The sequence below is a fragment of the Ursus arctos genome, unplaced genomic scaffold, assembly GCF_023065955.2.
Source record: "Ursus arctos isolate Adak ecotype North America unplaced genomic scaffold, UrsArc2.0 scaffold_22, whole genome shotgun sequence".
In the NCBI taxonomy this organism is placed as follows: domain Eukaryota; kingdom Metazoa; phylum Chordata; class Mammalia; order Carnivora; family Ursidae; genus Ursus; species Ursus arctos.
The window spans coordinates 33648654-33713750 of NW_026622897.1; the positions used below are offsets into that span (position 1 = coordinate 33648654).

Here is a 65097-nt window from a genome sequence, read left to right on the forward strand (position 1 = left end):
ACAAGCAATAGGCAGTTTCTCCATGCCACAGCTGCTTCTCAGCAACCATAACAATATCCAGGCTCTCCCCAAGATGCTGGTGTTAGAGCTCCTTCAGAGATGGAACTTTTTTGGGGAGTGCACAGCCTCAAGTTCAGGGCCAAAGCCCCGTGGGGCTCTCAGAGCTGTTTCTGTCTGTCCCTGGGCACATGGCAGCCCTCTTGCTTGCTTTTTCTCAATGGTGCCTGACAAATGGACACATGCCACCGTTTGGGGAAAACAAGGACTGCTCAAGACATTTCTATTCCTTCTCGGCGGTTCTGCAGAGGGAAGGGGGCTGGCTTTGAGTTTTCCCCTCTGGCTGCTTCACTCTGGAAAGTGAATGTAGCTTACTGTCAGGAAGGGCCTCCCTTCCTCTGTCCATCGCATTGACGTTCCTTGGCTCCTTTAGGGAGCTGGGTCATTTAAGTTCCATTCCCTGTGTTCCATTCTGTCTCCCCACCCCCAGCTATGGACTGAACGTGTTCCCCCAAAATTCATATACTAAAACCCTAATCCCCAGTATGATGATATTTGCAGGTGGGACCTTGGGAAGTGATTAAGTCATGAGGGTAAAGCCCTCATGAATGGATTAATGCCCTTCTAAGAGGAGACCTGAGAGAGATGATTCCTGTCTCCACCATCTGAGGATACAGCAAGAAGGTGGCGGTCTGGAAACCAGGAAGTGGGCCCTCACCAGGAACACAGCCATGTTGGCACCCTGATCTCGGACATCTAGTCTCTAGAACTCTGAGAAATAAATGTTAAGACACCCAGTTTATAGTATTTTGTTATAGCAGCCCGAATAGACAAAGACATCCCCAAACTGCTTATCTACAGTTCACGCTGATTATCTAGAAGAAAGGTAAAAGAAAGAGCTAAAGACACCAGGAAACACAGCTACTGTATTGGCAGTGTGCCAAGAACACCGACTTGCAGGTTATACACATCATTCATTTTTCCTTCCAAGAGGTCAGTCTGCAGAGTCAAGCCGACGGAGATTTGAAGCCCAGCTCTGCCACTCATTAGTGTGACCACGAGCAGGTGACTCACAAGTCTGAGGCCCCAGCTGCCTGGAGAGACGGTCTAGCAGGGTGGTTACCAGCACACAGCCCGCACTACGCTTACAAACCGTGACCTTGGTGAGCTGCCTGGTCTCTGCTTCAGCTTCCTCTTCCCGAACATGGAAACGATAATAGCAGTACCCACAAGAGGGATCGTGACGATCACATAAGTCACTGTAAGTAAAACAGGAGTGACCAGCTCGAAGTTAAGAACAAGCTAGTCACAACTTCTTGTTGAATATGTGTTTTTAAAAACGTAACATCACCAGTGTTTGGCAAAAAAGCACACAGCAGGGGCTCCTGGGTGGCTCAGTTGGTTGAGTGACCGACTCTTGGTTTTGGCTCAGGTCGTGATCTCATGGGTTGTGGGACCGAGCCTGGCGACGATGAAGGGAATCCGCACTCCGTGGGGAGTCGGCTTGAGGATTCTCTCCCTCTGCCTCCTCTCCCTACTCGCTTGCGTGCTTTCTCTCTAAAATAAATACATACATCTTTATTTTTTTGGAAGATTTTATTTGTTTATTCACAAGAGACAGGGAGTGTGAGGCAGAGGGAGAGGGAGAAGCAGGTCCTGAGGAGCAGGGAGCCCGACGCGGGACTTGATCCCAGGATCCTGGGATCACAACCTGAGCTGAAGGCTGATGCTTAACCGACTGAGCCCCCCAGGTGTCCTAAAATAAATAAATAAATCTTAAAAAAAAAGGGCATGCAACAAAATCTTGGTATTACTGTTGTTCTTATTTTGTATTGCTTTAATAACATTATTATTACCTTTAATTATTTTTTTGCTATTACTATCATTTCAGACTTGGAGGAGACAGGCCTTCAGTTTCTCTTGCTAAAATACTTGAAAATAGAATGACAAAGGAAAAGGGCCCTGGCTTCCTGTCACTCAAAGCATGCTCTGGATCCGCAGTATGGACATGGCCTTTGAGCTTGGCAGAAAGGCCGAAGCTCGGACTGCAGCCCAGACCTATGACTCCGAATCTGCATTTTAACAAGATCCCAGGTGAGTCACGGGCAAGTTTAAGGCTGAGAGGCACTGCTCCAGCGGACTGGTTCTCAGCCCATTGGAATCATATCTGAAACATCCTGATGTCTGGATGCCCTCCCCTTACTCCCCCAATTTCATTTTAATGTCAGGAGTACAAAATTTTGAAATCTCCCTGGGAAACGCCCTTGTACAGCCAAGATGAGGACCACCCAACTAGCCCTCGGTCCATGGGGAGTTAGGCTGCAGGGGTGGATGGGAGTTCGGTTTCTTCAGCAAGTGCCAGTGAGTTCTGGTTTGTTTTCTTTCTCTTCGGGCCCAGTGGAAGTAGGGAGGGATGCAGAGAGGACACATTCTTCTTTCCCTGCCCCCGCCATTCCTGTCTTCATTCCAGGGAACAGCACACGTGACAAGGCTCTGTGCAGGCTTCTTGGCCAACGTTTCTGTTTCTCTTTGCTGCGGGTCATGGTGTTCAGGCTGTGATGGCTCCCACCATCCCTTCATTCAAGTCACTATGTGGATGGGGCTTGGCTTTTCAGCTGTGGGAGTTTGTATTTCTTTGGTGTGGTCCTTCTCTATCCATCCGTTCCTGCCCACTGCTCACGGTACCCAGAGGCTGCTTGGTTGGAGAAAACATGGCCAGAGATCTCCAGATCTTTTCCCATGAGACCCTTGACCCCTGGTGGAAAATTCATACTCTCATTGGGCTCGTGAGAGTTTTCTAAGTGAGTGCTGGAGTGTGGAGATGATGGTGTATGGCCCGCAGTAAGACCAGGGACTCTCCCTGGGACCTGCCCTCTATCGTTCTGTGGGAATGAGGGTCAGGGGACTGCCATTTTTTGAATTTCCCAGAGTAGCTGGCAACTTGCAATTTTAGGGAAAAAATCTTCAGCTTTTTAAAATTTGGCAGCTAATTACAAAATCTAGAAGCCCTGAAGGCCAAATGAAACATTTCTGGAAGCCAGAGGTGGCCCATTGATCTCTGTTTTAACAGCAGGTGTCCCACAATCATGGCAGCTAACTTAGATGATGTCACCTTACCTTCAGAACTGGTAAAAGAGGTGAGATGCTTGGAGTCCTCTAAGTCATGTGACCCAAGGTGTGTCATTCAGATGACTCGTTAGCTCAGTACATCCTCTGCACACCTTCTGCATGCCTAGACCTAAGCATGGCTGCTTCTGACTCCCCGTCTCAGACCTCTGTCCTCCTAGGGTCGCAGCGCACCTCTCTGCCCGCCCTGGGGCCAGACGGTGCAGAAGTTGTGCAGAGTATGTGCATTTCCCTAGGACCGCAGAACAGAAGGGAGGAGGGGAAGATTTATCCTCTTGACTCTTCTCTCTTCCTCTATTTCTCTCCCTGAATAACAGACAGCCCAGCAGTTGACAGAGGTCCTTGTTTTATGCTGCCACGTCTCTGCTAGTGACCGAATGTTTCTCCCTCAATATTCTCTTTATACAAGATGATGTGACTTGTGTTTGCTGCTAATATTAGAACTGCAACAGATGCCCTCATTGTTGGGCCCTGGGTCCATGTGGAGCAGATTAATAAAGCCAAGACAAGGCCTCAAATGCCCAGGGACTTTAATAGCAGAACTTGCTGCAAGAGCAAGGGGCTCACTCAGTGTTGGGCAAGATGGGGGGGACAGGCCTTCGAGAGATCCGGGACCCAAGTCCACAGTCTAAATGCCATCGGAAGTGTAGGCAGAACTCTTGGGGGATGCGGGCAGGGACACAAAGCATCAAGAAAGGCATCTTCATGTCGAGACAAGCAATAATACTGTTTGGTAAAAATGATGCCACTTAATCACCACTGGTGGCAAAAATTAGGACATAGGGAAACGAGCCAACAAGCCAAGGGAGACAGTTCGATGGCTATGGCCAATGTCATGGTTCTTATTGCTCCTTTCCATTTTTCTCAATAAAGCCCTTTTAGACAAATCAAAGGAAGGTGATTACAAACCACGATCCTCTTGGGTTTTAGCATGAATGTGGAATAGTTTAATTGTCTTAGTGCATCTGATAATCAGTGGTGTCTTAGATGTGATGAAATTCACTCACCGAGTCTGTCGGCACCTTGATCTGGGACTTCCCATCCTCCAGAACTGTGAACAATCAATATCTGCTGTTTACCAGTCATGTAGTGCGTGGTATTTTGTTACAGCAACCCGAACAGACTACCGCAAATACTAGATAATATTAACATCAAAAACATTAATATTAATTTAGTAAGAATATTGAATTGTCTTGTTAGGCAAGACAATGAAGCCAAGCAGTTTATCCACATCTGGACAGTGTGGATTTGGGTCTTCTTGCTTCATCAGAGCCTTCAAGTCACGTTTGTATTATAAAGAAGAATGACCATGTGACTTGATGATCTATGAACAACTAGTGGAAAGGAAATCCTTCTGAGAGTTTTTTTAAAATTTATACTTACTAAATTTAGTGGTTTCTAAATTTAATATTATTTGTTTTGTTTATTTTTTTAGAGAGAGTGAGAGGGAGAGTATGTGGGCAGGGTGTGCAGGAGCGGTGGGGGTGGGGAGGGGCAGAACCTTAAGCACACTCCACACTGAGCACGGTGCCTACTGGGGGCTCAAACTCATGACCTTGAGATCATGACCCGAGCTGAAACCGAGAGTCAGACACAACCGACTGAGCCATCCAGGCACTCCTAATATTATTTGCTTTAAAAATGTGTTTTCTTGGGTCCGTTAAGCATCAAACTCTTGATTTTGGCTCAGGTCATGATTTCAGGGTCGTGAGTTTGAGCCCCCAATGGGCTTCATGCTCAGCATGGAGTCTGCTTAAGATTCTCTCCCTTTCTTCCTCTTCCTCTGCCCTTCCCCACCCCTCCATGATTGCTCTCTCTCTCTCTCTCTCTTAAAAAAGAAAAAGTGTTTTCTCATTTTTCCTTTTTCCTCTTGTAAGGTATTTTCTCTATTTAAAATTTAAACTATGAGAAAATAGAATAAAATGATTTTACTTATCCCATTATGCAGAGACAATTGGTGAATTCCCAGTCTCTTATTTTTTGCATATGTTCACTCAGTGTGATCATGCTGTGTATACAATTGTTTATTCTAGTTTTCTAACTTTTCTTTCTGTTATAAAAATGTTAATAGAACTTCAGTTTCTTTTTTTCCTGGAAAGTTTTTTTTTAAATTTAAGTGTAGTTAATATACAGTGCTACATTAGTTTCAGATGTACAATGTAGTGATTCAACACTTCCATACAACACCCGGTGCTCATCACAATAAGTGTACTCTTAATCCCCTTCACCTGTTTCACCCATCCCCCCACCCTCCACCCCTCTGGTAACCACTAGTTTGTTCTCCGTAGTTAAGAGTCTGTTTTTCAGTTTGTCTCTTTTTTTCCCCTTTATTTGTTTTGTTTCTTAAATTCCATATATGAGTGAAACCACATGGTATTTGCCTTTCTCTGACTGACTTATTTTGCTTAGCATTATACCCTCTAGCTCCATCCATGTTGTTGTAAATGGCAAGATTTCATTCTTTTTTGTGGCAGAATAATATCCATTGTATAAATCTCCACATCTTTATCCATTCACCTATTGATGGACACTTGGGCTGCTTTCATTATTTGACTACTGTAAATAATGCTGCAATAAACATAGGGTACATATATCCCTTCAAATGAGTGTTTTTGTATTTTTTTGGGTAAATACCCAGTAGTGTGATTACTGGACCATAAGGTAGTTCAATGTTTAATTTTTTGAGGAACCTCCGCACTGCCTTTCACAGTGGCTGCACCAGTTTGCATTCCCACCAACAGTGCACCGGGGCTCCTTTTTCTCCACATCCCTGCCAACACTTGTTGTTTCTTGTGGTTTTTATTTTATTTAATTAATTAATTAATTTTTTAAGATTTTATTTATTTATTTGACAGAGAGAGAGACAGCCAGCGAGAGAGGGAACACAAGCAGGGGGAGTGGGAGAGGGAGAAGCAGGCTCCCAGCGGAGGAGCCCCACATGGGGCTCGATCCCAGGACTCTGGGATCACGCCCTAAGCCGAAGGCAGACGCTTAACGACTGAGCCACCCAGGCGCCCCTTGTGGTTTTGATTTTAGTCATTCAGATAGGTGTGAGGTGATATCTCATTTTGGTTTTGCTTTGCAATGATGAGTGATGTTGAGCATCTTTTCATGGGTCTGTTGGCTATCTTTGGAGAAAGGTCTGTTCATGTCTTCTGCCCATCTTCTAAGTGGATTATTTGGTTTCTTTTGGTGATGAGTTGTATAAGTTCTTTATATCTTTTGGATACTAACCCTCTGTTGGATATGTCATTTGCAAATATCTTCTTCCATTCCTTAGGTGGCCTTTTAGTTTCGTTGGTGGTTTCCTTTGATGCGCAGAAGCTTTTCATTTTGATGTAGTCCCAATAATTTATTTTTGCTTTTGTTTCTCAGGGGACGTATCTAGAAAGATGCCGTTACATCCGGTGTCAGAGAAATTACTGCCTGTGCTCTCTTCTAGGGTTTTTATGGTTTCAGGTCTCACATTGAGGTCCTTAATCCATTTTGAGTTTATTTTGTGTACAGTATAAGAAAGTGGTCCTGGTTTATTCTTTTGCATGTTGCTGTCCAGTGTTCCCAACACCATTTTTTGAAGAGACTCTCTTTTCCCCATTTTATATTCTTGCCTCCTTTGTGGAAGATTAATCAACCATGTAACTGTGGCTTTATCTGAGCCTTCTACTCTGTTCCATTGATCTATGTGCCTATTTTTGCGTCAGTACCATACTATTTTGATTACTACAGCTTTGTCATATAATTTAACATCAGGAATTGTGTTACCTCCAGCTTTGTTTTTCTTTTTCAAGACTGCTTTGGCTATTCAGGGTCTTTTGTGGTTCCATACAAATTTTAAGATTGTTCTAGTTCTGTGAAAACTGCTGTTGGTATTTTGATAGAGATGCATTAAATCTTTAGATTGCTTTGGGTGGTATGGACATTTGAACAATATTGGTTCTTCCAGTCCATGAGCATGGAATAGCTTTCCATTTGTGTCATCTTGAACTTCTTTCATCAGTGATTTATAGTTTTCAGAATATGGATCTTTTGCCTCCTTTCTTAAGTTTATTTCTAGATATTTTATTATTTTTAGTGCAATTGTAACACAGGATTGTTTTCTTAACTTCTCTTTCTTCTACTTCATTATTTGTGTATAGAAATGCAACAGATTTATGTACATTGATTTTGTATCCTGCAACCTTACCACACTCATTCATCAGTTATAGTAATTTTTTGGTAGAGTCTTTAGGGTTTCGTTTATATAGTATCAGGTCATCTGCGAATAGTGTGAATTTTACTTCTTCCTTAACAATTTGGATGTCTTTATTTCTTTTTTCTGATTGCTGTTGGAAAGTTCTTTTTTTTTTTAACTGTCTTAATACAAAGGAATTATACATTTGTTCTAGATAAGTAGAAATATACAAATTATTCCCAATGAAGAAAATACAAAATAATGAAAGTTTAACACAGAATGTTCTGCATTCTCACATTGACAGTTGAATACATTTTAAAAGAGAACATGTAATCATCAAGAAACCAAAGGCAAGAGAGGCTGTTTTGATTCCCTCTCTAAATACACAACACCCACTTATGTCTGCCTGCCTGTCATCTGGGCCTTTTGAGGCCCAGAAGTTGAGCTGAATTACAGCTGGTGGGAAGAGGCATTGGAGTCACTCATAGGATAAGTGTACAAGGTTCGCTAAGGCATTACCAGAAACGTGATGATATATATATTTATTGAAAAAATATATATAAATATATATAAATATAAAATATATATATTTATTTTATAAATAAATAATAAAATATATAAAATTATATAAAAATAAATTATATAAAATATAATATATATAATATATATTTTATATAATTAAAAATTATATAAAAATAAATTATATAAAATATAATATATAAAATATATAAAATAATAAAATATTATATAAAATTATATAAAAATAAATTATATAAAAAATTATATAAAATAAAATATAAATAATAAAATAAATATATATATTTATTGACTGAACATTCTCTTGGTGAGAGTGCTGTGTATGATTGGAAAGCAATACTTTGATGAGCCACTTGGGGAGGGGTGTAAAAATCTCCAGAGGGCCCTCCTGAGTAGCTGGATGGTCACTATCCTTCTAATGATGGTAGTGAACTCAACAGCTGTGGTGTGCTCCCTGGTGTTTGTAGGTTTGGAGCCACAGCTGGATTGCTGAGCCCCGCTGTCAGAGATCCTACTTCTCTGCTATGTGTCAGAGCCCCCAGTCTCTCCCATAAATAATTAGATAAAGAATATTGACCTCGAGGGGTGCCACATCATTAGCCCATTCAGGGTACTCATGTCTCAACTGCTCTCAGATATGTATTTTTCCGAGATCTTGCTGTGACACGGGGACGGATATCAGATGTCTCCCCCCGACCCCAAGCCAGGTGTTAAGAACGACTTCTCTCTTTCCTGGCAAATGGGTCAGTCATGTCATTATCTGCCATTGCCATTGCCAACATGGACAACTGTTTTAAAATGAGCTATATGGATTGTGTCTGATGAAGTTAGAGCAGCTATATTTATATTTTATATCTATAATCTATTAAATACTTATTAGTATTTTCTGTGTGCTATGCACTTTTCCTTTTTTTTTTTGCTATGCACTTTTCTAAGATCTTTTTTGTATCCTGATTTTCATCACATCTAAGACAACACTGATTACAAGATGCACCATTATTTTACACAGTCCTGAGACAATCAAACTGCCACACGATCAACTGTACAATGCACCTCAACTTCAGAAATACTAAATGTGAAAAATGCATGACTTACAATCAATGAACCATGGTGTATTCATGCATTTAACATTTAACACTAGGAAGTAGGTGCTGTCATTGTCCTCATACAGATGAGAAGCTTGAGGCACGGATAGGTTCAACAAGTTGCCGAAGATCACAAAGCCAGAAGAGGATCCAGCGTTTGAACCCAGACAGTCTCACTCCAGAGTTCAAGCTCATAACCACGAAATTCTTCTCCCTACAGGTATGGAAAACCAAAAAAAGTTTGGGAAAAATCTATTTTTGTTTTCGTCTATACATTTTTTTAATTGAGGTATATTAGACAAATTATTTTAAATATTTCTCTATTTGAGAGGTTCAAAGTTATTTCTGCCTGAAGCAATCCTTTAATGTCTGGACAAATATCCAGAAGGCAGTTGAACAACCCGGAAGTTTCTAGCAGTTCCATGGGCCAGGTGCAGGCTAATGGGGAGCCAGTGTGTATGTGCACACATGGATTCTGCTTCTTCTATTTTTTTTTAAGATTTTATTTATTTACTTGAGAGGGAGAGAGAGAGCACAAGTGGGGCGGGGGGAGGAACACAGGGAGAGGGATAAGTAGTCTTCCAGAGGAGGTGCTCAAACCTAGGAACCCGGGATCATGACCTTAACCAAAGGCAGATGCTTAACTGACTGAGCCACCCAGGTTCCCCATGGATGCTGCTTCTATGAGAACGAAGTTGTCTAATTATTACTTTTAGACATCATCCAAAGTTTAGCTTTGCTAGAAAGAAGACAGCTCTGCCTCCAGTCTAGGTGAGCATGACTCAACCTCCTGCTGGTGTGGGTGTCAACAGCCCTCTTGACTCAGAGGCTTCCGCCGCTCACTGGAGTGCTGAGCCAGGCCTGCTTTCTTGGCTTTAGTCAACATTGGGAAAACAAATCCGGCATTTTAACCCAAAGAGGAGCTCCTTCTCAGCCTCCTCACCGCTCCTAGTGATCCAAATGAGGTTAAGTTCCTCCTTATTTGTCAATTTTGTACAAGTGCTAGATGATCCACAGAGAGAAGAGCCAAAGACATTGGCCAGAAATTAATTATTATGGTAGCTTGTGAGCCATTGTTTCAACATGTCTCATCATGAAGCGTGATTTTCCACTGTTCATTTTGTTTTTCTAGAACCTCTCCCCAGATAAGCCTTCTTGCCCCTCATAGCACATCACACTTCCCCCACTGTCTAGTAATTGTCCATCTGTCTTCCCTGCCTATTTCAGTTCTGTTGTGCAAAGGCCAGTGCCTGTCAGTCTTGCAATGAAATGAAGTCCACATTCCAGGAAGTTCCCACAGGGGCCTTCTCTGGTCTGAGGTGCCCAGGATATCCTGATTACCTGTGCAGCTCTTTGAGGTGCTAGCATGAGCACCATGAGAGCAAGGGCCAGGTATGACTTTGATCCCCCTGAATACTCGACATCTAGCACAATGGCTGGCTCATGGTAGGAGTTTTAAGAACATCTGAAAATGAATGAAGGAACTAGAGCAATGAGAATCCAAATAAAGTTTCGTGGAGGAAGGCTTTTTTTTCTTTCACTCATTCATTTACTCACTGTATTGAATCATTACCCTATAACAGGCACTATGTGAATTTCTAAAGGGGTAGATAACAGATAGTGGGGATATACTGGGCTTGGCAGGCACGATCAGATGGGGCCCTTAACCTCATGTAGGGGTTGAGGGGGTGGGGGTGAGAGGGAAGGGCAAACTTGTCAGGAAGGTGGGTGATTTTTGAAACTAATGTTTGAGAATGTCTGAGTGGTGAGAATTCTGGGCCAGCAGAAGTAGTTTAAGAGAGCATTGTCATTTGAGGAATTTGGAGAATCCAATACCGCTTAGTGTTTAGGGGCTCTTCTTGGGAGCCTAGAGCTGAGGAATCAGGAGGGCCAGATCTCAGTGGTCATGGGGTCAAGTAGGGAATCCAGCGGCATCCTCAGGCAAGTCTTCACTTAAACAGCTGTTCAGAGTTGAGTGACATCATCGGATTTATTTTAGGAAGTCACTCCAGCTGGAGAATGGATTGGAGGGGATGAAGGGATAAAAATTGGGTGTGAGACTCCGCTGGCTTGGCCCAAGGTGGTGATGGGGGGGGGGGGGCAGGGGATGAATTGTCATCAGAGCATGGAGGTAGGGCAGCAGTGTGAAGTGTCTAGTTTGCCTCCTGTTTTCAAACTGGGGGGGGGGGGCACCAACCAATGGCAGAAGTGTAAGTAGAATGTCATTTATTCTACACCAGCCATCACTTTTCCTCTTCAGGCCTTTGCTGAAGGATATTTACTGATGTTCCCCTGAGGGGGTATGAGTGCAGAAGTCCAAGACAATCTGGTTTGAAGTCCCCAGCCCTGTGAGAAGACAGTAGAAAAGAGAGAGCAGAGGCGATCAAGTGGGGAAAGAGCAGTGGTGGGTGATGCACTGTGCACGACACATAAAGATGCAGATAGCTGACAACGGCCATGGCCTGGAATGAGCCGTCAGCAAAAGCTTTCGTCAGATCCAGGCACTACCACCCTGCAGTTCGTTCCAGAATCTTGGGGTGAGGACATGTGTAATTTACCAAAGTCAGCTCAATCTTATAATAAAGTTTTACCTTTGGAAGGAAAGGGAACAGACTGGAAGGGATCAATTCCTCAAAGTTCCATATTCCGTTTTTAATTATTTCTTTAATAGCATGCTTCTTTGATTAATGACAAGCTTTCCCACTAGGCTGTAGACTTCAAGCCGCAGGGGCCCTGTTCTGGCTTTACCCCTGTGCCCAGCCTAGGCTGGCGGGAAGGCGCTCAGTGCGATGAATGAAACAATGAATCAAATAAACACATTAACCGAGGATGCCCACTGGTGTCCTTTCTTGGTTTTGGTTTTGTTTTTCAGCCTTGCACCAAGTAAACCACAGCAGGGCTCTCTTGTCTGCCTAGGTTAGGAACTTCCTTTAACAGGATTTCTCAGTTGGAGGCTCGGGCTTCTGAGCCGCTAAAATGACATCAACGCTTTATACCTGTGCGCCCGGTGGAGCCTTTCACTTTTCAGTGGATTTCAGAGGGGGGTGGGTCTCTGCCCACTCGCCCCAAAGAGCCACAGTTCCGCGCGCATCTCCCGCCGCCCCTCAGCATCCCTGAGGGCTCCCGGGGCGCGCTGGCTCCAGAGGCTTCCGGGCGCCCCGCCCAGGGGACCGTCCCTTCCCCGCCCCTCGAATCCGGCCCACCCTCCCCCTCCTGGGGCGCGTCCCCGCGGCCTGCAGGGGCGAGGCGGCGCAGCGGCAGGCCGGGCGGGGTGCGGGGAGCCGGGGACGCCGCCGCGCCCCCGAGCCCCGGCCCCCGGCCTCCGCGGCCATCTTCGGCGCGGGCGGGAGGGAGGGACGGAGGCGCGGCCTCGGGCCTCTGGCCCGCCCCCGCCGCCCGGCCTGCCCCGCCCGGCCCCGCCGAGCGCTCGCCCAGCCGCAGCGCGCCGCGCCCGGGTCCCGACTTCCCCTCCCGCCCGGCCAGCAGAGCCCGCGCGCCCCCCGGCCGGCCGCCGCTCGGCCTCGCCGAGCCCGCAGAGGTCGCCATGCGGCCCGCGCGCTGGCTCGCGCTGGGCAGCCTCCTCGCCCTGGCCAGGCTGCTGGAAGGCCGGCTCGTGGGCGAGGAGGAAGCCGGCTTCGGTGAATGCGACCGCTTCTTCTACGCCGGGACCCCGCCTGCGGGGCTGGCGGCCGAGGCCCACGTGAAGATCTGTCAGCGCTTCGAGGGCGCCGAGCGCTTCGCCACCCTGTACAGCCTCCGGGACCGCATCCCAGTGTACTCGGCGTTCCGCGCCGCGCGCCCTGCGGCGGCCGGCGCCGAGCCCCGCTGGCTGGTGGAGCCGCAGGTGAGCGAGCTGTGCCAGAGTCCGGGCGTGGGGCTGGCCCCGGACGGGGGGGCGCTTGGGCCGCCGTCGCGAGGGAGCAGGCGGGAAGGGACAGCCCCCGCGCCTTCGGGGCCAGGTCAGGAACCCCGGGTTTCCGAGCCACCCGCCGCACCCTCTGTCTATGCCGCAGTCGGGACTTGGTGATCCACGAGCCTCCGCTTAAGCCGCAGGGGCCCCGTGGTCCCTACATTTCGGGGTAGACATCTGCAAGTCTCATTCATTTCCTGACCGGTGAGGAGCGTGAGGCGGACAGTTCAGATCAGCGGAAGCCTAGGCTGGAAGCCCACAGGCCTTGGCGCAGGTCGTTGCCACAGTTCTTTGGGCCCTGGTAGGTGGGTGGGGGTTTTCATGCCCATTTTGCAGAAGAGGAGGTCAAGTCCAGGGAGTGAAGAGACTTGTGGAAGTCTGCTGGTAAGATGGGGCAGGTGTTTTGGCTTAGAAGTTCACTGCCCTTCCTACTATGGAAAAGCTGCTCTTCTGCAGAGCGCATCTGAGCCTGAAGGCTCCTTGTGCACAGGACATAGATTCAACTCGACCCGAAGTTCTGTTCAGTTAGGACGATAAAGGTACATATTTTTAGAAATGCCATGGGATAGTTACAAATGGTAGGGAAACTGACTACCTCCAACTGTTGGGAAGGGCAAACTAGTTTTACCTGATTCTTCATATCTGTATTATCAGACCACTTGGAAACCATGTCGTGACTGTTCTGTACTGGCTGGTGAGGGTGACCAAACAGTGCAGAAGGTCCCCAGAGGCCCTGCTGAACCTGCCTTAACAAACCCTGCCCCACCTCTGCTTGGCCGGCCGCCTCTGTGCAGAGCCAGCTGGGCTCCCCTTTGGTGGATTCTCCACCTCTCACCTGCCTCCCATGATCGCCTGTACCTGCCCCAGCTGCCAAGGCCACCCTGGCAGGGAGCAGAGCTACTCACTCAGCCCACCTATGCCTGATGGCCACAGCTGGCCAAAACCACATGGGTGAACAGACTGTGGCTTTCAGGTGCTTCAATCAGAACCCTGGGCTATAATCCCTGCAATGCCATCCAGATATTTCCAGCTCCAAGAGCTTGGCCGGGACTCATGCCATCTTGCACCTCGGTCTTCTTCCCTTCCTGTCCGCATCCAATCCAGAGCCCTCACCTTGATGTTGGGACCTAGGAGATCAGGCATGTGTGAGAAAGCCTTTGTAAATTATACACACGTAAGACATATATTAATCTATAATTAGTTTGCCCCCACCTGCACCCCTCAAGCTCTCTGCATATCCCTCAGTTCATTATGCATCACGATTGTGGGCCTGTCAAGATACAGATGACCTAGGCCTTTCTCCCTGAGGATCTCCTGGACGGCTTGAGGAGACAGAACATACATGTGAGGAAGACACTGGAATGCATGCTAAATTTCAGTTGAATATGAGCACATTTAGTAATCACCTGCTGGGTGCCAGGCACTTAGGGTACAGGAGAAGAAAGGGTAGCTCTTGGGCTCTGAGGCTTCCTGGTGTACAGGTGAGGAAGCATGCTGGGTGGAGAGTGGCAGACCAACTAATGAGAGCCAAGCCGTGTGTGTTTGAGAATGTTTCTCTATTGACTAGCTGTAAACTTGGGCAGGTTATGCTGGAGCTAATAGCAGGGTGGCCTTGAGGATTAAATGAGTTACTGATGAAGTTCTCTGAGAGATGTCTGGCACATAAGTACTAGCTGTTATTAGGACGTAAGCAAAGCCCATACTTTAATAAAGGTAAACAAAGCCCTATTAGATTTAATCTCTCTTGGAGATGAGGGGGGAAAGCCTTAGGGTCAGGATGACATTTGTGCTGTGCCCGGAGGAGGAGGCAGAGTTCAGAGGAGAGACAAAAAGGAGGAGGACGTTCCAAGCCTCCTGGTGTTTTGGAGGGAACACCCGAAGTGAGAAGTGCACATTCAGGGATTAGTGTGTGGGGAGTGGTTGGCACTACTAAACTGTAGAAGTATGTAGGTGACAGTCTGCTCAAGTGTTCAGGGGAATAATGGAAGGGAGAGGGCAGCTATGAAGGAATTATCAAGAAAGGCCTGGTGAGGCAGAGCCGTTGATGCAATTACGAAGGAGTCACAGAGGAGCAAGTTTCGGGGGGGGGGGCACAGAACCAAGTCACAGAGGCAGAGGAGACCCTGGGCCCCTGGGGGCAGGAAATGAGGAATGGCACTAGAGAGGTAAAAGAGGATGGGGAGTAAGAGGGGCATTGTTCCAAATGGCAGCTTGAGATGGGAGATGAACAGTGTTTGGAAAAGGACAGGAGCCAGATTTCCCAGCTGGGGAGGTCAGAATGGTGACAGATGTTTTTCCCTGCACGATGTGCTCGTGTCCTCCTCCTTCCCACCCCAGCCTCAGGTGAAGTCAGTCAGTCAGGAGCTGGAGGATATCAGGAGGGAGGGAAGGAAGGAGGGAGGGAGGAAAAGCTGCAAGATGAGATGTAGGCGGGCTCTGGAGCACACTGCAGCAAATCTGACCCCCCTCCCCCCACCCCTGCAGCCTGCATCCCGAGGCCTGCCTCCCAGCCAAGGTCCCCACTGCGGAAGGATGCTCAGGGCTCACTATGGACTTCTGGCTGCTTCAGAGCACTTTGCAATGCTGAGCAGCATTGTGCCCACATCACCTTTCTCTGAAGTCAGCTTTACCAAGAGGCCCAGCCGACAGGGGAGGAAGAGGTGGGAAGCCAAAGGAGCTTGGAGCTTGCCTTGAGTGATGAGTCAGGCAGGGCTGCGCTGGCCCTGGGGGCTCCCACAGCCCAGTTGAGCAGCTTTCACAGCTGTCCTGCAGTTTCCCTTGGGAAAAAACACCACAATTGAAGATCATAGAAACTTAGTCACTCTTGGGCTTAAAACCTCGAAGGTGTTGGCTGCCCAGCACCCACCGGACCAAGTCCATCCTGCAGGATGCAGTCTACAAGGCTCTCCACTTCCTGGCTCCTGGCTCCAGCTCCAGCCTTGCTTCTCACTCCTCCGCACGTTCACATTCTCTGTTCTAGCGTTACCCGGCTGCCTGGCATGCCTCTCAGAAGCCGTGCTGCTTCTCGCTTCTGCTTCTGTCCTCATGCTCATTCCTTTTGCCCCGAATCCCCTTTCTGTACCGCCCCATCTTGCCCCTCACATCTCCCCCTCCTCCATCCTTTAAGACTGCCGAAGTGTCACCTCTTCTAGAAAGAATTGCCCACCTGATTTAGCGCCACTGCTCAGTACTCTGATAATTGCTCTTTATGTACTCTCCACATTATTTTTTTTAAAGATTTATTTTAAGATTTATCTCTCAGAGAGGGAGAGCGAGCGAGCACAAACAGGGGGAGCAGCAGGCAGAGGGAGAAACAGGCTCCCCGCTGAGCAAGGAGCCCGATGCAGGACTCGATTCCCGGACCCCAGGATCATGAGCCGAAGGCAGATGCTTAACTGACTGAGCCACCCAGGCGCCCGTCCCCACATTGTTTTATAAGTATCTGCTTATATATCAGTCTCCCCAGTGTGAGCCCTTGAGAGCTGAATGCTGCACCTCACTCAGCATGCTTCTGTTCCTAGTGCCTGGCACACACACAGGCTATCAACAAGGGCTGAATACAATCATTTGCTGTTGGGTCAGCAGCAGTGGGTGAGATGCTGTGCTTGAGGTTTCCTGGCGCTTCAGCGGCCAGCCCCTAACACAAACATGTTCCACATGCAGAGCTGGAACCTTCTTCGAAGTCCACCCCATTAGTCCCAGCTCTGGCCTTTGGAACGACCCCAAACGATTTGGATCTCTTCTCTGGACAACAGCTCTTTGGTGTCAGATACAGGATCCCATGTCCACCCACACCAGAAGAATTTAAAGGGGATCTTCTGAGGGACAGAAGGAGAACTCTGAAGGAAGCAGAGAAAACAGCAGGCTCTTGTAGGCTTTATGTGCAATGCGGTCACCTTTAAATTGAGAATGAGGGGCGCCAGGGTGGCTCAGTCAGTTAAATGTCTGCCTTTGGCTCAGGTCATGATCCCAGGGTCCTGGGATCGAGTCCTTCACTGGGCTCCTTGCTCAGTGGGGAGTCTGCTTCTCCCTCTCCCTCTGCTTTCCCCCCTGCTGTTCATGCTCTCTCTCTTTCTCTCTGTCTGTCAAATAAGTAAATAAAATCTTAGAGAGAGAGAGAGAGAGAGAGAGAGAGAATGGGGAAAAGGCAAAAAAGATGAGAAAATGTTCCCCAATTAGCACGGTGGAGATCTTCAGAAGGTTTTTAGTCAAGGCTTCAGAGACCTGAGAACTGGGTTCTGGTTTAGTACAGGGAGCCTCAAACCTTTTAGTCTCTCAATTCCTTTCTAGTTTAATGGAAGAATTTTTGGAGAAGGTATCAGTGATGGCTTACCAAAATGCATTGTCAGTTCTGCTAGAGGCCATCATCTAAGCCTCTACCATTTTATAAAGATGAATGCTGAATGGATCTGGCTTCATGTTCAGCTTACACTTATTTAATCTTACAAAAATACTCTGAGGTAGTTATCATTGTCTTCATTGTAGAGAGGAGGAAATGGGCTCAGAGGGGTTAGGTGATGTGCCCAGTGTCACACAGTTTAGACTTGAACTCATGACTATTTGCTCTTAGTCCAGTGCTCTTTGACTACATCATGGAGAGACTTTGAACTCACAGTGGATCCATTGCATTAGTGGCCATAGGGCTTTTTCTCTTCTTTTGTATGGGGGGTCTTAATTTCTACTTCATTTCTCATTCCAGTAGTTAGTAGGACAAGTGGGATCACAAATTTGGCCACATAAATATTGCTTAGGTGTCAGAGCCTCTGGAGAAAAGGATAGATTCTGATTAACTACAAAAGCGTTGTCCTAAAGGGCCCAGTGAGGCCATATTTCAAATCCTAGTAAATGCCTGTGAGCAGTGATGACCAGTTAGAAGCTTGATTAAGCTCTGGATCTTTAGTTTCCATCAGTGGCCTCTCACCTACACACACCCCGAAACTGTCAGGCCTTTATTCTGCCAGAGTCCCTTTTTCACTGTGTCAGGGAACAGATACATAGAAGACAGCATACACTTTAGTCCCTGTGCAGCAAACAGGACAATTCTGATACATACCTTCGGGTTAGGAGACCTGAATTCAGACCTCCTGCTCTGCTGCTCATAGGCTATATGACCTTAAATTCTTCCAGTCCTGCTTTTCTGATCTGTTCATTAGAGGCAACAATAGTGTTTGACTTCATATAGTAGTTGTGACAAACGACCAAAGGAACACACGCAAACGTGTAGCACAGTACCTGGAATATGGTAAGGTTTTAGGAAATATTAACGTATCTACCTTATTAAAGTCTTACTCTGATAGGTGTTATTACTTTTTTTTTTTTTTGAGAGAGAGTATGGAAAGTGGGGAGCAGAGGGAGAGACAGAATCCCAAGCAGGTTCCACGCCCAGCACAGAGCCTGACTCAGGGCTCGACCTCATGGTCCTGAGATTACGACCTGAGCTGAAATCAGGAGTCGGACGCTTAACTGAATGAGCCACCCAGGTGCCCTGGTGTTATTACATTAAAAAAAGAATATTTACATAAGCTGTACACCCAACATGGGCCTTGAACTCACAACCCTGAGATCAAGAGTCACATGCTCTGCTGACTGAGTCAGCCGCCCTTTTTTTATTACCTTAAAAAATATAGTTTTTTAAGTAAGCTGTGCGTCCAATGTGGGGCTTGAACCCACGACCCCGAGATCAAGAGTCACATGCTATAATCAGTGTAAGACATACACAAATACACACCTGCAAATGGAATGTTGGATTAGACAGGTGACCCTTACAATTCTACAACTCTCCTAAATGTAAACCCTCCATCTAAGTATGTTCTCAAACACGAGGCATATACTTCACATCACACAACAGGAGCTGAGAAAGAGCTGTGGTGAGAGATTGCATGGATACAGGGATAGATGGATGGATTCAGGTGATTGAAAGAACAAAAATAAAATTGGTGCCAGAGATCCCTCCACCCTCCCCGTCCTGAGTCATCAGGAGGTGTGTTGTCACAAAAGAAACAGTGAGCTATAGCGTTGCAATGTATGATGCTGAGTCTGGCTGAGTCTGGGAAGCGGCTGACTCAAAGAATGATTCCCGAGTCAGTCACTCACAGTGTCTTCCTTACTGGGGTGCACATAGCAACAGCGCGAGTCACACAGGCTATCTTTCCTTGCATTGTTCTCCTCTTCTGGCTTTTTCTTCCTCTTTGAATTCAGTGCCTCTGTTTGATTTGTGGTTGTTCTCAAAAGCAAGTTAAGGGGCTTGCCCTACATTGGCAGAACATTTGAGGGCCGTTCTGTCCTGAAACAGTTCAGCGGCGACATCTCTGTACAGCATCCTTTCAGTTCAGACTGAAATTTGGACAGTCCAGGAAAGGAGCCGGCACCAGTGATTCCCTCACTATGTACAAGGGTCTTTGCAAATTAACTCATTCATGTACTAGCTATTGTGACCCATGTTTTATAGTTTAGGAGACTGAGCTTCAGAGTGGTGGAGCCACTTACCCACGGTCACACAGCGGCTAGAGGCAGAGCCTGAGTTGGAGGGTATGGCTGCCGATTCCCAAGCTCTTAGTGTCCTTTCTAACCAATTGTGAGGTCTTCCAGCAGCGGTGTTTGTATTTTCTCTCCAGATTCCAAACTGACTGACTAGGGTTGTGAGTTTATTTTTATTATACTGAGTTCATCTAGGTCTTTGGATGATTCGTGGCTTTGCTTTGGAATGGACCATTCTGAAAATCCCCGTTTCAGAGTATCCTTAGTTCAGTTACGAGCTCATGGTGATTCAATGGAGCTTTCCCTGAATAGAGATTTTATTCTTTGGGTTTCAAATTTCTCTTCCTTTTAAACTGTCAGTGAAACTTTTAAAGTACAAGTGAAAATACAAAGAAAATAAATCCTCCCCCTTGCGAGTAGCTTTTGCTTCCCATGATCTGGTCTTGCTCCTAGAATTACTGTTCGCTTAAGAACGTGTTCCCCCTTCAAGTCGCATATCATGTCTCCACAGTGGCCGTGTAACCTATCGGCCCCAGGGAGCGTGGCATGTGTGGCAGCCATAATTTGTTGCCTGCTGATATATCTAGTTGGCCACTGAAAGGAAGGAGAAATAAAAAAGAAACCGACTCATGGCATGAACCAAATATAGAAGCAACATTAGTATTCCAGTCATGCTTCTGTTGACCCAGTGCCGGGCAGAGTGCGGCTCCATCCCAAGAGGTCAGGCTGAGGACGTCCCATACTTTGAATCAACATGAAAAATATGGGTACATTTCATTTTGCAGAGTAAACAGGTGGCTGAAATAGTGCTTGAAAATAAAAGTTAAAGTACATGTTCCAATTGACTTGTACCTTAATTTTAGGGATGATTGGTTTTGAGTTTTGATTAAGTTTCAGTTGGCAGGAACACCTGGTGCTTTAACAAGGCCCTGGGCCCTCTCATCAATTAATTCCTTAAATCAACAAATATTTATTCGAGCATCTGCTATGTGTCAGGCACCGTTCTAGGCTCTGGGAATCGAGCAGTAATTCAAACAGACAAAGATACCTTCTCTCGTGGAGCTTACTCTCTAATAGAGGACACAGGCAATAAAATAAACAAAAGACATAAGATATTATGTTAGTGAAAGTGGTAAGAAGAAAAATAAAGCAAAGCAGGAGGAGATGAGCTGTCAGGGAAAAGGTGACGTTTCCAAACGGTTTCAGAGAAGGCATCACTGTGGAGGTGACTTTGTGTACAAGCCTGAAGGAAGTGACAAAGCCGGTCACACAGGTGCCTGGGGGAAGGATGTTCCAGGCAGGGAGCACAGTAAGTGCAAAGACCCTTAGACAGGAGTGTTCCTCATGTTTGAGGAAGAAACCGATGTGGCAAGGGAAGGATAAATGAGGAGAGCAGCGAGAGATGAGGTCCGAGAGGTGGGGTGGGAGGTGGCCGACCATGTAGGGCTTCTGGGCTATTTGTAAGGAGCTTGGCTTTTGCTCCACGTGAGACAGGGTGCCACTGTGCTGACTTCCAGCAGGGGGGCAGGGGGTGTGGTCTGACTTACATTTTAGCAGGATCATTTTGGCTGCTGCGTTGAGAACAGACTATGTGGGTTCAAAGGCCAAAGCCGAGAGGCCAGATGGGAGGTTTTAGTATCTGGCAAGAGACAGTGGTGTCTTGGACCACGGGGAGCGGCAGTCTAGTTGTGGGTATATTTTGAAGGAAGAGCCGAGAGTGAGAGAAAGGGAGGAGTCGCAGACAACTCCAAGGACGTCGGCGAGAACCACTGGAAGGATGGGGTGGCCGTGAGCAAGACGAGGATCGCGAAGAGTGTGTGAGCCGTGCTGAGTAGGAGATGCCTCTCCGTGTTCAGCGGCGCTCGGGTAGGGGCTGAGAGCTCACTGGGTACTTACCACCCTGGGCACCCTTCGAGGCCTGTGTTCCCGTGTGAGCTCACGTAATCCTCACGGCGGCCCTAGGAAACGGGTGCTGTCGTTACCCTCCTTGGACAGAGGAGGCTACTGAGGCCGAGAGAGCGTGGATTGCTCCTCCCTACTCGCCCGGCTAGGAGGGGTGGGACGGGGCTCTCTGCCGTCAGAGGGCACACGCAGCCGCCTCTCCTAGCCAGCTGTTCATGCACAGCGGAGCTCCTGTTGACCTCTCCTGAGTGAAGCTCCTCTTTGCAAAGCTCACATGTTCATGTATCAGCATTTTATAGACCAGAGCTGGTCCTAGCCCCACAGCCATGTGCCGATGACCGTGGATGCTCACGGCCCCCAGGTGCACCCTCGTGCTGGAGCCTCAGCAGGTGACAGGAGCTGTAAGTACTGTGCTGGGCTGAAGGTCCTGCCGCCTCCCTTTTGCAATCATGCTCTGCTCGAATCCATCGTGAGCACTTCCTGCGGCCTTCATGCAAACAGACATCCTCCATAGGGTTGGGAGGGGGTGGTGGATCATCTAAAAACTCTTGTCAAGTGACAAGGATCGTCCCCTTGAGTCTCAGCGAGTGTGGCCCGGATAAGGGAGGGCTCTTGCATCTGTAGGGGCGTGGAGCTGTTGTGGCTGCAAGTGGGCTGGGTGCCATGTAGGAGCCTGAGGAGAGCCCAGCTCCTGACCGGGTGCCAATTGCCCGAGGGGTGCTGGTGCAAGCACACCACACCCCCCAGAGCCCCACCTCCGGAGCAGAGAGGACCCACTCATCCATCCTTCAGCCTAGAGAGCTCAAGAGTCCCTCCATTGCCCCCAGCCTGGGTCCCCAGCATAGGAAAGGCAGCTGAACCCAGCACATTCTGAAACTTCATACCTGGGACCAGGAGAGGGCCTTTACTCCAACCCAGCACACCCCACATCCATGAAAGTACAGAAATTCCTTTTTCCTTTATGACTGTTCGTAAACTGACGTCCTTCCCCATACAAGTTCTTACCTTTGCCCTTATGTCCTAGGTAACCTGGCATCCACCCAGCTTGGTAAAGGAGCCTTCCCGCTGTGTCTGGGTGATGGTAGCATTGGTTTCAGGAAGTCCCCTTATCATTATTTTAACATTCATAACTGAGGGAAGAAGTTGACCCACATCACATCAGTGTTTTGAGTGAATTGACCAGGACGTGTGACTGAACAGGGCCACGTAAGGAAATGGCCACTGTTGATGTTTCTGGAAGACTGGTCATCCACCATACTCTCAGAGTGCGTGGAAGCCTGGGAAGGGAAGGGAGAGCTTATGAATCACAATGGGTCTTCTCTCATTCTGGAGTGTCTGTCTCTACTGTGTCTGGAGCCATGGTACCCGTGATGACAGATGCCTCCTTCACAGCCAAGCGCACCGTTCGGGGTGGCTCCTGAGCGCGCTGCATCACCTTCACTGGACAGACCTCCCCCCTGTGATCTGCCGTCTGCACTTGGAGGTCCAAGCTCCCCTCATCTTCCTCTAGGCCTCTGCAAAACAGCTTCCCCCCTGGTTAATCCCTCCTACCCACGTCTCTAAACTTACTCCCCTGGGAAGCCAGAGAAATCCTCTCAGATCGTCAATCCCATGGTGCCTCTAACAGCCTCCCTGGAAAGCCTCCAGGGCTCCCCATTTCTCCTCCTGTAAAGATAAGTCCTTATCGTGGTTTCCAGAGTCCCGCATGTGCGTCTCCCGCCCCCACCCAGCTTTATCTGGGGCCACACATTGCGAGGCCTTTACTTCCGGCCACTTCGGCTCATTCCTGTGAGGGTGATGCTGCTGTGTTTCTAATTCCTGTCAAGGACCTACGTACCTGCTGTTTTGTGTTGCTTTTTTGTCTTCTACGATATTCCAGAATAGGGCAACTGCCCAGAATACCCTCGAGGAGCACCAGACCTCACTTTTCTTTGCTAGTGTCTTATTACCTATATTTGTATGACTGACTGAGTGCCACCCGCAAGGCTCGAAGTTCCACGAGGGAGGGTACAGGGCTCCCGTTGCTCACTGTCCGAGCCTCCTTCTCTAACACAGGGACCAGCGCACGTGTTTTGTAAATGGCCAAATAGGAAGTATTTCAGGCTTTGGTGGCCATAAAGTCTCTGATGCAACTACTCAGCTGGGCTGTTTTCACACAAAAACAGCCCCAGACAATAATACGTAAATGAATGAGCATGGCTGTGTTCCAAGGGAACTTGATTTATGAAAACTGGTGGTCAGCCGGTTTGGCTCCGCAAGCTGTAGCTTGCCAGCCCCTGGTCTAGCTTCGTGCCAGTGCTTCGTAAGTGATGAAATGTTGCTTAGTGTTGGGCACTTAGCGAATATGCAGTGAACAGAAACAGTGAAATTTGAAACGTGGGCAATCCTAGTCCTGTTGCACCCCGGCAGCCCTAGATCTGGACCCGCAGACAATTTTCAACTAACCCATAAATGATGGCCATCATTTATAATATTAAGGGTTTTTAGGATTATAAAAGTAATATATGCTTATGGTAAAAATATTTTTTTAGTATATGTGCTGCCGAAGCGAGCACGTGAGCATTTTAGAAGTATATAAAGAGAAAGATCTCATTTCTCACAGATAGCTAACCTTTACAGTTTGTGTATGTGTGTGTGCTAACATTCCAGAAATTTCTATTCACATAGAGAGGCATGTAGGCTCTCAGACTCTTTATTCTAGTCAACAAGGTTCAGCACCCTTTTGGACCCCAGAGCCACAGCTAACAAGCCCCTCAAAGAACCATCATACCCATGGACTGGGAAGGTGAAGGGGCTCTTGATGAGTGAATTTGCACATATAGAAATAATTTATTTAATTTAGAAATGGAAGACCTGGGTGCCTGGATGGCTCAGGAGGTTAAGTGTCTGCCTTTGGCTCGGGTCATGATCCTGGAGTCCCAGGATGGTGGCCCACGTGGGGCTCCCTGCTCAGGGGCGAGTCTGCTTCTCCCTGTGCCTCTCACCCTGCTCTTGCTCTCTCTCTCAAATAAATAAATCTTGAAAAGAAAAGAGAAAAGAAAAGAAAAGAAGAAAAGAAAAGAAATAGAGGGCCTGGGGCCTTCAAATGCAAAGTCTGCTTCATCATGTTTTTCAAGTCAGTGTCTAGATAACTCATGGGTGACCTGAAATAATTTTACCTTCTTCCCGCTTGCTGCTTCTAAGCAACGGTGATCCCTGTCCTCTCCTGGGGCACTCACTGGCCAGCCCAAAGTCAGGAAGCCAGTCTGACCGATCTCCCCATTTCTAATCTGGTTCTATTCCTAAGCCCTGCTGCCATATAGTTTCACATTTAGAAGAACTTGAATAAGAGTGACCTTCGGGGCACCTGGGTGGCTCAGTCGGTTAAGCATCTCTCTCTGGCTTGGGCCAAGATCTTGAGGTCCTGGGATCGAACCCTGCATCAGGCTCCCTGCTCAGTGGGGAGTCTGCTTCTCCCTCTCCCTCTGCCTGCCTCTCCCCCTGCTTGGGCTCTCTCCCTCTCTCTCTGTCAAATAAATAAGTAAAATCCTTAAAAAAAAAATAAAAAATAAGAGCGACGTTCATAAAACCTGGGAGAAAAGGTTGAACAAATGGAAATGATTTTGCCTGAGGGCAAATTTACTAACCTCACATCCTATTTATTACACAACATTGAGAAGCACATGCTGTCTCTTTTGTGCTGAAGACACGAGGGTAAGATTTAATGGTTCAAGGAGGGTTTAGGTTGGAAGCAAATAAGCCATTTCCTGACAGCAAGAGTTATTATGCTGTGGGAAAAGGTCTAAGGGCTGTCAAGTCCCCTTCTCTAATGATCTTCAAAATGAGGGGTAAATTTTGTCAGTTGGCTTCAGAGAAAGGCTATTTCTCATAGCTGTCATCTTGTGTGGAGACAGGCTTTGAGCCTTTCCCAGTTTTCCACCGAGGGTGACTCCGTACTTGGGTTGACAGTGCTTCTATCGCAGGCTGTGGGTCCACGCCCGGGGGCTTCCGGACCAGGTGAGTTACTGTTGCTTTTGCTGCTGTCAGTGCTGGGCCCCATGCTGCTCCTCCATTCTTGCCACAGGCCCGTGCCTGAGTATTTCCTCTCATTCATGTAATTGTAAATGTGGTCACAATCAGAGACCAGAGTGTGTCATAAATTTGTTCTCTGTCGGTGAACTGTGGCTTAAGAGGGAGGCATGGAATTATAGGGGTTTGCAGTAATTGAAGCAAGCTCATCCTGTTCATTATCTGCTCGTTCACTTATTCATTCCTGGTCAGCGGGTCCCGAACTTTCGCTCTGCTAAGGAGTAAGGAGTAGTCAACATCCAGTTGCTGATGGACACTGTGATCGGTATTGCCATTCTCGTCCACATCAAAACCATTTATTGAGTTCTCAGCACCAAGCCAAGAACTAGAAGTCTCAGACTTGGCCCTGGAGCAAGACCCAGTCCCTTCCTGCAGGTGTCTTGTTACTTAAGTCAGGAAGGCAGATTGTGAGCGTGGCTGAATTCTCCCCTACTAGACTGTTAGCCTCAAAGGACCAAGCACTGAGCAAGCATACAGAATGGTTAAGACAGTGGGTCTTGTAGAGAGACAAAATCGGGTTGGTCCTAACTCTGTCATTTACCAGCCGTGTGACCTTGGAAATGTTACTGAATTTCATGGCATGGGACTAATGAATTGTCTGTATTCCATGGGGAAGTTAGGAAGACGGTGTGACAGTGTATGCAAAAGGCACTCTGCATTGTGTCCAAGCACCCAACACATATACATTAAGCATGTGGAACGAACAAGTAACCTTTGCTTCCCAGACCATGCCTGCCTTGGAGACAGCCAGGCTGAGGGTCACCATGCTCCTGTGTTTGCCTCAGTATTATTACTCAAATGGTTTCCTGGCCTGTGCCGGGAAAGGGAGAAGTCAGACTCTCCAGGTAGCCAAATGGGAAAACACAGCGCAGGCCGAGCAGGTGTAAAACCAGTGCTCTGTCAGTGTTGTGCACACCTTTGGCAAAAAATAAAAATAAAAAAGGTCCCAGTGTCAACCCTAAAGTCCTGTGTAATCCTGGATTTCTCTAATAAAACTGCTGAGCTGGTCAAAAGCAAAACCAGAAACATACTCCTGCTCCATTGCTACCTTTTTGTGACTGGTCTCAGCTTCTTCTTGGAGTTCAGTGGCTCGTACACTACCCTCCATGGTCCTTTGCCCATTGATGCATTCTTTGTTGGGGAGCTCAGTAGAAGTTCCTTCATCCTGCTCCAGGGGGTGCCCCTCCGGTCTGTTACCAGACTTCTGGAACCAAGACAGCCTTGTCTCTTCATTTGCTCCTGAAATTTAATCCAGGTGTCTGGAAGGTTCCATGCCTATAAGGTTCCTGCCCCAATTCCCACAGGGGAGTTGCTGGGTTCTCCTGATGCTTCAGGCTGTTAGCGCATGAATCATACGCTTACCCAAGCTTATTCATGTGAAGGGCTGGGCTGTTGTAACAGATCACTGGTAGATTCACAGACATAGGAACAGAAGTACACACAGGCTTCCAAGGAACCAGAGCTGGGAAACTTCTAGGAGCCAAATGGTCTCACAGTCTTCAGGATCTTTATCCTACGCTCCTGGTCTTTTAAGGATTTTCCTGCTTTCCCTTGGGTCAGCCTGGCTCCCAGCCCTAAACTGCATGTAGCAACCTTCACACTCTGAGTGTTGTCAGTCTCTGAATTTCTTGGGTTGAATACCCGAGAGAGAGCCATCTGGCTGGTTGCTGGCCAGATTGGCCATCCCTTGGTTGTGACTGGCAAGGAGGTGGGTAGGAGGGGGTCATGTGGTAAGAAGTGCTGCTCTTTCAGAGATAGTATCTGAAATAGTTATTTTAGAAATAGAAGTTGACTATAGCATACTGACTGACAAGGGCTGATATAGCTAGGGGTTATCTGAGAGAGCCCAGTCTGGGCAGCCATATTCGACAACCCGAGGGACCTTCACTACTCAACAGAACCGGTTCTGTGTACCAACTCTGTGTGTAATTCATGCCGCAAAGGCCCCAAGGTGGAATAAATCTCCCAGGACTGGGCGAGTTGCGATCTTGGGAAAGCACGCACTAAAGGTTGTATCAACCAGTGCCCTGGCAGGAAACGGATGGAACTCTCTAAGTAGCTTAACCAACAGAGTTGAATAAAGAAATTATTTACAGAGAATTAAGGGAGTTAACAAGATATGGTAAAGCTGCTAGGGCCTAGCCATTTACAGGAAGCTGTCACCATCCCAAGCCTGTGGGGTCAGGCGGGAGCCTGAACCCCAGCAGCCGGGTGGAGGGGGAGCAAAGGAATAAATACTCCAGTCTCTCTCTCCCACCCTTCTGCTGGCTGCTCTGGTCAGAAGCCAGAGGGCACGAGAGCTCAGATGATGTGGTCCCCAAAAGTCAGCCTTCTGGGGCACAGAGAAGGGCAGAGAAGAGTGGAGGATGGATCTGGGAGGCTAGAGGGGACCACCCAGCTCTGGAGGCTGTGAGGCTGGGGCTGGATCCGAGCCCCCAGGTGGAATGCAAGTAGCAGAGAGGAATGGTGGAAGCGCTCCCAGCCCCCACCCCTGAGGCCACGGGTGGTGGTGCAGAGGGAACCAGGGAAGCATATACAGGACACCCGTGTAACCCGCATGGTTGGGGACAGATTGGCCTATTTTGGTTGAACATAAGGGAAGATTTGAGAGAAAAGACTGGAGGAATTTAGGGGGGCGGCGGCTTACGACTATGCCTGCTTGTCATTTAACCAGGAAATATAGAATGCTGTGAAGATGTTAGAGTAGTGAGATATATTTAAAAGAGTATAAATAGCAAAAATGGACTTCTCATTCCACATATGAATAAGGCAGGAAATCCATGTTTGCATAGGTTTATGATCCGAATATTAACTGGTCTGATAGGTGATGGACTTAAATGGCCCAATAATACTTTGTTCTCTCCCTTGGTATTCTCATCGGAGCTCTTGCAATTTGTGGATAATGCTCTCACAGGTCACAGGTATCCTGTGAATCACTGAAGCCCAGCTGGGGCACTACCGGAAGGTGGTTTAAACATTTGTTTTAGGTGTGGGGTTCAGGAAACTCCCCCCCCCTCCCCCCCGGCATCAGCATCACCTGGGATGGTGGTAAAAATGCCCTTCTGAGCCCCACTCCACACCTACGGAATATATCTCCGGGGTGAAGCCCAAGAATCTGCATTTTTAACAAGGACCAAGGTGTTTCTAATACAAACTGAATTTTGAAAACTACTGATTTAAAGAGACATCACTAATTTCTGGCAGTGGTCATCTGGGCAGGAGTTAATTCCACAGAGACTGACATGATAAATGAGAATCTGATGAAGACGTAGCCCAGTGAGTTCTCAATTTAGAATCATTGGGAAAACTTTAAAAACATCCTGATTCCCAGCCCTCTCCTGACCCCAGAATTCCTATTTAATTGGTCTGGGGTGAGGCCTGGACGTATTTTATTTGAAGTTTCCAGGTGATTCTGACCTGCAGCCAGACCTAAGAATCTCTAATCTGGTCTGCACCAGAAAGTGGAAAAAATTAGGAATGGAAATGTCTCAGCTTAACGGACTTTTCAGAATTCTGTACCACACAGTCACATGCTAAGAATAATTGCTCTGGAAAAGAAAGCAGAGTAGAGAGTGGAAAACAGGCTTCAGTGAGTAATGAGGAAGGAAACCGAAGAAGAGTGGGGATGATGTAACCTGAGAAGGTACTGCACTTCTGGAAAGGTCTTAAAGGAGTCGGTGCACTTTCCTAGGCTCCCAGAAGGAGTTTGAAACTTGGCGGCTTTGTCGGGGAAGGAGCAGCCAGAGGAGTCCTGTGGGGACTTTGTCTGTCCCCGAGGCCACCCGCTGGCCTCCCCTCAGGTGTCCCCTCCCAGCAGGTATTGCCCCTTTAGGTTGCTACAGGTTTTAATCCTTCCCTTTTATTGTCTTTTTTTTTTTTTTTTTTTTTTTTTAGAGAAAGAAGAGTCTAAGATGGAACTGGTACAGCCTTGTGTTCATTCTTCGGCTCAGGCATCCCCTGACTTAGGAGAGAACCCTTCACCCCGTTGTCTTTGCACCTCTGGGGCTCGGGGAGCTGGAAATGCCCGCTGCTCCCATGGCAGGAAGGTGTATGAGTGGCTGTGGGGGCCCAGAGGAAGGGTGATTCACAGGGAGGAAGGCCGAGAGGACCGGGAAGCCCGCCTGAGTGCTGAGAGGCTGGTCAGGAAATGGAAAGCCCTGCATTTCTCTTTCAAAAAAAAAAAAAAAGAAAGAAAGAAAAGGAATTAAAATATATATATAAAAAAAATTCTACTAAGTCTTCTAAAGCTGTTTCTATCCCCAAGAGGATAAAGAATATTTTGGATGCCAAACAGGGAGGATTTTTTTTTTTTTCTTAAATGGGTGGGTCGGAACTCTATTTATTCCTTTCCTGAGAGCTGCAAGGCCTTCTGGGTTATTCCCCCTCAAATACCCTCCATCTGCTTTCGTGGTCCCACCAGCCTCCTGCTCCTTTTCTGAAAGGCAACTCTTTCCTCAGGCTGGGTATTTTCCATGGTGAGCTCATTCTCTCAGCATTCACCCAAGGCCTCAGATCTAGTTTATTCTCCTGTGTGGACTACGGAGAGGGCCTGTTTGCACCAGCCGCTCCAGGTCTGATAAGATTATCTGATGTTCCGACTGTCAGCGGCACTCAGGTTCCTTGTAAGGAGGGGCCCTCTTATCGCTTGGGCAGCAGGATGATAGCATCTTTTCAGTGTGTGTGTGTGTGTGTGTGTGTGTGTGTGTGTGTGTGTCTCGTGGTTCAGGGCAGAAACGCAATTGGAATACCAACTGTTCAGCCCATTCAATTACTTAACTCTTGTTGAAAATAAAACAACTCCCCAACTGAAATAGCCTTTGTCCCCACAGAGTTAGGTAGGAGCCCACTGGGTCTCTCCTGATCATAGGATCTTATCTGAATCAGCCCCGCAAGTGCATATCTAGCCCCAGCCTAAGATTCTCCTGGGGGAGGCATCTCTACCCTTCCCGATCATTTTATAACCATTTTGATGATCCTTCTAGATGACCACCTTTTCCATGTGGCAGATCCTGGAGCAGGACTGGAGGACAGACTGTTCTCTCTGGAGCCTCTCTTTCTCCTCTGCAAATCGGAGGAAGTGATGTGTATCAGAAGACTGTTGTAGCGGTTAGATGAGATCATTCTTTCAATAGCTACCAACCGCTTCCAATGTGGAGGGCCACTGGGCTAGGTGCTGGGACCCAGAGATCATTGGCCACCCGCTCGCACTCCTTAGCTCAGGGGTGCAGACAGATGGACAAACATAGTTTCAGGGCCTGGTCAACTTCTCCCCACTCTGCCTTTGGTGGTCAGCTTGCCCAACTCAACTGTCCCCTTGTGTCCCTCCCCTCCTTGGCCACACCTGGCCACTCCTGCCCAGCCCTCCCAGTCCACGTGCCCTGAGCCTGTCCTCCTCCTCACGCGCACGCACGCAGTCTCTTCACGAGCAGTGCCGGCAGCTGTCCCCTGCCACCCTCGGCCCCTGCCCACCTGGCCTCTGATGCCAAGGCCCCCCTGCCCCCTTCATCCTGTTTCCGTACCTGTCCCTGGAGGATGGGTCGTGGCTGTGGGTAAGATAAGTACAAAAACCACAATCCTGGCCTAAGCAGAGCTGGCCTGTCCCATTCATCCTGGCTGGCCTCCACGGAGCCTCCCTTTCTTTCCAGCATCTTTCCTTGCCTCTCTCCTGAATTCCCTGGCACCGTGACCTCCAGAGGCTTGCAGACCTTCCCCACGCTCTGCCTCCATGTCCTCAATTACTGCAGAGAACTCACCGATCCCAACTCCCCACGCACCCTTTCCTCCTCCCCTGTGTTCTCAGCAGAGGTTCCCTGATCCTGGGCTGACTCTTCTCCATGTGCTACCAGGACCATTCCCATTGCTCCCCCCCCCCCGCCCCGCCCCATGCTATCGGCGCTGTTGTGAGCACCAACATACTAATCAGCCACCATCTACCTAGAACCTACCGTATGCAGAGTCTTCACTGGGTTTTAGGCAGACAAAAGTATGAGAGATGATCCCGGTGTCTGTGGAATTTGCAGTCTGTAAAAACATAAGCAGCAAATGCACAGCATTTTGGCAGATCTCCATGTGCAGACACCTCCACCGCCCCCCCCCCCCCGATATCTCTTTCTGCTGAATCCATTGTGTGTGCTCTTCAAAACTGATCTTGGTGACTAGTTATAAGTGTCTCCCCATTCTCATCCTCCTCACCTGGTCATCCCAGCCCTCTACAAAGCCTCTGTGCAGCTGTGCATTCTGGAACGTTCTGTGCCTCTGCACACTCTCCCTCTGCTGCCACTTACTTGCGCCATGACCCAGTTCCCCGACTAGTCTTGGAGGTCTTGGCTAGGACCTTCTGATCTTCTGGCCCTGTGGGGTTGTCTGTCTCGTCAAAATCCTTGTGCAGTCTTGATACCGGGAAGGGTGTTAAGGGGGCTCCCCTGTACCTGCCAGGCCCCTGAACTGCTTCAGAGAAGGTGCTTGTGAACTCCCGGAGATGTTGAGAAGAGAACAAGAGGAAGGAGGAAAGAAGGGGGCAGAGTACTGCTGCTGAGTGCCAAAGCTTTGGAGTCGTGTTCTGCAGACCATTGTCACTGTGGACAGAATGGCTCCTCCTCCCCACTCAGTGACAAACTCCCCTGTGGCGAATCTGTACCAGCTGACTCGGGTGCCTGAGGCTTGCATGGATTTCACAGCCCAGAAACCCTCAGGGACTGGGCTGGTGCTCAGTGGCGCTGTTCCCCTGAGATGCCTTTGAGCCCCAAAATATTCCTTGCATGCACAGACACCTAGCAGCCCACCCTCCCAAGGTCCCTGTCCCTGGGCCGTGTGTGGGGGCTGGAAGACTATCTTTGCTGATCCCTGGGAGCCCTGCTTCTCAGCGAAGGGTCTGCTCATCTCCTGCCTTTACCTAAAGACTTCTTCAACAAGCCGTCTGTGTCTGCGGTCCACTCTTGCCCATCTCCAGTCACTCTCACCATCTGCCTTCCTTCCTGAACCATCCATGGAAATCACCCTTTGAAGTCTCACTAAGGATTCTCAAATCATCAACGGCTTTGGTCGTTGTCTCCATCCTTCCCTTTCCTCTCTGCGGCAGGTGCCACACTGTTGATCCTCTCTAGCCAAAGCTCTATCCTCCCCTGACTTCTGACGTGACCCTAGGGGCCTGATTCTCCTGCGGCTCCATCTGTGTTCCCCAGGTGTCCCTTGTCCTCCGCCTGTCCTCCAGCATGGCCACCCTGTGGCCCTCGTGCTCCCTTCCTCACCCAGAGGCATGGGCTGCTGCTGGCGCAGGGCTGGGGCTCTGGAGTCTGAGCAGCTGGCTATAAACCTTGGCCCTGCCATATCACATGCTGGGTGACCTCGCACCTGTTGCTTATGTGAGTTCTCGTTTTCCTGTGCATCAAATGGATGTAATGCCCCGCGCCTCGCCCGTGGGGTTATGTGAAGAGTAAATGGGATGCGGCAGGGCAGTGCTCTCCGAACTGTAGCCCTGTGCAAACCTGTTTTACGATTTTTGCCATATCCAAGGTGATGGGGATCCTGTTAGGATTAAAAAACGTGCTTTCTGTGGAGCATTTTCTGTGGTGCCTGGTGCGCCGTGAGCACTCACTGGTAGCCGTAATTACCCCATGATGAGTTCTTTGCATATCACATCACTTAGAATCTGCTTCCTGCCAGCCTTTCCAAGTCAGCCTTTCACTTTTCCTTACTGAGAATCCTATTTTCGGGGGCACCTGGGTGGCTCAGTCGGTTGAGTATCTGACCCTTGACTTCAGCTCAGGTTCGATCTCAGGGTCGTGAGATCCAGCCTCGGTTCAGTGCTCAGCAGGGAGTCTGCTGGAGATTCTCTCTCTCCCTGCCCCTCCCCGCCTCAAATAAATAAATCTTTTTAAAAAGAGAGAAAGAATCTTATTTTCCCAGGCTGCTGCTCTCTGCCCCCATGCCTTGGTATAGAAGTCTTGGTAAGCCTTACTGACCTTTCTGTGTCTCTACATTTATCGAAGTCTTGCACATCCTTCTAATCCCACCTCAGTTTCTGTCTTCTCCAAGAAGTGAGAAGTCCTCCTTGACTGCGTTCATGGTGCCCTTCCTTCCTTTGAAACCCATTTGCTCTTTTTCTTTATATCACTTATGCAGCATTTAGCGTAGCCTGCATGGCACTGTTATCTTTTTCTTGGTTTCCTACTTAACTTTGTATCTGTGTCTTGTTTCCCCAAATAGATGGTGCATTTCTTCATGTGAAGGCCTGTTTTGAGGCATAGAAAGCAGTGATTCAGGACACCAGCCGTGGGGCTGGACTTGCCGTGTTCGAGTGGTAATGCCACCCCTCGCTGTGTGACCTAGAGTAAGCTGCTTAATCTTGATGTGCCCCAGTGTCTTTATTTCTCAAAAGGTGGTAACAATACCATAGTACCTAGTTTTTGGGTACATATAAATGAGTGAAGACTTAGCCACTTACTGATTTAATACACGTGAATTCTCGGAAGAGTGCCTGGCATGTATAGTGCTCAAGAAATGGTGATGGCGGTGGTGGTGGTGACCAGTGCGAATGCTCCCTTCTATAGCACGGGCCACGCGTAATATACGCTCAATAAATACTGTTGAATGGATGAATATTTCCCCTACAGTCCTCCTTTGCCATTTTCTTTTTTTTTTTTTAAGATTTTATTTATTAGAGAGAGAGAGTGAGCACGGGTAGGGTAAAGGACAGAGGGAGAAGCAGACTCCCTGCCGAGCAGGGACCCCCAATGCAGGGCTCCATCCCAGGACTCTAGGATCATGACCTGAGCCGAAGGCAGACACTTAGCTGACTGAGCCACCCAGGCGCCCCTCCTTTGCAATTTTCTGTCAGTCTCTTTTTCTTACATGCATGTTGGCAGGAAAACTGAAAGTTTCCTTTCATTTAATTCCAAAACAAAAAGAAACCCCATGGGTTTAAATAGCTTTTACTGTCTGGTATAGGGACTAACTCATTGAGAGAAACCTTTTTTTTTTTTTTGGTACTAAATTTGAAAAGTAATTTATTACAAGATTATTTATGGGGCAGGATGCTGGTGGAGGAGGAGAGTTCATTTTTCTAAAACCTACTTAGCATGTTGTGATTAAGAAAAAAATTTTCCATTAAACGCAGGAACCGTATCCAGTGACGTGGGCAGCCCAGGGGGACCGGGTCAGCAAGGAGGTAGAGTACACAGAGGGAGCTTTGTACCTGTCCCTCCGTCTACAGGTCCCACTGGGAAACCCAAGGGTAAGGTTAGTGGTGCGTGCACAAGGGCAAGTATAACCAGAAATGCAATCTGAAATTACCTCTTACATCATAGGCGTATTTTTGTCTTCAGGGAGCAGTGTTGTCAGTAATTTACTATAATGGCAATAGCCAGATCATTAAACTATGTCTGCAGAGAGCATGGAAAAATACATCTGCCCTTTACCTGACCGTGTCTCAAAGAATATATTAGACTTTCTAAATCAAATACTCTTAAACTATTTCAGTCCGTTTGGTATTTTAGTTACATACACACTGACATTCCTTCAGAAAGGGAAGCCTACCAAGACCCACGCATCTGTACTCTAGAGCTAAGTAAGCATGGTGATGTCGGGGAGCTGTTTTTCTGAGTTTATTTAGCAATTCAGCTGGTTCTTTAAGGAATGACATTGAAATACTAGTCAACCTGGGAGCAGAAGAAAGTTTTGTCATAGGTTAAAAAACTGGTTTTAAGACAGGAAGCAGGAATCATAATGGGCATTTCTGTCGGTGGAGGTCAGTGAACAGACTATTATGAGACCCTGGGATTTAATGTTTTACAAATGGTATAGTAGAGTGACTTCATAATGTAATACCCAGTTTGTGTGTGTGTGTGAGGGGGAGGGGTGTTGCCACAGAGGAGGGGCGGAGTGTACACAGGGAGTAAAATAGGAAACAGTCTATCTGGCAGCTCCTTCCAAACACCAGGGTCCTGGGATATTAGAAAGAAGTGTGTGTGCACCCGAAAACCAAGCCCTTCCACAACCAGGCGCTGGGAGGTTCCGTGCCCTGGGGACTTCTCTAGAGCCTTGGCTTCAAGTGCAAGTGATTTAAGGGCACCCTCTCTCCAGTGAACAGGACGCATCTCAATACTTGCCCTCTTCTTTCAGATCGATGACCCCACCAGCCACCTCGAGGAGGTGATCGCTGAGGCTGATGCCATCACCTCTGTGAACAGCCTGGGAAGCAAGCAAGCCCTGAGCACAGATTACCAGGACTCGGAGTACCAAACAGGCCAGCTGTACCCGTTCTCCCTGAGCAGTGATCTCCAAGTGGCCACGTTCGCTCTCACAAACGCAGCTCCGATGAGCCCGTCCTTCCGGCAGCGGTGGTACCGGAATCTCAACAGCCTGATGGAGCGGGCCCTGAGCCCGCAGTGCGCCGGCGGGGAAGACCTGTACATCGTCACCGGCGCTGTGCCCTCAGAGCGCAAGCTGAAGGACAGAGTGGCCGTGCCGGCGTCCGTGTGGCTGGCAGCCTGCTGCGCAGCGCCCGGGGGCGGCTGGGCCATGGGCTTTGTCCAGCACGCCCGGGACGGCGACGTCATAGAGGACGTGATGGTGGGAGAGCTCGAGAAGCTGCTTCCCTTTAAGCCCCGGCTGTTCCAGGGCAACTGTGGCGGGACCGAGCAGGACACGGAGAGGATGAAAAAGATCCTGGAGGTGGTTAACCAAGTGCAGGACGAAGAGCGAGCGGTGCAGACGAAAGAGGGCGCTCGGCCCCTCTCCAGCACCAAGGGCCCGGCGTCCGCGCCGACCCCGGAGCCGGCAGAGGAGAGGAGGAGCTTCCTGGGCAAGGTGATGAGCTTCCTCGCCACCCCAGTCATCAGGCTGTTCCAGTTACTTTATTACGTTGCAGTAGGCATTCTGAAGAACGTTATGTGGGTCCTCTGGTTTCTTACCAAGCAAGTGTTTAACGGCGTAGAAAGTTGCCTTTACCGCTTGGGTTCGGCCACCATGTCATACTTCTTGGCCATTGGGGAAGAGTTGGCGAGCATTCCCTGGAAGGTACTCAAAGTCGTGGTCAAAATCATCAGGGCCATTCTCCGGATCCTTTGTTGTCTGCTGAAGGCCGTTTGCCGCGTTCTGGGCATTCCGGTCCGAGTCCTGGTGGACGTGGCCACTTTCCCCATGCACACCATAGGCGCAGCCCCGATCGTGTGCAAGGACATTGCAGTGGGCCTCGGTGGCGCCATTTCTCTGCTCTTCGATGCTGCTTTTGGCACTATGGGGAGTCTGTTTCAGGTTATTTTTAGTATCTGCAAGAGGATTGGCTACAGAGTTACTTTCGACAATTCGGGGGAGTTATAGAACTCAAAAAACTAGTAGGGTCCAGTTACAGTGAATTCGATTTTTTTTTTTTAAACAGAAAAAGCTGGAATATTTTGTCTTTACAATGGGTTTCTGTTCGTTGTTAACTACCATTATATCTTGGCCTTTGGTAGGGGTATTTGCATGTTTTTGCAAAGGAAAATGGTATAATTTAGACTTGACCAAAGAGAGATGTTGAGAGCGGGATTATGTGTAGGTCATCTGTGGAATATGGGTAAACTTCCAAACCACTAGACTGTTTCTTCGCTCTGCTACTAGATGGACCGCCTGAGATATGCTGGTGTTCATTTGTGGGAACTAGGAATGACAGAGAAGGGAAGAATTAGGAAGAAGACAACCTTAACCCGAAGAGTTTCTGAGAGAATGGGAAAGGAATCTTGTTTCTGTTATGAGATATAAGGCACAACTTATATAAATGCTGTTGGTTGATCATTTTCATTTGCATCTCTTTCTCTCCAACTCTGCTGACCTTGTTTCCCTGTTGAAATAGCTTTCTTAGGGATAAAGAATTTGCTAATATCCCTTAGCTTTCCATGGCTTCCAAGGACCTGTAAGGTTGTTTGGGTTGTTTTTTTTTTTTTCTTCCTCCCAAGAGAATTTTGCTGCATTTTTCTTTTAGGCAATGATAAGTGTTTTGCGTTAAATGTGGCATAACAAAGTTAGAATGCAAGGGCAAAAATTGTTTGCCCTTTGAACAGTGTAGCACAGTCCTCTTGGGTATAAAGAAGAGAGTGCAAGGGTCAGAGCCCTGCTCTGAGTAGGTGTTACAGGTCTGAGAACATCCTTAGCTAAGCTTGGATTAACTTGACCTGCTGACAAGAATGAACTCAAAGACTGACATGTTAGCCAATATGAAAATTTGTACACGCCAACATTCTAGATCAATCTTTGTTACGCATCAGACAAGTACCCATTACAGTAAAATACTCTGACCTCTATCCTCAAATGATTGTTTTGGTATGAATATATATAGAAAAGCCACAAGAGAAAAAAAAAAAACTATTCTAGCCATCTCAGAAAAAAGAATCCATATCCATATATATCTAAGTTTATATAAGCATAAACTTGATTAAGAATCACCATGTCTTCGAAAACTAGTTTTATAGTGTGCTTGAGGCTAGAAAACACAACTCTCCCATTAATGCAAGTTTGATTTGAGAGCTAATCCCTATTTTTCTGATCAAGCACTTATTTTAAATCTTGCCCTGAAAGAGAAAGCAGAATCTTCCAAACTTTGCTCTGCCTTCCACAGCTAAGATGGAATCATTGGGATTTTTCTGAGTGTTCTAAAGAGTTTCTGTGAGGTAGAAAAGGGCCTAGTGTAAAATACTGCCTTTGGTAGAGTACCATTCATCTGAAAGTTAGTTGTAAACACCTGGGATCCAGAAAGGCAACAAGGAGAGAGTAATGGAGAGAAATAATACTTCCAGTGGGTAGGTAGACAGGAAAGGTGAATGTAGTGAGTTCCATTTTGCAGAAAAATAATTGAATTGTACCCAAAGTAGAAGATCAATTGGTGAGACAGTGTCGGGGATTTGGAACACCAGTCTGGTCCATGATGGGGGATATGCACTCGATTTATCCAAGAATCTTAAACAGTATTTTAGCAACACTTCTGTTTGTGAGTGTAAGACTCTGTAGTGGGCCTTCCCTTCATTTCAGCAGTGTGGGATACATGGAAGGGTGAGGGTTTGCCTTGGTACTGATGGGTCAAGAATCCTGCTGGATGAAAGGAAGGGAATCTTTGAAGCAACCAGAGGGTGGTCTGGCCAAACCCTCAACTGATGAAGAAACTGAGGCATGGGGGCACCAGGCTTGCCTTTAGTTTCTTTGCTGGCTCGTGGCAGATCAGGAGCCAAGGTCTTTCGCACATGTCCCATCACACCTGGGATGTCAAATAATGTGGTGCGTGCGTTACTACTCAGCTGCTTCCCTGGGTTTTCTCCATCATCCCTCAAACAGAGTCTAGGCCCTGACTCATTAATTGGATAGATTGAGCCTATGTGATGAAACCATTAGCTGTCCATGCACAGCATCATGCTTCCTGCCCCCTGCAGAATCTTTGTTCCCTTGCAGTATGTATTTGCATACTGGTAAGCCCAGAAAGGGCATCCATGGCAGCTTAAACCGCTCGGCACCATGCAAGGAACAGGGTATCCAAACCTCTTCTCGAGAGCCATTTGAAAATGCTTTCTTTTTCCCTTCTAGTTGTTTAGTGTCTTATTTATTTATTCTTGTGTGGTCTTTTGTGAAATCTGGGAAGGGATAATAAAGCAAAATAGATCCGTAAGGCGAGGTGGCTGAGCCTGTCTGCTCTGGACCACTAGGATTGGCTGAGCCTGATTCACTGGAACTGACTCCAGCAGGTGGCTGGACTATTCCCCCCAAGCTACTTTGGGCTTCGAGGTGAGAATTTGGATTGATGAACCCTGTCTCTAGCTTGAAGATTTTTCTGTGGCTCTGTTACATTCTCAGGCCCCGGGGAGGTCAACTCTTCATTATTATGGAGCTAATTTCTAGTCTGTGGATGAGCCACGCCTTTGGACACTCCTCTCCTCCATTGTGCCTTTTGAATGTTGGCTTCTCACCATCAGTACTTCCACCTAAATGCAGACTAGGGAGTTGGGAGAAGGACCTAGAATGAAGCAGTCATCATTCCATCAGTCATTCATCTGTTAAACGTGTATTTGAACATCGAGGTTGCAGAGATCAGTAACACGTGGATCCCGTCTTGGAGGAGTTCAGAAATCGAGTGGGGCGAACACACGGTGCAGCTCATAGCTGCAAGAATGGTCCTAGCAGCGTGCTCCCTGGAGCACCGGATGAACCCCGCAAAACCATGGAAATGAGGGCAGCCTTTACAGAGGGTGTGACAACAGTCAACTTGACATTTTCAGGCTATGTACAATGCTGTGCACCTTGCAATGCTCAATAAAGTAATCGTCGACAGCTCATGAGCAGGTCTCTTTATCCATCTATATCATCCTATCTATATTATTAACCATAAAATATCCAAATGGGGAGAATTCTAATGGTTGAAATGAGCTTTGGGGATTATCTGTGATTTTTATTTTTTCCCATTTACTTCTTTATCCACATTAACTCAAGCAGGTTTCTGCTCACATCTAGGTTTGTTTAAAAAAAATGTTGTGGGGGTGCCTGGGTGGCTCAGTCGGTTAAGCGTCTGCCTTCGGCTCAGGTTGTGATCTCAGGGTCCTGGGCTTGAGCCCCATGTCAGGCTCCCTGCTCAGCGGGGAGTCTGCTTCTCCCTCTGCCCCTCCCCCTGCTTGTGCATGCATATGCTCTTTCTCTCTTTCTCTCTCTCAAATAAATAAATGAAATCTTTTTAAAAAATGTTTTTGGAATTGTATGAGAAGGTGAGATCAATGAAAGAGGCCTTAGAACTACTGTTCAATGTTCTTCCTCCGAAAAGCTGTTTGTGACATATTTGTGATATGTCCTCCGTAAATAAGCACCAAAGCCTTAGTCCTTCACTAATTCTGAATCACATAGAAAATTATAAAGGTATTTATTGGTTTATTCGTTAGGAAACCCCCACAAAGTGAGAAATAATTAGCAGTCTCTGAGGGGAACAGAACCAGTCTTCTCTGTGGCCTTTGGGAGGGCACCCCATCTGGGGTCCAGGAAATTTTTGGCTGTCTTCCCATTTGGGCAGGGTCTTAGGTGTGATTCTTTGTCTTCGTCAGCATTTCACCTAAGCTCACCACATAATACTTGTGTTTTCAAAATGTTACACCAGTAGCCATACGTGTGGACTGCTTGATTTCATGGGTTCTCAGACTTTTCGTTGTCTCTTTCTGTAGGTTATTGTTCCCCAGATTGTGGCTTTCTAATAATTACACTCCAAACCAAACATTGTTAAGCTTAAATTTCAACGAAGAAAGCCCTCATGACCACTTGCCATCGTTGGCAGTGTCTGGTGTAGAGGAGTCCACAGCGAGATGCTCTGGGAAGGTGGGTCAAGGCCACTTCTAGAGGGAGTATTGTTGCCTAGTTGAGCCCAGACTCTGGAGTCAAAATGACTTAGGCTCAAACCTTATAATTTCCTATGTGATTCAGAATCTGTGAAGGAATCCTAAATGGCCTCACTATTTAATAACTCTGTGGTATTGGATAAGTTTCCACCCAAATCCTCGGCTTCCTCATCTGTAAGATGGGGCTAATCATTAGTACCAACCTCAGAGGGTTGTTATGGGAATTCAATGAGTTAATGAAGATAATGAATTCAATGAAGTTAATGAAGATAATGAAGATTCATTACATGGCTGTCACATGGTAAGTGCTTGGTAAACGTTAATTCTTGTTGATACAGTTATTGTTGGTAATAATATCCATGCATCTTAGATGAAATTGGCCAGAAGTTGCCTTAGAGCTTAGGATAGTTCTAGATCAGAGCTGTAAAGGCTGGGGTTAAAGTACAGTCTGGGAGTTGAGGCTGTGAATGACAGTGAAGGAGTCCAGAGCCTCATCAGTGGTGTCAGTGTATCTGAAGAAGGAGGTGAGGGATGGACCAGGAGCTGGCATGTTGCCAGCACGATTCAGGCAGGGAGGCATGAGCATTTCTGGTCGCTGGAAGAGAGGAGTTTTCCCTCCAGGTCCCTTCCTTGCTGAGTCCACGGTCTTAGACTCAGCTTTCAAGAACCTGTTATTGAAAGAGAGGTAACTAGACAGGGAGTAAGTACATTTTAGTGGCTGGACAGGATGACAGCCCTTACTGTAAATAGTCATTCTTCTTTATTCTTCAGCCTCTTGTGAGTTAAGATATCATGAGGTAGTGCCTAGAGATGAACTGATCTTTAATACGTACAGCCAAAGCAGATGCAGACAGTATGTTTGAACTTTGGAGGCGTGAGTATGATATGAAACTGCATGCTATCTCTGAAGATAGCATAATACCTTTCAAAATAAGAGACTATTTCTATAAAGAAGAATCCATACTAATCAGATGAACCAAGAGATAATTTTGATGATTAATTAAGAAATTATAAGAGATCTACTTATTCTTTGTGTCCTGAGTTGGCCCACTTAATAGTTCTTCTGGTTCAAACATTTTTAAAAAAGAGTCATACTGACAGATGCTCAGAGCTTGTGGACTTGGCTCCTGAAGTACCCTTTTCCCTGGTAAGTTCCATTCCTCCTCTCGGCCACCTAGCTGGGCATCTTTCCATCCTTCTCTGCTTCCTGCTCCAACTGAAACACATATTAAGTGCTTTCCGGGTTTCTAAGACTCAACCCTGTAGGACCCATCTCGCTTCTTTTTATCTTGACATAGTTCTGTCTCCTGAAAGATCACTTTTTCAACCCAGAGCCCCTTCCCCCTGGAGAGCTGCTCAGACAGCCCCAGCCAGGAGAAGCTCTACTTCCTGAGCACACCAGAAGGCTCCTGGGTAACCGGGGAGAAGTTTACGAGGGTAACAAGGGGACTTTGGCTCATGCAACCATCCAAAGTTAAACTTACATGACTTTAAAAGTATAGAAAAATGTAATTCGTGCTTAATGAAAAGGGCTTTGAGAATAAATACAATAATTTGGTGGTGGGGCAGGGTGATGCCTCGAACCAGCACTCATTAGGATTCTCATCCATGTCAATAAGCCCTTCCTAAATACATGTATAACTTGGCATATGCCTCGCCCATCTGAAAAGTTTACTGGCTTCTTTTTCATCTGAAAATGGTAGATCCACCAGAATCCTAGAGTTTGCAGAAGTACTTTCACCTACAGGAATTCATCCAACCTTCCAGACATTGTGCAGACTAGAGTAGTGGCAGGGACACTCACAGCTAACTAGACTTTCAAGGTAGAGGTCTAGGGCTGCTGTCCTCTTAGGGAGTATTAGATTCTTTTTTGGGTAGGAAAAGGGGACACTCACTAAGATGGACCAATATTCCATTAAAAAAACCATTTTTTTTATTTTTTATTTTTTTACTTTATGGGTGTAGAGAGAAGTTGCTTGCAGTATGGTATTGAATACAACTACTCTGATCTGAAACATCACTACCTAAAGTCTCACTGTTATAGGAAAAGCCACGTCCTAATAAGAGCTCCCAGAACTTGGGGCATCTTCGGAAGGGAAAAGGAGTTCAAGATCAAATATGCTATGACTTCTGCACTGAAGTGCTTCTATAAAGAGCTATAGCATGAGTTTGGGGTTTTTTTGTGTTGTTTTGTTTGTATTTTAGCCTGCACTCTGGATTCTATAGATCTGGGTTCAAGTCTTTGTGCTCCTATGACATTTTTGGGAAAGTCGCCAAATAAAAATATCAACCTCATAGGGTTCCTGTAAGGATCAAATGTGGTTATAAGTTTTGTGAACTATAAAGTATCAGATAAAGATTTATTATTATGGGAAGCTCCAGGGTTGGTTCTATTTCCTCCAAAATTGATGCATGGTTTGTATTCTAAAACACGAGTATATAAACATGAGATATAAATGAAAATTAAAGCAGTTATCTAGAACGTATAAGTGGTTTAGCCAAAGACTGGATTTGGCAGAACACATTGAACATAATGCCCTGGGAAGGCTCTGAATTTAAGGCCCTCAGAATTCTGCCTCTTATATTTCCTTAAGTCTGTTTTCTCAAAATCAATAAATCCCATTTTCAGTAGATGCTCAGCACACACCTCATGCCTATTCCTCATGTATGAGTCAGCTGAGTCCCTGAGATATTAGGTACTGAAAAGAAGACACTCCGTGAGTCATAGAACAATAGAGCTGATGAACGAGAAACATGCCAGAGAGTGAAAAGCCACAGGGGAGCCTCTGAGAATGGACAGCTTACAAACTGAAGGCCAACCCTGGCCTGCCACTGAGTCACCTATGTCCAAGAACACCCAACAGCAGCTTCTGGGACTGTGTGTCTGCAGGTTCTCCCAAGTGTGTATTTCCCAAGATACTTGTTGATCAGGCAGATCCAGGTGTATCCTGTTCACTGCACCTAGAGGCAAACACTCAGGCAAATGGGAGTTCCAGAAGTGAGGACAAGCAGGCTGGTCAATGGGGAGGGTGCTCCTGGGAGCCAGGAGATCTGAATTCACTTCCCTGGAGTTACCGTGCTTTTTCTGGATGTCATTGCAAAACGAGAAGGGAGGGACAGGACGGTCCATAGGGCCTCGCCAAATTGCAGGTAATAAATCTTTGCTTTTCAACAGGAATTTTCTATCACTGAGTCACAGAGATCCCGATCAAGTTTTATTAGTTAATCTCTTCTATTTGAGGGTTAGCCAGAAAATTCTCTGGGAAAATTCTCTGGGAAAAGCCAGAAAAATTCTCTGGGACATTACTGGGAAGGATAGTGAACCATCATCTCACCATCATTGTTATTATTATTATTATTAACATTTCTTCTTCCCAGACTCACAAACTTCACTGGCAGGGTTATTCTTAGTTGGTAGCCAACCTGAGAGCATGTAAGAAATGTCATAAAAGTCCTCAATCGCAAATAACTCCCCAGCAGCCTGCAGTGTTGCTGGGGGGTGGGGGGGATGGATCTCGCCGCTTGATTCTCTTCCTTTGGGCTGTTTCTATTTCCTATAAAAATACAAAGAGTCTGAGGAGAGCACACTCTGTCAATACTAGCTGGTTGGAATAAATGATCTCATGAAATCCTTCCCACCAGCTGGAGCAATGCCTACACACAGGAATTGTTTTGATAGGTGAGGGGTGTGGTGGGAAGCCCTGTGCTGAGGGGTCAGGAGGAGCCTGTGTTAGACTAGCTTCCCATGGGGCCAGAGCCTGGCCCAGGTGAGCCCTTTAATGGGAGGGCTGGGGACAAAGCGAGGTCCCCTCCAAGACCTTAGAAATAATGCTAGCAAATTGCTCTCTACGTGTCAAGGAGGAGATCAGCCCATAATAGATCAAAGTAGAAACATACACATGGAAGAGGTAAGAAGCTGCAGGGCCTATGACACTCATAACCAGGGGTGTGCTAGCTAGTGTCGAACAACCAGCTTTCTGGGGGTTGGAGGGATAAACCTGATTTGTGACATTTGCCAATCTCTCTAGTATAAACACTTGCACCGTGGCTAATTTCAAGCTGCCAGTGTGACATCGCCGAAAGCCGAATGGAGGAGAGATGCGCAGGATCGGCGCTCCGGAACTGGCGCAAGTCACTGGGAGCCACGCCCCGCACCGCAACCTTATAATCCGATTGAGTGCATTAGATTTAGAGAGAAAAGATGTTTCCATCAGAGAAGGAATTGATCAGCCATAGAATGGCAGAGAAAGAAAGGGTCCCTGTGACAGACACTGACCATGCCCATATGAGTGCTATCCACAAGAGAGGAAGTCTCGGCAACTTGAACTTGGAGTGGTTCCAAATCCAAATCCATCACCTGACCTGTGAAATGAATGCATCAGGTTATTTTAGCTGAATGCCATTAAGTCTCAACTTACCTAACACCTCTTTTTTTAATCCCATTCCAACCATACAACCTTCAAATCATGACCTGGCTTCCTAGGTTGGCTTGCCTCTATGGCGAGAGGAGGGGTGCAAGATAAAGTCTACGATACTCACTCACAGACTGACCCACAGCTTGAATTAAGCCATATAATGATGCTCTATAAATACATAAGGGGACTTATAATCCAGAAAGCCCTTTCACATTCATCACTGGACCACATTTGACCACAGATATTTTTGTTTTTTTACTTCTTCTTTTAAGAAACAGAAGGTCACTGGTGACCTCTGGTCACTATGTGCCAGCGTTTTTACAAGGCTATAATCAGCTAGAACGGAGTAGGCAGTTTGTCATGAACCCCTTCATTTCTTTATCACCTCTCTGACCTGACCCACTTCACTCATTTAAGTTACTTGCTTGGCTCCCATAGCCACTTGGGTTTGCTACTCCCTAACATGACCTCATTTCATTCATATCTATGCTGTGAGCATGAATTATCCAATTTTATAGATTTCAACCCAAAATTCAGAGATTGAACGGACCTTCCTATGATTGCACAGTTAAAGGTGAGAACCAGATCTTAGAGTTTAAGGTTGTTTAGGGTCACCCTCTATGGTTGTACAGATTGTGCACTGCACAACTCTAGGGATGCCTTTCACACCATAGTCTATGTGAATGGAGCCCTCTAGAGTTGTATAGTCCACACTGTATGTGGAAGCCCCAAGACCATTTTCCCTTCCAAAACACCATAGTTTTAATACTGTCACAAATTCAAAATTACTCATGTCCTTTAAATTTTTGTTATAGAACAAATACTCAGATAAGTGAGTGAAATGGTGAATGATCAGGTTGAAACATGGACCAATAAGTCTGAACACAGTACGTCTTAGCTCAGATAGATACATTGTCCAATTTACAGAAACGAGGTAGTTAGTGAAGAACTGGTCCCTAGTGGCCACAATCATGTTAAGGGTGATTTCATTGTTTTGCTCTACAAGGAACCCAATCTCTTTCTAGATTTCAGTCCCCACATGATTAAATGAGAGGTTTGCACTCAACTTCCCAGTTAAGACAGTAGTGCTTAATCCTGGCCAAACATTTAGAATCACCAGGCAGATTTAATTTATTTTTAATTGACGTTTAGGTCCCATCTCTAAAGATTTGAACTGAAACTTCACCAAGAAAGATATACATAATGTCAAAGAAGGGGGGGAAATCACATGAAAAGATGCTCAACATCATCAGTCATTAGGGAAATGCAAATTAAATTTCTGGTGAGATGTATGACACACCTACACCCACAAGAATGGAGAGGAGGTGGAGCCACTGGAACTCTCCTGTTCTGTGGCAGAAATGTAAAATGGTACAACCACTTTGCAAAGCTGCTTGGCATCGTCTTAAATCGCTAAACATAGACCTGCCACGTGATTCAGTCATTCCACTCTGAGCTGTTAATCCAAGAAAAAGAAATCCTACATCCAGACAAAGACTTACACATATGTGTTCAGAGTAACTCTATTTGTAATAGCCCCAAACTAGAAACAGCTCAGATGTTTGGCAACAGGTGCACAGATCAGCAAGCTGTGGTATATCCCATGGTGGAATACTACTCAGCAACAAAAAGGAATTGACACATAACCACACGGGTAAATCTCAGAATAATTTTTAGCTAATGAAGCCAGATAAAAGAAAAGGAATGTACTATGTGATATGTAAAATTCTAAGAAATATAAATGCATCCGTAGCAACAGAAAGCAGATTAATGTTTGCCTGGTGGTGGGGATGGGGGAGGTAAGGAAGGATTACAAAGGGTGTGAAGGAGCTTTAGGGGCAATGTCTATGTCCATCATCTTGATTGTAGTGATGGGTCAGGATATATATTTATGTCAAAACTCATCACATTGTTTAACTATATGCAGTTTATTGTATGGCAATTATACAATGTATGTCAATACAGCTATATTAAAAAACTGATGCTCGGACCTCAGGCTCAGAGATTCTGATTTAATTGGTCTGGGCATCAGTATTTATTAAAAATTTCATCTATTATTCTGGTGTACAACCAAGGTCAGTTCTGTCATTTTAGGTCATTTCAGTTGCCCTGGGCCAGGGGCTTTGGGAGAGCCCTGGATGAGCCTGTAAATAACATCTTGTGGACCAGAGCAGAAGGGGATGGTCCCACAAGAGCAGTTGCTCATGCAAAAGGATGCAAAGTGCTTAAATCCATCGCCTCAGTGCCCAGGGTCCAGCCTAGCTGCCTGGAAGCTGGAGCTACTTTGGCCTTTCACAGAACAGAAGCACCCTCCCCCCTCCAAAATTTATCCATCTATTCCAGCCTGATGCTTTCTTGTGACAATTGTTTTTTCAAAGCTGCCTTTGGTGAGCATGTTGATATTTAAAGTAGATAAAGATGTTATTTAGGAGGGTTTGTATGTGTAGAAGCAGTGTGACTTGCCCCAGCCTGATGGCTCCTAGTAACACCTGTTTGTACAACCTTGGGGATGATAAGAAGCTGATACTAGCTGCTGAAGTCTCAGTGCTAAGGCAGCAAACTGGGGATCCAGAATGCCAGGAAGTGGAGGAGGAATGCTCCCTATCCTGATTCTCCCAGTGATGGCAGCAAAACTTGAGCACTGGCGTAGACCAGGGAACATGGCAGCCAGGAGCAGCTAGAACTAGGGGGATGACCCTTCGTGCCAAGGCCCCTTCTACTCATCCCAGAGACACAGTGAGAAAGATATTGCTTCAAGTCCCATTCTACTTTTTATCAGTTTGGGCAAGGCCTCTCTTTGCCATCAGTCCCTTACCTATAAAATGGGGATAACAAAGTCTTCCTCATTTACTTTAACAGAGTTATTGTGGAGATCCAATGAGAAAATGAGTGTGATCAGGATTTAGAAACACGAAGGCATTTTATTTACCATGATTACCCCAGTGTTTTATAGAAGGGAGAAACAAAGGTTGGACTCCATTGGTAGGAAACTGGATGAGCCTGAGGAATAACATCATTACACAGCCTCCAAAGCTCGACTTGCTCTTTACATGACTTGGATGGTGTCACAATCATCACGAAAACAATAACAGCTAGATTTTATCGAGCATTTATGTTTTCAATACTCTACTAAAGTGCATCCATATTTTATAGAGGATTTTTACAAAGGAAGTCACCAAGGGCTGGTAGGGAGGTTAACACCTTATCTAAGATCACACAGCTAGCAAGTGGAGTTGGGTCTTGCCATGCCACCATCCAGCTCCTAAGTACATAGTTATAACCAGCTGAGATTTCTCCTACAAAGACTGGCTCAGCTCAAGATTTTAATAAATGACTTAAATGCTGTCTGTAGACCTTCTCTCTCAATCCCAAAGCAGGTAGGGCTCTGCTAAGGGTCAGGAAACACAAATCTTTGTTCCAGAATTTTCTGTGCTATCTGGAGATGAGAGTGGGTGTTTATGATTGGGCTTTCAATGCAAATATTTTTTCTTAGCTTTTGAAAATAAACCTACTGAGATAAGATTAGAGTTAATCAGATAGTCTGCAAAATGTGAGATGATATGCCTTTAGAGTTTCTTTTATTTTTTCTTCACGATTTTATTTACTTATTTGTCAGACAGAGAAAGAGAGCACAAGCAGGGGGAGCAGCAGGCAGAGGGAGAAGCAGACTCCCCGCTGAGCAGGGAGCCCGATGTGTGACTCGATCCCAGGACTGTGCGATCATGCCTGAGCTGAAGGCGGATGCTTAACCAACTGAGCCACCCAGGCGTCCCACTTTTACAGTTTGTACTTACTCTCCATTTGCTGGACACTTCAAGTCCACCACACAGAAAGTGTAGACCAAAACTACAGTTATGTGCTTGTACTGTACACCTTACAGACTATGGCTGCGGAGAGGGAGAAAACCGATAAATGTAATATGCAGACGGATGGCACATGTCCTTAATATGTACAGATCTCACCAAAGCGACTAAGAACATTCTCACCGATTTTTGTTGTTGCTATATAGTCAGAGTTTATCTTTTTGAAAGGAGTAAGCTGAGTTCATAGAAAGGCAGATCACAAATGCAATCTTTCCAACATGTCATATTATTTGTATGTATTTTAACTGTCAAAAAATTTTTAAATGAGCAAAGGATTTCCAAATAAGTTTCCATTTTGAGAAGGGAAATTGCAAACTCATTACAAAAAAACTTAAGTAAGGGACTCAGCTTTACAATATATTCAGCCACTCTGACTAAAAGTGAGGTTGTAGAATAGGGGTCTACTTGTTGTCCCCCCTGAGGAGAAACCTCTATCATTGTGGACAGGTGCTTAACTCCTGACTTCCCTGAATAATTCCAGCCTGCTTTGGGTCATTTGATTTCAAAGATTGGAAGAGTTATCTCCAGAAAAATGAAGATTGAGCAGTACTGATCGTAAACATTGTAAGGACCCTGAAAATGGTGGAGCTGGGTTCCATTGAAGAGGGAGTGTGCCCGGGTAGTCTTGCAGAGTTTCACAGACCTGCCGGTTTGACAGCAAAATGGTCCAGATGGAAATCTTGTACAGTCCCTTGCTCAGACTCGTCTCTGAGAAATCTGATCTTCCTTTGGAAAGGGCCAGGGACTTTGGCTCCACCGGCAGCCTGATCTGCCTCTTGCTCCCTTCAGCCTTGAAGTCTGTTTAATGACTACCCAGAAACAATCAGTGAGTGTTTCAGTGTCTCGGTCTGCAGAGATAAAACTGAGATGAGGATGAGGGATCCAACCTCAAGGAACTCACAGTAAAGTTGATCCTCTGATTATCAGTTCATCACATGCCCTTGCCTCCTAGCTTGTTTACTTACACGTTCCCAGAACAACATGACCTGGAGAATTATCCATTTGTTACCAGCTGGTATCATGGTGTGAGAGCAAGAGGATGGACGAGGCGTGCTTAGCCCCTTGCTGGGCACAAAGGAAGTGCTTTCTCAACAGCCTGTTATGCCGGCCCTGTTGCGAGCAGTGCACCCTCCTTCCTACCTCACCGGCTGGCTCTTGAGGCAGGGTGTGAAGTCCAGGGGCAGATATCTGATACTATCACAAGTGCTCCCAGGCAAGAGCCCTCTGAGCCATGCTCTTCCCTGGAAGCATTTCACGCTGCCCTACGGAGGTCTCCAGCTCCACGCTGCTGGGTTCGACAAAGAAGATAAGGAAGGTGATCAAATCATGAACACACATCTCCCTTCAGTGCACTTACATAGGGACTGAGTCTCAGAATTGCTTATTTTGAGAAATTAGAGATTGTGTAGGCATTTCTCCAAATGCTAACTAACATTGTATGGACATGACGTTTCTTTCTTCACAAGGCAACGTGAAAACAATGTTAGAGGGCTGGCTTAGATTGAGTCAGTGAAAAGAGCAAGTAGAAATGAACTGTTCAGTAATGAGAAATGAAGTGCATTCCCACTGAGGGAGATAGTGTCTTGAATAGAATGAAAACGCAACTGATCAGAAAAGAAACTTGAGATCTATTCAGTTTTCTTTTTTTGATTACTGAAAAATGCAAGCAGACCTTATCCCTGAAAACTATTTTGTTCCTAACCTTCAGCACACAAATATTCTTTCCTTTGAATGAGTATTCTAATCAATCCCTTGGATAAGGTCCTAATAGCTAGGCAGGCTTAGCTGGCTGCAGGTAAACACTGTGATCGTGGCTAAACTCAATCCCATTCACTGCATTGCTTGAAAAAATGGAGGTGATCTTCTTAGGAACTGAATAAGGAGTTTCATGAAGATGAGAAGCCCCAAGTGGGGCTGCATTCTCCTCAGACTCTCATTAATGGCACTATCTGGAGCCCAGACCTGAGAACCTGGGAGCACCCTTTGCTGTGGTTTCTTCTCCCTGCCCTTTATTTTTTTTTAAAGATTTTATTTATTTATTTGAGAGAGAGAGCACAAGCCGGGGGTGGGGGGCAGAGGGACAGGGAGGAGCAGACACCCCACTGAGCAGGGAGCCCGAGGTGGGACTTGATTCCTGGACCCTGGGATCATGACGGGAGCTGAAGGCAAACGCCCAACTGACTGAGCCACCCAGGTGCCCTCTCCCTGCCCTTTAAAGCACAGAAGCCCAGCGTGCTGCTGCACTGTCAGCAGTTCTTCCTCTCGCAGCAGCCATGCATATGCTGTGTCACTTGCCATTGGTGCCGTCGTGAGCTGTAGACTCAGTTGCAAGTATTGCAAAAAGCACTGCAGCCTTCCAGGGCCAGTTGTAGGAGGCTGGAGGTTGCGGACCAGGATGTGAGCTATCTTCACCCCTGAGCAGGAAAGGAGGAAGAGGAAGATGGCGTGGATTTGCTTGTGGGGGGTGGCATAGATGGGAAAGCAGATGGAGGCCTTTGGGACCAACGCCGAATGGAAGCAAGAATGAAGATCTGTCTTTCCAAAGCCATTCTTGTTATGACTCCACAGACCCATCTCTCTCTAGAAGAGGTGTCATGATTTCCCCAATCCTTCTCGTCCTAGGAGGGCTCAGCAGAACACCTTAGACCTCCATTTCTCCATAGGAGGGTCCATCATGACCCTCTAGACACATCTCAATCCAGAAGGGTTCTTGACTGCTCAGAAACCACACAAACTAAGAGAATGTATCAGCATTTTCCAGGAGCATCTCGTCCTAGGAGCACTAATCATGGCTTCCCAGAATCATCTCCTACTAAGGAGGACCCACCATAACTGTGCAGACAAATCTTAATCCAGGAGGACTCCTGACTCCCTAGACACTTCCTTGCAACCCAGGAGGGCCTATCATGATTCCCTAGTTTTGGCTTTTAAGTTCTGTCACTTCCTGCCCAGAACCCAAAGCCATGAGATGCCAGAAAAGGCCTCCACCAAGCTTCTCCACAATGGAAAGGCTGAGGCCCCACATCAGTTACTCCCAAAGAAGAGCAAATATAAATACATGGGGAGAAAAACAAGGAAAAATTCTATTCCGGAAATAAGAAGCAGCATGACTTAAAAAGCTCTTTCCCCAGCCTGTAGCCCAGGCAGGGATGAAGAGGGGCAAGTGGAGCTGAAGAAGTTGATGGAAGTCAGCACTTGGGTTCTCTATAGCAAGCAGAGAAATTGAGCAGTGGGCTGCCGAGTTGCCTTCTCTTCTAGATCGGTTATCTAGAGATTGCCAAGGGCACGAGGCCCTGCCATTGGTTCATTTCTGCTTGGGAACAGAGGTGCTGAAAGTACCTGCTGCCAGCCCCTGAGTCCTCCAAGACCATCAGGTATTAAGCAGATAGCTGACCAGGTGAGTATTGGACATGCTGGAGCCATTTTCCCTCCACTTCTGTTTTAAGAGAGAGAAGCCACCATTGGGCCTCCTGGAGTGAGGGCTCCACTCCTACTGATGAATAATTCCCCACCTGGCCATCGCTGCCCTGTATTTTTGTCCCTACGGTCACAGGTGGTCCTATACCCTCAGAGCCACCTGGACTTCTCTGTGACCTCTGCAGCTCTCCAGGTCCAGTCGTGGCACCAGAAACTCACCACCACCTTCTGGGGTCTTCTCCCTGCTCCTGGACCTCACCCTTCATCTGCTGGTGTTCACGCCAGGCCCAGAAATCCATCCACCAAGCACCTCAGTCCACTCCCTGGCCCCGAGATCCACCTGCTTCTGGGGTGTATCCCGAAGCTTCTGGTGCATTCTCAGAGGGCCTCCCACTGACCCAGGTGCATAAGAGGATTCCCAGCTTCCTGATGATGAAGTCCCCACCAGTTGCCAAACTTCCCAGAAACGTTCTTCCCCTCTTCCCCACCAAGTTTCTTTTTTTTTTTTTTTCTTAGCACTTCCTCTCTTTTCCTCCATAGGAAAGTTTTGGTGATTTTGTGAAGGGGGCTGCCCTGTCTTCAGAGATGATTCAACAGATTCTGCCCCCACCCCATGGAATGAATACATTATAGCAACAAAAAATAGAGTAAATCGCTAAACAACAGAGCCCTGTGTTGTGCTGTGTATAAACTACCGTTACAGATATGCAGAGAAACGTTGGTACAAACAAAGGATAACATTTTCAAAGGGGGAGGAAGAGCCTGAGGAGGATCTGACGGACGATGAAGGGACGTGAGATTGCTCTGTCCCAACACCTGCGAGGTGGGAGAGGAGCTCTCAGCAGGTGAAACAGGTGAGGACAAGGGCGGGCTTCCAAGGACTCTGAGCTCTGCTCTGATGGGGTCCCTTCTCTGTTTGTCAAGAGAAGTCAAGGGCTTTCTCAGCTGCGACACGGAACTTATGTGTATCATGGAAAATAAAAATTCTAATGCTGTATTTGCGTGAAGCTCCTGGTGTGTGAAACATTTTTTATAGGTAGCTTTAAGAAGCCATAAAACATGGCTGCGTGGGAACCAGTGACAGGTCATAAACTGCAGCAGCTTTTTAACCACTTGGCTGTAATGAATGCAAAGTGAACCCTTCCGGGATTTTTTAAAAAACTGGTTTCACCTGTCCATGAAAACGCCAGCCTGTGAAAAACTCCGTGTCACTTGTGAAACTTGAGAAGGCAGCTTATGCTGTCGTTTGAAACAGACACGGATTGCACTACCTTCGGCTGCACACAGACTGATAGGAACGCGAATGAAGGAAATCTCTGGCATTTTTCTGGAACCACACATAGTGGGATGCCAGGCCAGGCCCGCCTTCCTTGGTAAGGGGGAGCATGGGCTGAGAGGGCAAGACGATGTGTAAATAGTCAACTTCAGGATATGGAGAAGAAGGCAAAGAGCCCAAGAACTGAGAACTGCCACTCAAAATACCAGTTGGTAGACAAAAAATGGATCAGCAGGAGCCAAAGCTCAGGGAAGGTGTGGCACCAGAGCTGGCCGACAGCGAGGTGGCTCGTCGTTCCATGCTGGGGACATGCAGAAATCACACCGGCATGCTGTCCGTGTGCTTGCCCCTGGCGCTGGCCTTGGTCTACGCCATCTTCATATTCCGCTGCCCATCGTTACCATCGCGCACAGAGCAGGGGCTAATAAGTAACTGTCAAGTTAAGCAAACACTCATGAAGGAATGTCCTCACTGGGTGGCAGGTTGAACTAGAAGAATTCCAAGATTCCTTTCTACTCAGAGGTTTTATGATTCTCGAGAGAGCCTGGCATGTGACAGGTGCTCACTAAATACGAATCAGACGACGCCTGCTTAGTATTGAGTTTACGTGTCCCCGTCTTCTATCTCTCCACATAAATCAGCTTACCCTTTTCTACCCGTGCGGTCATCCCTGACCAAGCACTTTGCCCATTTGTCTGCATTATCTCATCTCACAAGAGTCCTAGGAGGTAGAGTTTGCATTTCCACTGCTGCGTAACAAACCAGGTTTAGTGGTTTAAAACACCAGTTTATTATTACCTGTCACGGTTTGTGGTTTCACTGGGCTCTGTGGGGCCAATCTTTTTGGGGTCTCGTGGAGTCGCAGTTGGATTTTGGCTGGGGCCATGGGCATCTGAGAGCCCAGTGGGGCGGGACGTCCATGATGGCACACTCTGTGGGCTGGCAGGTGATGCTGGCTGTTGGCTGGGTCTGTTACACAACTTCTCCAAGAGCTTGGGCTTCTCTCATGGTGACGGGGTTCCAGCAGTGATGTTATAAGAAACCCACACAAAATGACCTGGTCTCATGTACTCTAGCCTTAGAGGTCCAGAACGTTGTTTCTGCAATATTCTGTGGTCACGGGAGTCACTGAGGCCAGGCTGGATGCAAGGGGAATGGGAATTAGAATTCATCCGTTGATGGAGGAATGGCAAGGTCATTTTAGAAGAGCAGCTGGGATGAGAAATATTATTGTAGGCATTCAAGGAAAATACCATCTGTCATAAGTATATACTATTAATACTCAATTCCACAGGTGAGGACATTTTGCAGAGATGCGCTAGGTCATATGGTTAGCTCACTCATTTACAGGCAACCAAACCCACATTCCCTCTGATTTCTTAACTACTATGCTTCACTTAAGACAGTGTTCTAAAACTTTAATAATGAGTCACCCTTCTCAAAGATGCAGTATTATTTTCAAGAACATAAAAATATAAATTCTACTAAAATGTATAGTGATCCAGGTACTTACACACTTTATATAAACTCAAGCAATCTTTACTAAAATCTTTTCTGCCCAGATGAAAAATGAAATTTTGACAGATTAAATAACTTGCCCAAAATCACATAGCCACTAAGAGATCGAGCCAGGATTTAAACCCAGGTCGGTCTCAGCCCACCTTCCAGGCAGCCCCATGTTGAGCTTGGGCTCCAAGGAATCAGAGGCTGAGATGAGATCAGCATGAAGAAAGGTCACTGATGAGATCAGGGACATCACCTGAAAGGGGACATAAGGACACAGGGTTAAGCAAAGGAAAAGGTGGGCTGTTGCAAAGGACTCAGCGGGCCCCTGGGGAGCTCTTCAGCCAGGAGAGCCCTTCAGAGTTGTCCTCAGCAAGGGGTCTGGCCTTTATTAGCAATGCCCCCCCCCCCCAGGCATCATAGTAAATGGTTGCCCAAAAAAGCAATGCATCAAGCGACTGATCCAGATTGAACTATGAAGGGAGGCAGCACCACGGGGGTGGGGGGTGGGGAAAATGCTGACATGTCAGGACAACCAGCCCTAGCCCCGGACCAGGACAGCCTTTCCTGTAGGACACTAGAACAATCAGGCCCTAACTTCAGGTCCTAACTTCCTCAAAAGGACAAGCCAGCCCTTTAAGCCCAAACAAAGCGCTAACATGAACCTTGCAAGTCCCTTTATCTAACCTGCACAAGGAGTCCCCAGCGAGCGGGTACATTTTTAATGTTGTTGAGTTTAGGCATGGCCCCAAATTGAATCAACTTACAGTATTGAGTTTATTTACTCTAGGATTCCACGTTGTGACCACACACCCAATGAAAAGTTCCTACAAGTAAATGATTCAGGAGTTGTTTACTCCCAGACGCTCGTGGTTGGAGCTTGTTAGGTGATAAGATATTAACAGCCCATCACAATGGCAGTCATCATCCAAACAGGGTGGAATGATATGAAGGAACCACATATTTCCCAGACCTGCCCTTTGTCTCTGTGCCTGATCCGTCCTCACTTTCCATCTCTGTGGAGAATGGAAGGGGGGAGAAGCAGGGAGAATTAGAAGTCAACAGAGACAAGGAAAACAAGAGACAGCTTAAGGGAGATAGGGCTGATTTAGTGAATGTGTGTTATCCCACTTAGCCCTCCTTAGGACCCTATGAATTATTCTGCCAGGTTTCAGATGAGGAATTTGAGACTCAAAAGGACTAATTGAGATTCCTGGGTGTGGAGAGAAAGGGGGAAGAGAAGGAAAAAGGGGTGAAGGAAGGAGGGAAGGAAGGAGACTAGAGTTGAGCCCATTTATTAGAAAAGGGGGACAATTTTTTAAATGTTGCCAAAACATACTCATGCTGCCAGAAAACCATGCTTCCTCCCTCTGCACCCAAACTGAGAAACCAAGAAGGAGGTAACTCCCTGAACCCCTAGTTCCCTTCCTCCTTTCTAAATATCTCCAGGTCCTACTTGAGGGGCCCAAAGACCTCTGATGGACCATCTTTCCAGAGGTTTTCAGACATGTAATGAAGGAAATCCTTTTTGGCTTCATTCCTAATAGAATTTCCAACAATGAAATGAACACCCACTGAGCACTTACTGTATATCGGAAACTTTCAAATACGTTATTTAATTTACTCTTCACAACAACCCTGCCGAGATAAAGAATTATTAAGTCTGCTTTTGAGGAAGATGAATATGAAGCTCAGAGAGGTTGAATAACTGGTCCAAGATCACACAGCTAGTGTCAGAACAGGATTCTAAGCCAGACTGGAGCCTGCACACATTTCCCTTGATCCTCCTGCCTCAAGATTACTGAGGTCCATGAGCCCCATGTGGATTATCCTGGTCTTGCCTTTGGTTGATGCAAACATTCAGCGTCCACCAAGGATTGCAAATTTCACAGGGATCAGTTACCTGGTACTGGGCGTTTTATTTTTATTTATTTAATTCAATTTGTGTGTGTGTGTGTGTGTGTGTGTGACTCTTAGTACCTGTAGAGTATACAGGCCTCCCTCAAATAAGCAAAACTTCCCACTGTACTGAGTCATTTGGCAAGAAGAAGTGGTCCACAGCCAATGCAAACAGGAGGAGCTCAGGCAGGGAAAGGGAGGGGCAGGAGGAGAATCTGGTAATGTATGGAGCTGTGAGTTCAAGCACCTAATTTTTGCCTCCCGCAAAATAAGCAACACCCCTATATGAATATTTTTCCAAGGAGTCGCCCAGTCCGTACTTCTGGTCTATGGTCCCTTAGTGACCCCATTGCCAGCATCCGCTGCTCTCTGCTTTGGCAATCGTTCTTGGTCTGGGACTGGCTCTAGCTTGTGTGAACGCCTGTGGATGTTGCCAACAGTTCCCCAAGGTGGAGATAGTAACCATTATTCACAGTACCCCTGAGGCTCTGCCCTTTTGCAGAGCGGATGGGAGGGACCAGGTCCTCCCAGGTCTTGGCAGTGGACTGAGATACTGGCAGGAGTATTGAGGCAGGGCTGACAAGCCAGAGCCTGAAGGGAGAGGACCATTCAGGAGGCACACCCAAGTAGAAAGCACTGCCTCTCAGATCAAATGAGGAGGCAGGGGGCCTATGCCCAGGAGGTGGGGCAGGTGAAAGAGGGAAATAGGCGAAGGAGGGAGTGGGAAGGTGTTACTGGCTGGGGCACATGGATGAACTGGAGTCAAGCAAATGCCAGCCACAGTTCTGGAGGCTCTAGATGGAAAGGGGACAACATCAAAACGGCATTAATTCTCAACCCTGGGTGGTGGAAAGAAAATAATGTACATGTATAAACTCATATATTAATTTTCATGTATGTAGAAGTGTATGTATGTATAAATTCATATATGTATATGTGTGTGTACATCTGTATACATAATTTCTCTACGACAGTGCTGGGTTTGCGACCTCCTCTACCATTTCCCAACTGTGGACCTTGCACAAGGTACAGAACATGAGAGTAGGAATTCCTCTGGACAAAGCTGGCAGGGAGGAGTCAGGTGTGGGCCCACACTCAAAGCGCAGAAAATGTCCCCTTCTCTTCCACTACCTCCAGCGACTAGGAGGGTTGCTTTGTTTTCTTCCCAGGCAGGGACCTGGAAGAACAGTGAAGCTCAAAGCTGTCTTTGGAGTCCTCCAAAGGGAGGGAGCCCCGGGCGTGGAGGGTAGCCTCAGGTCCAGGAGGGAGCACGGGCTACAAAGCGGCATTGTTCCTGGGAGGGCTGGCTAGGCCGGGCGCCGACTTCGCAGAGGGCCTAGGGGTGGGTAGGTCTGCGCCGCCCGAGGGGAAGTCCTCCATCCCGGCCCACCGTGGCCAACCTCCAACAATGGTTTGGTTAAAAATCAGGAATTCAGGAAAATGCCAGAGACTGTGTTTTTTCCCCTGGGGTGGGTGGGTGAGAAAGCCACAGATGGATAGAGTCTGTTCCCCCCCCCGCCTCCCCCCCCCCCCCCCCCCCCCGCCTTCCCACTGCCTGTGGGCTGCACCAAGTTCCAGACGAAGTCTTCGGGGAGGAGGCCAGGTGACAACACTGTCCCTTCCTCTGGGCGGCTGTGTGTCTTTCGGAGCCTGCTCGGCCTATTTCCGAAGGAGAAAGGACAGGCCGATGCTTACGACACCAGGGCCCAAACCGGGATGAAACCCTCTCCCCTGCCCCAGTTCAGTACGGGGAACCTGAGCGGGTGCTCCGTTCCCAAAGCGGGCAGTCCGGCAGCTGCGATCTGGGGACAAACGTGTATACGGCGTGCCCGGCTACGCGGACTGTCGGCGCCTCCTCCGACAGCCCCCGGGTCCCACGAGGGCGGCGGTGGGGGGCACCCTTGGGGGGAGGAGGGCGGCGGGGCGCGCTGGGCTGTGCGCGGTCTCGGGGGTCCGGAGGCACAGCGGCGAGAACCGTGCTTCACCAGGGTCGCGGGGTCCCACCCGCCCCCAGGTGGCTCGACCCGCGACGCCAGCGGACGGAGTCCGACTGCGGCGGCCGGAAGTGGGGTCCTGTCGGCGGAGGGGGCTGCGTGCACAAGGGCGGCGGCCCCACCCCGCTCCCCGCATCTTTGGTGACCCTCGACGCCGCGGGGAAGACAAGCCCAAGGAAATGGACTGCGACAGGAGGGACAGCCAGCGCTCCTTGCTGCCGGGACCTCGCGTCCCTCCTCCCGGCTCGGGTTGTCCCCCGGCCTCGGGCTGGGAGCCTGGGAGTCCGAAGGAAGCCTTAGACTCCCAGGACCCGCCGCTCTCGTCCTCCCAATTCCTCATTGCCCTCTGGGCTTCCCTGGACCAGCTGAAGAGCCCGGCGGGGCCCGATCCCGCACACCCGCGGGAGGCCGGCGCTCGGGGTCGCCCCCTGGTGACCCTACCCAGAAGGCGCGGGGCGCTTCGGCCAAAGGCCTCACCCTGGTGAGATGACCCGACTGGTAAGGTCTGGGCAGTGGTGAACGGGGCTGAGGGTCACTTAGGTCCTTACACCGAGAAAGCGCTGCCCGGGGTCCACACTTGTGAGTCGGCCTGTGGAGTGCGTCTCCTCCCTGCAGGCAAGCGCCACGCCAGGCCGGCGCAGGCGAAGTTACTGGAAGACGTGACCTCAAAGCAGGGGAGTTAGCGAATCAAAGGCACAGCTGCATCAGGCTCGGACAGTCTGTTGACCTGTCTCAGTGGGACCCATAGGGCCCGCCCTTCCCTAGACCTGTGTACCCCCCCCCTTTTTTTTTTTGCAAGGCGCCCCATCTGAGAGGTGTTAACGCGGGCGTTGGTTCCGGTTGAGCGGCGCTGTGTTTGGCACCCGGTATCCCCGGGCTCGGCCACGGGCGCTGAGTTCACAGGCTCGCCGGCAGAGGGCAGCCTGACTCCAGGTTCTCTCCCCGCCTCGCGGGTGAGGGGGGACCTGGTAGCTTCCTCCTTTGCAGCCGTCTCCATCACCTGCACTGGGGCTCAGCGGGACTGGTCCCTGTGCATCTTGTCTCTAGCGGAGCCAGCGTGAGCCCAGTGGACTGTCCTTTGACACCTCCTCTTGAGAACTGGTGACATTTTAAGGAGCCACGAAGTCTCCACACAAAAAAAACTGGGTCGGGGAAGGCAGGGTGTGTGTCCGTAGCTGGCAAGCCTCTGACCGAGGCAGAGGCAAGACCGTCCCTGTTTTGGGAAATCACCTCAGATTCCAACTCGGGTAGTACACGAAAGCACCTGCTCCGTGCCCGGCACTCCCCAGCACACTGTCTTGGTGGGAGAAGCCTTGGGTTCGGAGCTGTAAAACCCAGCTGGAATTCTGGCTCTCTCCCTACGAACTGCCTCGCGTTACACTGCATCTTCTTATAGCACTTCCCACTATGGTCATTTTATCCGTTCAACACGTATTTATAGACTGCTCACTATGTGCCCATAACGATCACTTGCTGAGCTTGGAGTCAGACAATAAGCAATACACAGGAAAACGAAATCGTATCTGTTGGAAGGGGAGGCATTGTACAGCGCTTTGCAGACATTTTATGAACTTGGGCGTTCATGTGAAAGAAATGGGGAGCCATTTCTGGGTTTCAAGCCGTGGCTGGGCGTTTGCTTTTCACGAGGATCGCATTGGTTGCTGTGTTGAGAATAGGCAGTAGGAGATCATGAAGCACCATGGAGGCCACAGCAGGGACCCAGGTGAGAAGGGTGTTGGGAGTGCTGCAGGTGGAGAGAAGTGGTCACCGTTGTGGGCGTGCACTTCAAACGAGAATAAAAAAGATTCCTGTCTGCTGGGGGGTGTGATAGATCAGAATGCAAGAAGGCTCCAAGCAGCTGGAAGGACAGAGCTGCCACAGACCAAGACTGGAAGGCTGTCTGAGTCTTGGATGTACTAAGTTGGAGGTGTGTAATGGAAGAAGTGGTGGAGAGGTTGCGTAGAGAGGGCTGAGCTAGAGATAGAAGTGTGGGGCTGTCAGGATACAAGGAGGCAGCCCTGGAAGGCCTGAGGCTGGAGGGATCTGGAAACAGCGAGTGGGACATGGGAGTGCACGCACGGAGCCGGGGCACCAATACGCACAGCACACTGGCAGGTCGGCAGGTCGAGGCTGTGCCCTTTGCGCAGCTGTAGTTCCCGTGATCCTCTCTTGTTCACGGCTCCATCCCAGTGCCTGCTCACAGAACATCTGATTCTTATGTGTAAGGCAAGCAAAACGGGATGTCTACCTTGTAAGATTGTTGTCTCAAGAAGCTACATGGGGCGATGACAGTGAAAATGCCTTCTAAATAGTAGACACTCGGTATGTTTTTAAGATGTAGGCTTGATGATCTCATTCGAATTTATAACTCAGGTTTATATGAACTCTACAGCCTCTACGACTTGATGGCATCTTCACAGTTAATTCCTGAGGCTTGCGGCAAACACTGTTCTCATCTTCTGGAGGAGGAAAGCCGGCCTGGGGAGGTAAAAGACCTTCCTGAAGGTGAACATCTAATGGTGATACTGGCCGCTCATATATCTGAGCATGTCTGTGTCGGGCACTGTGTTAACAATTTTGCTTGTATCTTGGCAACAACACTCTGAGTACAGAAAGGACGTAGCCAAGGTCACACGCTGAGTGGGTGGCAGGGCTTGGGGCATGAAGCAGACCCCCTCCGGATCCTGACTGGAATGTTCTTTTCCCAACCTTGTGACTCTTCTTCCTCCTCCACATGCTGGACTCCAGGCAGGGCTGGGCCCCACTACAGGCAAAGTGAGTGCCTGCCTCCTTGCTTGGAAGCAGCAAAAAATTCCCTCCTTCTGCTTCTCTCCTAATAAGCCTGCTGCAGGATCTGAAAGTTCAGTCACTCCTTGGAAGTTTCTAGAGCAAGGGAGGTCAAAGCATTTTTGGTTCATTGCTCCCTCTCTCTGGAATGTCCTTTCCCTGTCCCTTTCTCTATCTAGTGAACAACCCCTATGTGTTCCTCCAAATTTTGGTGAATGTGTTTTTCCAAAACCAACTCATATGTCTCTTCCACTGAGAGTGCTTCCCTGTTTGCACCTGACAGAGTTCTTTGCTACTTAGTTCAGGGGACACTTTGGTCATACCTCTGTTGTAGCAAGTGTCACAACAAACGGCCAGTTTCCTGTGGATTTGACGGATGCCACTGTGTGACAGCGATTTCCTCTAGGAAAGCTTTTTTCCCTGTGTCTTTCCATCGACATGAAGTTTGCTTCACGGATACATAAGTGAATGAATGGCCCATCAGTAATCACTATCAAAGCAATTGTATGGGTGTCAAATGCTGTTTTAGAGACGAGGAAATAGGCTCAAAGAAGTGACTTGCCCAAAGTCACTCAGCTACTTAACTATTGGAGCCTGAGCTCCAGAGAGATGATGAGGTCAGGCTGTACTGTATGAGTCTTTGACAACAGGGGAAGCCCAAAGGCTTCAGGCTGCTGCTGCTTTCTTTTTCAAGGGCTATGCAGGGTCATGGAACTCTCCCCCAAGTGATCCTGCAGGTGGCAACAGAGGCCAAGGAAAGGTGCCTCATCCTGGAGGGAGCCCCAATGTAGGGAGTGTGTGGGAGGAAGGCAAAGGCCAGGTGATGGGAGGAAATCCAGGCAACGGAGAGCATCTTTTCCTCCATCATCTGTAACTCAGAAAGAAATTGTTTGGACTCCTAAAATTGACCTGAAGAAAGAAAAAAGCAATTAAAGTAAAAGGACATCAAAAGGTGAAATGAAACTTTATCTCCGGATGCAAAAACCGCATGATCTGTCCCAAGTCACAGAGGTGACTCCCCTTTCTAGGGGCAGAGGGGAGCGTCAGTCTCTGGACTCATGGCCTATGTCATCTGCAGAGCGGGCTGCTGCCTCATGGCTGAGCACAGAGGAACCTGGTGTGGCTACAGATGCATTGGATGGGCTCCAGAAGGTGTTTGGTCGTCTACTGAGGGCCCCCTGGAGGCCCAGGATTTATGGCTCATGGGGCTCTGTCCCCAGTTCCACCCTCAGAAACATTTTTACCAATGGCTTACTGAAAAAGCAGAGGAAAGGTCCTTGAGTTTGCCGAGGACAGGAAGCTGAGCACTTTCGAGTGCCCCTGGGGAATAACGGGGAGCTGTACAGGTCCAGACAGCACCGGCCCATGGGGGAAATGGAGCAGGGGTCGGTTCACCCTCGTGTTCAAAGTCATTGGCCAAGGACAGCATAGAAGAGACATGACTTTAGCAGCAGCGTAGGTGACAAGAACGGGGCTGGGGCCTTGTTTGTGCAGCACCCGTAAGGCCTTCCCACCATTTCTTTATGCCTCATGACACACCATGAAGTGCTAACGGGGAAACTGAGGCTGGGAGAGTCCCACATCATTGAGTGGTGGAGGTATGGTGTGAATAGTCTTTCTGTAAGTCTTGGGGGCCTTTGCTCCCCATCTCTAATGAGGCTGTAGGTTCCGCCCGTTCTTTCCTCAGAATCTCTCCCCTCCTGTCCAGCGCCCTGACATGTTAGAGGAACAGGTGACCCATCTCTCTGGGGGCATCTTGTACTACTTCCACAGTTGATCTCACCCTCTCTTTCCTCTCAATAATCTGATCCAGGACACATGGGCAGGCTTGCTGGATTCAGCCAAAGCCAAAAGCCAGAGGCTTAGTTAAATTTGAGTTTAGAAAAACAATGAATAATTTTCACTGTCTGAGACATAACTCAAAAATATTTTTGTAGTTTACCTGAAATACAAATTTCACTGGGTATCTGTTTTTTATATGCCAACCGTACCTATGAGTGTGAGCGCTGAAAGGCCATTTCCATCATTCTCGAAATGTCCAGTTTTCCTGTTACTATCCGTAACCACAAGCTCAAGTCCCTACGGGGCCTGGGCAGGTAACATAAATGCATGAATTGGGTGATCAACAGGAGGGGTGGGCCCTGGAGCTGAATCGAAAATTGAAGAGCAAATGTTTCCTGACCCAGACATTCAAATTCAGATGTTGCAAATATATAATAAATCCTTGTTAAAGCAAAGAGCAAACACACACACACACACACACACACACACACACACACACACACACACACCCATAGCTGTCAGAGTTCAGCTTCCCATCTGGAACGGGGGCTCCGCCAAACCCCTTGGCCTGGTGTTGGGGGCCCCTGACTGAGCATCCTGCCCTCCTCTCCCATCCCCGCTCTTTTCCGCCAGCTCGTGCTCGATCACTGTAGCCCACCTCACCCCTGGTCGCCCTGGCCGTCTCCCACCATGCAAGTCCCTCTGGCACTCGGGCGCACCACGATCTTTGCCTCTCCATGGTCAAAGTGCTCCTCTCTGCCCCTGGACATCTCTCGGTCACATCACTTCCTCTCCAACAGCCCAAAGAATGGACAGGAAGTGACTTTGAGAAGTCCTTACCATGTGCCAAGTCCTTTATATATAGACCTTTGCTTATTTTTGGCCCCCTCTCCTCGGTGAGGTGATGAATCACTCAAAGGGTGACACCCTATGTCAGACACCTTCAAATTTCACCCTGACTCTTAGCATAAAGACGTGCTCAGCATATACTCCCCAATGGGGCCAGGAGTGTGCAAACTCATGAACTCAGTCATTGCGGACAAGGAGCCCGACCATACCCCAGTGTTTTCCCCACCCCCACATTTCCTTACCACCTCCCAGGTCGCCTCTCAGTTCTAGTTGAAAACAGTTTTCAAATCTGGGGCTTCAGCAAGAGTTGAAGCTTTGGCTTCAAAACCCATGTTTTACAGAGCTGATTAGGACCTGAATTTGAAAGATGTCTGTTCTGTTTTGGCCTCTGTCCTGCTGGGTAGTTTTGCTTTATTAGAAAATTAGCCAGAGCACCTTCAAAGGCCTCCTCTTGTGCACGTTGAACTGAGCCAGACTTGGAGTTTTGAAAGGAACACCATTGAATCTTGGCAAAGCCGTACCTTTTGTTTCTAAGTGTGTTTGTTGGGGGGGTGGGTCAAGGAACACGGATGACTTGGGGCAAAGGACCACTTGGCCCCAGACCTGATACACTTCTGATGGTAAAGGCAAGAATCCTGGAAAGAACCGAATTAGACACTAAACTGGAGGTGGTAAAGGAAGGGGCAGGCACCAGCCGGGCAACC

General features: G+C 47.7%; 1 protein-coding gene across 2 annotated transcripts; it reads left to right on the top strand.

Annotated features, from left to right (window-relative positions):
- The first annotated feature begins 12350 nt into the window (after positions 1–12350).
- On the top strand, positions 12351–39567 carry ENDOD1 (endonuclease domain containing 1). 2 transcript variants are annotated; one of them, XM_044386502.3, is made up of 3 exons: positions 12351–12760; positions 34389–34439; positions 35393–39567. In XM_044386502.3, the coding sequence occupies exons 1-3, from the start codon at positions 12461–12463 to the stop codon at positions 36590–36592; spliced, it is 1551 nt and encodes a 516-aa protein (XP_044242437.2). In that variant the 5' UTR covers positions 12351–12460; the 3' UTR covers positions 36593–39567. The 2 variants fall into 2 exon arrangements, with proteins under 2 accessions (XP_044242437.2, XP_026361097.2); XM_026505312.4 differs by lacking the exon at positions 34389–34439 and having other exon boundaries at positions 12353–12760.
- Positions 39568–65097: the final 25530 nt, after the last annotated feature.

What these genes read in the sequence shown, in the direction of transcription:
- ENDOD1 (XM_044386502.3), top strand. Translation starts at nt 12,461, where the DNA reads ATGCGGCCCGCGCGCTGGCTCGCGCTGGGCAGCCTCCTCGCCCTGGCC. An exon ending in GCTGGCTGGTGGAGCCGCAG is followed by an intron (nt 12,761 to 34,388) that starts GTGAGCGAGCTG and finishes CATTAAACGCAG; the next exon opens with GAACCGTATCCAGTGACGTG. An exon ending in GGGACCGGGTCAGCAAGGAG is followed by an intron (nt 34,440 to 35,392) that starts GTAGAGTACACA and finishes CTCTTCTTTCAG; the next exon opens with ATCGATGACCCCACCAGCCA.